The 72089-nt window shown below is 36.6% G+C and overlaps 1 protein-coding gene, 2 long non-coding RNA genes, 1 other non-coding gene and 3 pseudogenes across 5 annotated transcripts; 4 read left to right on the top strand and 3 right to left on the bottom strand.

Moving 5' to 3' along the window:
• Positions 1 to 17360: 17360 nt before the first annotated feature.
• LOC147473145 (uncharacterized) lies at positions 17361 to 18095 on the bottom strand. Its single transcript, XM_086587769.1, has one exon. It carries the CDS (start codon positions 18093 to 18095, stop codon positions 17361 to 17363), a length of 735 nt encoding a protein of 244 aa, XP_086443895.1.
• Positions 18096 to 41360: 23265 nt separating this feature from the next.
• Positions 41361 to 43130, top strand: LOC147473144 (UDP-glycosyltransferase 73B5-like; annotated as a pseudogene).
• Positions 43131 to 45135: 2005 nt separating this feature from the next.
• Positions 45136 to 46618, top strand: LOC147473143 (carbamoyl phosphate synthase small chain, chloroplastic-like; annotated as a pseudogene). The gene is made up of 5 exons (XR_015210557.1): positions 45136 to 45161; positions 45397 to 45636; positions 45718 to 45797; positions 45950 to 46059; positions 46138 to 46618. The product of XR_015210557.1 is annotated as a carbamoyl phosphate synthase small chain, chloroplastic-like (transcript).
• Positions 46619 to 46735: 117 nt separating this feature from the next.
• Positions 46736 to 46854, top strand: LOC147473142 (U5 spliceosomal RNA). The gene has a single exon (XR_015210570.1). It is a non-coding gene; the product is annotated as a U5 spliceosomal RNA (small nuclear RNA).
• A 2236-nt stretch (positions 46855 to 49090) lies between these two features.
• Positions 49091 to 50801, bottom strand: LOC147473141 (uncharacterized). The gene is made up of 5 exons (XR_015210564.1): positions 50728 to 50801; positions 50541 to 50648; positions 50207 to 50269; positions 49992 to 50066; positions 49091 to 49372 (listed from the first exon to the last, which is right to left on the bottom strand). It is a non-coding gene; the product is annotated as an uncharacterized LOC147473141 (long non-coding RNA).
• A 6-nt stretch (positions 50802 to 50807) lies between these two features.
• Positions 50808 to 51328, bottom strand: LOC147473140 (uncharacterized). Its single transcript, XR_015210563.1, has 3 exons — positions 51252 to 51328; positions 51043 to 51174; positions 50808 to 50855 (listed from the first exon to the last, which is right to left on the bottom strand). It is a non-coding gene; the product is annotated as an uncharacterized LOC147473140 (long non-coding RNA).
• Positions 51329 to 59612: 8284 nt separating this feature from the next.
• LOC147473139 (cationic amino acid transporter 5 pseudogene) lies at positions 59613 to 62156 on the top strand (annotated as a pseudogene).
• The last annotated feature ends 9933 nt before the right edge of the window (positions 62157 to 72089 follow it).

The raw sequence follows: 72089 nt of genomic DNA, 5'->3' as shown, positions 1-72089 counted from the left end.
AACAGACATTCGATATCTTAAACACAGGGAGATCAACGAGCATATAATATAGAGCCCATAAACACTGACACGTAATTTAGGATTAGGGCGGTAGTGCAACAATGGCCTTTAGTGGAATAAGCCATTTGTTGATGGACTTGAGCCGTGTGTTCTAGGCGAACATGGGAAGCCCAAGCCTGTCAGGAGGCCCAACCCTAATTTCTCCTCATGGTCCCTGTTGTAGCCTATAAATAGAATACTCTCTCTCTGGCCGAAATTCACTATTCACTGGATTAGAAAAAGAGGCAAGGAAAGATAGATACAAAATTGGATCTAGCTTTGTGAGAAAGAAGGGGATTGGTAGATCGTTGCCCACACAACGTCCAATCTGTTCTAAAGGAATACAATAGAAGATCAAGGGGTTGATTTTGGATTTGATAAAGCTTTGATTCTCAGAGATTACATTTTAGCTGATTCTAAAAGGTATGTTCTCTAATAAAAAATTGTGAGAACCTGATAAACATAAAAATGATAAAAGTTTACCTACGAAATGAACGATAAAACTCAAAATGTAAGTAAACTAAAACATATTACGTGCCTAGGTTTATCAAGTTTTCTACTCTCAATTCTATCGAAATAGAGTGGAGTAACAAATTCGTTCCACTCCTAGTTCTTTAGCATGGAATGTTTTTTAGTCTAATTAATTGGTCTTAAGTCTAATGAGAGATTTACGAGGGGAATTCTATACTACGAGGTTAATTCAATTAACAAGTTACGAATAACGAAATGATAGAATGCTAAGGGGGTTGAATCTAGATAAAGAATTAAAGGGAATTGAATCCACCTTAACTCGACTTAATCCTACTAACAAAGACTCGTCGTGATCCAAATTGAATGCTTAGCATATCAAAATAGTAATTCTAATCCCTAATTATACATGGCATTTCTACCAATTCATAAGTAGCATGTGAGCGATTAAACCCATTCTCATGGTGAATTAATCGTTTCTAGAATGGAATAATTATCACGACGATTTCTAAGTTTAACAAGGATCAAGCGTCATCAAGGCTTCTTCAACCCCTCTAATGGAGGTTTAGCCTTGATTCATACTACTATCATTTCCTATTGATTTAAAACTAGGCATCATATAAAAATTCTATCTTTATGCAACTTATCTAAACAATAATTGAAATCTTAGGTAATAACTAGGAAATGAATAACAAGTAATAAAGGAATTTAGATCTAAACAATGGTAAATAACAAAAATCGAAATTGACAAACTAACTATTTTATTTATCAAACTAATGAAGAACAATGATTTTAAGAGTTTAATCTAAAACAAGAATTGAATTTAAACTAAACTTAATTTTTATTTAATGAAAACTAGATCTAGAATTATCTATAGTTTTATGTCTAACTAGCTACCATTAACAAAGAGCTAAGCTTTGGTTTTTATATGTTCAGATCCAAAAATCATGCATGGGCTTGGATCCATGTTTTGGGCCAGAGAATCAGGCCCAAAACCCAATACTTTCAGTCCAAAAAGGCCTCTTCAGCTGCAGTTGTCTTCGACAGACTTTTCATCCACTTTTGCTCCTCTGATTTGGTCAAGGCTTGGACCATTGGAAAGATCTTTCAGAGCCGGTCGTTTTGACATAAGGTAGACCCAATTCTGAGGTCTGAGTCCAAAGATACGGCCTTCGGAAGTTCTGCTGACTTTGTGTGTTGTTTCTGCCCGCGTTGACTTTGACTTTTTAGCTTTGACCGGGCTTTAGAAAGGCTTTGTCTTCTTGAATCTTGGCATTTAATCACAGAACTCCTTAGCAACCAACCATTGCTCCTTTATCTCATCAAAGTGGCACATTTCTGCACATAATTGACTTTGAAGCCTGAAATGCATAAAAACACGTAATCAAGATTAACTCTTAATTATTACTCACATAATTGGTCTAAAAGTATGATTATTCTGAGGGTTAAAACTACAGTTTTTGGCTCTTATCAAACCACCCCAAACAGCATTTTGCTTGTCCTCAAGCAAATATGAGAAATTAGAATAAGTGACCAAAACTGGAGTTCTAACTACTCTCGTTTCGCTGAGTGCGATTGCATTGACCATATGCAACAAGGCCTTAAACCACTAGGAATTTCCTAGTAAACGAGTTATAGACGAGTGAGAGTTTTCCAGTGAAGGTACTCACAAACTTCATCTATACTACAACGACTAAGAAATAAAACTATTGTTTCCTCATTCATGTCTCAACTATCTATTTTTCTCACTAGCAAATGAATAAGAATAACCAAGTCAAAAACCTAAACTAATATATGCATAATAATCAATTACCTATGACACAAATATATATACTATGAGTAATATTATGAAATGCCTAGCAGGTTCGTTTCTGAAAACTCAGAATAGCGTCCTTAAGTAGGTCCTCACATAAATGTCAATATAAAAACCACTCTGATTTTTCCGCTCAAGTTTTTTACTCCCAATGCGGTGGGCACACTTTACCTTACAATCTCAATGACAAACAAGGAAGCGGAGTCGATCAAACACATCTGCCACTTACTATCACACTAACCTATTCCTAATTGAGCTAGAGGTCTTTATTAGGTGTTGCGGAGATTAGGAGATGGTTTAAGAAGGAAGGAAATGGATATTCAAAAGGACAAGTTTGAGATAATAGAGTCTTCATATTATGTAACTTAGAGAAAACATTGTTATTTTCTTTTGCTTCTCTACTTTGTTTCCATCCTTAGCCATATTTTCCTTTTTCTTTTCTTTGGCTTTTGACTCCCTTTTATTCTATTTTTGGAGTTTTTATTTATTTCTATTTTTCTTTTTATTTTCCTTGGATGGAAACTTTTTAAGCAACTAACTAATTTTTTTGTTTACACAGGTTTTTCTTCTTCTTTCTTCACTCATTCTATTCTCAAACTTATTCTAGATTGGATAAGTTGAATTTTTTATTTTGTTTTGTTTTTGTAACAGGGTAAAGGAATTGTGGTTTATGGAAGGCTAAAGAAAGGCTCAGAGGGGCGACTAGCGGAAAATAATTCATAGGTTTGAATTTTTGGCTATATCGATCCAAAGAGGGCCTAAATTCTCACTTAGGATATGGCATAGTGATCAAGCAAGTGGACGTGTGATTTCTCTATCCGGATTTTACTTCTCCCTTGTGTCATTTCTCAAATGTTTTCGCTTCATATAAGGCTTTTAGGCTATATTCTCACAGATTTGTAGAATAAGTACTCTAGCCTAGATTTCAGAAACTTATCGCTAACAATCATAGATACTCATATAATATATTTGTAGATAGATGCAAAGATTATTACCTACATATTAACCTAAGTTTCTAACAATTATTCTCGATGCAAAAGCTCATTGAGACTTCTAGATTGTTAAAAGCATAGAGAAAGAAAACAATACCAATATTCCTAAGTGTATAGCATAAACTTATTTATTTATATTTTTGAAAATTTTAACTTGAAAACAAATGCATATTATACATATCTATATCTTATCAGATGTTTTAATTACACGTGTTTCTATGCCCCCAACAAGAAGCATGCTTTGTCCTCAAAGCATTTAAATAAAGAGGGTAGAAAAATACCATGGAAACGCGTGGAAATTCTGGAACATCCGCAAAACAAGGTTAGAACATACTAATATAGGAAATAATAAAAAAGCCGACGAACTCTATAAGAGTTCCACCCATTATGGGGTTAATGTAATTAAATTGCTTGGGACATAAGCGGACAATAACAAAACTAAAACTTACCTTATCTTCCGCTTAAGCATCCTCCTCCTCATCAAAGAGATGAGGTTCCTTCGCATCCTGCCAGGCCATTATAACTTGCCAAGCTTGCCGCCATTTATCATCTACTAATGCTAGCCTGTTAAGTGTTATTATGTATGATGGGATGTACAGGCGACCAAATGAGGTCGCACACCGCCATCCCGCCAAGTCATAATTGCGAATGAGCTTAACCACTCCAATTGGGTCTCATGACTTCAACCCTTTTCCAATCTGTGAATTGTGCACGTAATACTGGTGAACAACTATGCATGATGCGGCTTACCAAAACAGGCATAAGAAGATACTTACGCCTCATGCTTTGGGCTCTCTTAAGACTAGCGACTAAAACTTCGGGGAATGTCATATCGGGCGACGTCCCTCGGCTAATGCGAGGAAAATGTCACCGTAGCGATCGCGTTTTGCGTATGAAGCGCCATTCCCTAAAATATTCATCGGGATGAATAACATGGTGGTGCCTACATTTAGGATGGGGCTACCAAGCGGCAATGCAATATCATACGGTCCATTACTCGAAATACCCTCCCCATAATACTCATGGAAATATGTATAATTATAAAGGTATGCATTATCGGTCATATATCCCCATGTGTGAACAGGATCAGGTATTGGTAATCCTGAAACTAAAGCGACCACATTTTTACTGAATTCTAGTGTCGTGTCATAGACTATAACGGAGAATTCTTATTCTCCATCCTGATTACAATATAATCTAACGTGGTAGTAGAAATAAGCAGTAAGCTGTGCTGAATATGAATTGTCATCACTTACCAGAAGATGGCACCATCCTAACTGCAGGATCCTGTTTCGGAACCAATGTCCATAGGTCTCGGTTCCCAACACGTCTTCGAAAGACTGTTCAGGTATGACTATAGGAGATGTCATCTCAACTACTTTTTTGAACAACTCCAAAAATCCTGGAACAACCCTCAGAAAATTGGAAATTTTCGCGGTTTTCGGAGGGGGGCGCAGTAAGCGCTAACTTCCACGCAAAGCGCGGAGTGTTTAGGAGTTATAGTGTTTGTGTTCGCGCTCAACTTGCAAGCTGGTCGCTTCAGGTATTTTAGGAGTTACAGTGTTTAGCGCCGAAGTCGCTCAACTTGGGCTCGGTCACGCCTCGAGTAAAATTTTCGGCAAGTGTCTAGGGCGAAAAGGCCAGAATTCTTGAAAAGCGAAGTTTACAAGGAAAAAGAAGGAAAAGCTTGGAGTGAGAGGTGAGAGATGATGGTGGGGTGTAGTGTGGGTTGTGAGTGTAGAATGAAAGGAGTTTAAATAGGTTCTGAGCTTCCAAAACGAATCGGCAAGTTGCCAAATTGTTTAAGGCAATTTCGGAAATAGAAAATTTCCAAACCCGAAAACGGAAACAAACCATATTTTAGATTTTATAACAACCCTGATATCTTTTATACTGGATTTAGAATAGTAACTTCTAAACTCTCCTAGGTTTCATGCTACCACCACACATAATCATAGATATGCCGATATCGGCCAAATTCTCAACCTTTACTCCAAGACAACCTTACAGAAGATGATCATATAACGAATTATGCTCGGTATAAATATTACCACCCCCAAACAATTCGGGAAGGTGGGATTAATGATAAAAACACGCACAATTTGAAAATAACCAATTATATTAAAACTAAAACTTAAATCCAAACAACATAAAACAAACACATTAATATTTAAATTTAACAACTTAATTAAAATCCAACTAATAAAACAATAAAAACAATGAAATAACAAGCGAACACAAACTGATGGTGAACACCTAGCCATGTGATGAAGATGGACCCTGAGATGGAGATTGGTCCTGGGATGAAGAATGGCTTGAGCCATCTGTCCTTCGGCGACGACGCTCATGCCTCTCAGACTCGGCTGAAACAGAATCCTCCACGGGTGGCATGCGTCGTAGCATCTCTATTCGGAACAAGCGTTGTGCTTCCATCTCGATCCCGAAAGATCGCGATTGGGATTGGTGATCTTTGGTGGATAGTCTCCATGTTAGACAAGATATCTTCCGACCCCTTTCGAGCATTTCAACTCTCGATGCGAAGGTTTGTTTGTTTATTTTGAACTACAACTGCCTATATCGGATATCTTCACAAATACCATAAACCTTAACCTTGAAGCCCGGTTGCAACACTTGCACGCGTTCTAAATTAGAACTACAACTATCTAATGCATCGTCATCCGGACATGTCATATCCTCCCTTTCATCCTCCGACTCAACCACATTTCCTTCGCACAACGGCCAAGTCTCTTGGATGCAATCAAGATATAGATACTTGCATTAGAATGCAATTTGATCTTAATAGGAGCAGATTTTGCGTGACTCTAAATAAGAGCATGATCTTTAGTGATCAATACGGGAAGAGCGCCATGCTCTTTCCCACTCCTCTAATCACATTAAAAATTAAATCGAGGATGCAGAAATTGTAATTATTCGTTTGCAAAATCCGAGAACGTCGCGGCACATTGCGGGCCGATGTCACGACTTTGTCTTTCAGGGCGTTCCTACCAATCCACCGAGCTACACCCCGGTTGATTGGTTCTCGTGGTTACTGGCGAACGCAATGAGAACTCGTATTGTATTCACCCTCCACGGCGGTATCTTTCATCAAAGGCGGGAACTCCGATATCTTGGGATTCTGAATGGTCGCTTCTAGGTTGCTTTTTCAGCGTAATTCCTAATAGCTCGACCAACAACTATCTCGTTACTTCCCTCCTCGCGTTCTGCTACCTTAATGAAAATCCTATCCCTCCAATTCTCGCTTTATTATAAAACTGTTCTACCAAATCATAGTGATAGAACTCCTCGATCGAGTACCGCAGTCCATTCCAATTTCTCCTAATCATCTCCGTCGTAAAATGGCGCTGTCGGACATAAACGGCGTGCTCCGACATAATTCTTCGTCGTAGCGCCATTGAAGTTTTTGAAACAACCAATGGTTTTGTAGACGGTGGAGGAAGCGAGTTTGATGGAAAAACAACTAAAAACAACGGTGGTAGGGATGGTGGGTACGGTGGCAGGTTGAAGCTTGAATTGGTGGCTGTTTTCGGAGTTTTAAAAATTGGTGGGGTTGGTGGTGGTAATGGTTTGGAGAAGATTTCAGTTTGATTTAATTGCTTGGTATGGGTGTAGTTAGGTTTTTTTTTTTTTTTTTTTTTTTTTTTTTTTTAATTTTTTATTTTTTTTTTTTTATTTTGGTGTTTAATGTTTGTTTTAAACTTTGGTAACCGGCGGGATTGGAAAAGGAAACAACTGTGCAATTTTGGGAAGGAAGGAGATGCACAGACGTGCGTGCGGTTTGGGCCCAAGCCCAATTCGAATTCCGAACTTTTCTGATTTTTCGCGCAATTTCAAATTCAATTTGTCGCTTCGTTACTGGCTCGATTTTGGTGAATGAGTTATGGAAATGATCAGTAGAGAATTTCCAATCCAATGATCCATAAAACACTCAATTCCAACCATGGGTGACGTATAAGAAGGTAGAAAATGCTTCAAAGTGCGTGAGTGACGTAAGTTATGCGAACGAAGGAAATCTAAGTTTTAGATAACGTCAACCCCAATGAACTACAACTAATGGGCCTAAGCAACACAAATGGAAAGTTCGAGCAATCTGGATGGAAAGACCGACTGCCCACCCCCATACAAATTTTGAAACACAAAATTTGTTTTAAACGTGGGTCGTTTAAAGTCAGATTCCCAAGACTTGTTGGATTGCTATTTCTATGATTTTAGAATTTTTATTTTTATTTTTATTTTTTATTTATTTATTTATTTTTATTAGTTTATTATAAGAAACACAAAAAACAATAAATACATAATTCACCCCATAGAGGAACATGACTCCAAAACTGAGAAATACATGCAAAAGTGGAAAATGTGAATTATGTGAACCGTGGACTTAGGATCCGGTACTTACAGCCACACAGTCCATAGGGAGGGCCCGGTTACCTAAATGGTGCACTTACCACTATATGGAAGTGAAAGGAAGTACACCAAATTACAAAGGTCAGTCCTCATAGACGGGGTCCTGTAAAAGGACTTCCTCTACATCAGGGGGCAGAAGTTCGTGAAAATGTTTTAACCGTTGACCATTAACTTGAAAGGTACTGTTGTCCGTGGGATTTACCAAGGTGATTGCCCCGTAAGGGGTGACTTCAGTAACCAGAAAAGGACCAGACCAAAGGGTTTTTAGTTTCCCTGGGAAAATATGTAGACGGGAGTTATAAAGCAAGACCTTTTGACCGACCACAAACTCTTTGCGTAAGATTTGCTTATCATGAACACGTTTCATGTTAGCTTTATAATCCTTCGCGAGATCGTAAGAATCGCTATGGATTTCTTCAAGCTCATTCAATTGCAACTTGCGTTTGACACCCGCCTCATCAATATTGAAGTTAAGGCTTTTTATAGCCCACAGAGCACGGTGCTCTAATTCAACGGGCAAATGACATGGTTTCCCAAATACAAGTCTAAAGGGAGACATACCTATAGGAGTTTTGAAAGCCGTCCTATACGCCCATAAGGCATCCGATAGATGCTTCGACCAGTCTTTCCTATCAGGATTTACAGTTGTTTCTAAAATCTTTTTGATTTCCCTATTAGAAACTTCTACTTGTCCGCTAGTTTGTGGATGATAAGGAGTTGCTACCTTGTGTGTAACTCCATACTTTTTCACTAGAGATGCAACAACTCTGTTGCAAAAATGTGTTCCACCATTACTAATGATGGCTTTAGGAATGCCAAAACGACAGAAAATATACTCCTTAATAAAAAATACAACTGTCTTATGGTCATTGCTACGGTAAGCCATGACCTCTATCCATTTAGACACGTAGTCCACGGCAACTAGAATATAAATATAACCGTGGGAAACAGGGAAGGGACCCATGAAATCAATACCCCAAACATCAAAAATTTCTACTATCAAGGTTGGATTTAATGGCATCATATTACGCTTCGTGATTCGCCCAAGTTGTTAGCAACGAATACACGTCTTGCAATGCACTTGGGCATCCTTAAAAAGGGTAGGCCAATAAAATCCACATTGAAGAACTTTAGCGGCTGTTTTTATTCCACTAAAATGGCCACCACATTCTTTGTCATGGCAGAACGATAGAACTTCATTATATTCCCACTGGGGAATGCAACGACGAATAATCTGATCCGCACAATACTTAAAAAGGTAGGGCTCATCCCAGTGAGTATAACTTAACTCGCCAAGAACTTCTTTTCGCTCATTTCTTGACCATTATAAGGCATAACATCAGCCGCTAAATAATTTACAATGTCGCATACCATGGTCTTTGAAAAAATAGCATCTGATGCTCATCGAGGAAAGGAGTCCGGTATGGACTCGGAATCACTATTATCGCCGTTTGTAAGTCTAGATAAGTGGTCGGCAACTACATTTTCGACCTCTCTTTTGTCCTTTATTTCTAATGTGAACTCTTGCGGGGAGAAGGATCCATCGGATTAATCTCGCTTAGCATCCTTCTTTGCAAGAAGGTACTTAATGGTGCTGATGGTCCGTGTAAACTAAAGTTTTAGAACCAACCAAATAAGGACTTAAACTTATTTAAAGCATAAATGACAGACTAAGAATTCTTTTTCGGTAGTTGAATAATTCCGTTGAGCATCGTTTAAGGTTTTTTACTAGCATAATAAATAACAGTGGACTTATTATCTAGTTTTACGTCCCAAGACGGCACCAACTACATAATCACTAGCATCACACATGAGTTGAAGGTTTAGACCAATCGGGGGAGGTCAGATAATTGGTGCTGAGAGGTTGTATGCTTTTAAAGTTTCAAAAGCCTGCTTACAGTTAAAATTAAAATCAAAGATTGCATCCTTTAAAAGCAGATTAGTTAAAGGCCTAGCTATTTTCGAGAAATCTTTAATAAAACGCCTATAAAAACCTGCATGGCCTAGAAAGGCTCTAATATCACGGATAGTCCGTGGTTTAGGTAGAGTCGCTATCTTATTTAGTTTGGCCTTATCTACTTCGATGCCATCACTAGATACAATGTGACCTATTACTATGCCCTTTTTCACTATGAAATGACACTTTTCCCAGTTTAAAACGAGGCTCTTTTCTTCACACCGTGTCAAAACCTTAGACAGGTTAGACAAGCAGTCTGTGAAGGAGTCTCCATAGATAGAAAAATCATCTATGAAAACTTCCATAAAGCGCTTTACCATGTCACTAGCATACACCGCTGGAAGGTACCAGGAGCATTACAAAGGCCAAAAGGCATTCGTTTATAGGCATATGTTCCAAAGGGACATGTGAAGGTAGTCTTTTCTTGGTCATCAATATCAATAATAATCTGAAAATAGCACGAGTAGCCATCCAGGAAAACAATAAAAAGCATGACCCGGCTAGGCGTTCGAGCATCCGATCTATAAAAGGTAAAGAAAAGTGATCCTTTCGCGGTCATAGCATTTAAACGCCCCTGTAATCAATACATATTCTCCATTTCATAGGACCTTGTGTGACAACATAGTAACCCTTTCCGTTACGTACCATGGTAACTCCCGATTTCTTAGGAACTACATGAATGGGTCTTACCCATTCGCTATCAGAGATTGGGTATATGATACCGCGATCGAAAGTAATCGTAAGACTTCTTCCCTAACCACCTCTTTCATGGCAGGGTTCAAACGACGCTGAGGTTCACGAGAAGTCTTCGCGTTATCCTCTAAATGGATGCGATGAGTGCAAACATTAGGGTCAATTCCCTTAATGTCGGCTAGAGACCAACCAATTGCAGACCGATGTTCCCTAATCACCCGAATTAAACGTGTCTCGTCACCCTTAGTTAACTGGGAAGATATACCGGATGACTACCATCCGGATCAAGTTGAATATATTTTAACTCCGGGGGAAGAGGTTTAAGCACTGGGGTGGAATGAATGTCAATAGATGTTTCATCAGGGTGTCCATTTTGCATAATGAATACTTGCTTAGGTAGCAAGTCTTCATACTCAGTATATGGGGCAACCGAAGGGTCTACAATTGGTGTGGACTCCAGGATGGTGTTGACTTCCTCTAAGTAGGAGTCATTTACAAAATCTGAAGTTTCAAAAGAAAGGAATTTATACATCTGGTTTCCGGGAAATGTGTTGTTAAAATAATATTGAGCTAAGCTCTCAATCATGCTAACCTCCCCATCTATAGACGATTCTGGTAACTGTTTCATCATTTTAAAAACATTTACCTCAACAGAAAGATGGCCAAAAGATAAGGACATCTTACCATCGCGGCAATTTATAAAGCGCATTGGCGTTGCCAAGAAGGGGCTTCTAAGATGATCGGACAGAGTCGTAGCTTACTTTATGATCGAATAACAACAAAATCGGCAGGATAGTAGAAACCCGAACCTTAACAAGCACATTTTCCACTATACCCTTAGGATACTTTATAGACCTGTCTGCTAACTGCAACGTTATTCTTATAGGTTGGATTTCCTGTAGACCTATTTGTTTATACAAATAATACGAGAGTAAGTTAACACTCGCCCCCAGGTCTAATAAAGCGGTCGTCGTGTGGGAATCTCCTAAGGTGCATTTTCTGATGGGACGACCGGTGGTCCTTGTACTTAACAATTCCATTATTTTCGGATAAGTTGGGAACCGCTCAGGTTAGAAAGGCGCCTTTATGTATGTTGGTCTTACGCCTAGTAGTGCACAACTCCTTAAGAAACTTAGCGTGGTTAGGTAGCTTTTTAATAGCTTCGAGAAAAGGAAGGTTTATCATTAGATTTTTGAAAACGTTCCTAATCTCCTCAAAGTTTGTATCCCTAGTTAGCATGGCTAATTTCTGAGAGAACGGTGGTTTCGCTCTATATTTAACGTATGGCTCGACTTGATGTGTAACCTTGGTTTTCTGTTTCTTAGTTTGTTGTTTAACTGGTACCTCTACAGTGGTAGGCTCTTCAGTTTCTATTTCGGTATCTAGTTCGATATCCGTGTAGGAGAATCTTGATGGAGTAACTATAGGCATAGTTACTTTGTTATCAACCACTCTTCCGCAACGCAGAGTGGTGATGGCATTTAGGTCACCTACGATTGTAGTTTCGCACTAGTATTACCGTTTACCTCAAAGGTCGTGGTTTGCTATTTTAGGGTTTGGTATCGCTTGTCCGAAACGCCTTTTGGTTGGGCTTTCTCTTGGGCTAATTGTTGTATGCCCTGATTTATAGATTGTAAGATATGTTGGTTTGATTGAGTCATTGTTTGGAAAAGTTGTTGGGTAACATGTATAAAGGCGTCGATACGATCCGGTTGTGTAGGTGTAGTAGTCACAGGTGGTGCGACTGGAACTATCTCATGTTGATTATTTATGGGTGGGTTGTGATAGTTACTATTGTTAATCGGAACGATACCTCTATTGGTATTATAACTATTATAATTACCCTGACCTTGTGCTAGACCTTGTCGTGGTTGCTCTTGGTTGTTATAATTATTATAATTCCCCTGAGCTTGTCCTTGTCTAGGTGGAGCTTGGTTATAGTTGTTTGCTTGCCTAACATTTTGGTTATTAAACCCTGGAGGTGTAACTTGTTGATTGTTTCGCCAACTAAAGTTGGGATGTTGTCTCCATGGGGCATTAGGAATAGGATAGCTATTAATGGAGCAAACATTATCTTGCTCTAATTGTTGTTGTTCATAGGCGAGAGGACAATAGGAGTCAGGGTGCTCAGGACTCAAACAGAAATTACATGGGTTGGAGTTTACATTCATGATGGGGATAGGCTTTTGTTGAATAGAAATAGCCTCAACCTTTTTAGTTAGAGATTCGATTAAATTTTTAAGTTCTGGATCGGGTTTCATCTCAAACATACCGGCGGCCTTAACTGTTGAAGAAGAACTAGCAAAGTGGGGGATATCATCACTACCCCCCCAATTATTATTGCGTTTAGTTTGATCTTCTAAAAATTTGTAAGCCTCCGAGGCTCCTTTACTTAGGAAACTACCCCCATTCATTATGTCAAGGACTTCTTTATGGTGATGTAGAAGTCCTTTGAAAAAGGCACGAACTAACGTGTCTTTTGCTAGGTTATGGTGTGGACATTCTATAAGCAGATCGGTGAAACGATTCCAAGCCTCAGAAAATGATTCATGAGGATTTTGTCGAAAAAAATGAATCTTGGAAAGCATCTCATCCATCTTTAGGGGGTGGGTAAAATGTTCCATAAATTTGAACAAGTTTAGCCCACGAGTCCACAGAGTTAGGCGCTTGGGCAGTTAACCAAGACGCTGCCTTATAGGCTAAGGTGAAGGGAAATACCCTCAGTTTAATTTGTTCCGCACCAACCGTAGGATGATGGAATATTGTAAGGACTTGTTCAATCCTACGCATGTGTTGATTAGGTTTTTCATGGTCTAAACCATGCAAAACGGGTAACAAATTAAATATGTTTGGGGGAATTCGAAAATCCCCCACTGGGTCTGCTAGAACGATGCAAGATTTAGGGCTATCGCTCAAGGCTTTGTAAAAGTCGGAGAGAGGAGTCTCTCTTTCTTCAGCCATTATGTCAGGTGTGGTGGGTGGGATAGTAGCTAGAGGTGTAGTGATTGGTATACTCAATAGATTTGTTTGTTGACGTTGACGGTTAATTACGTTCGGTGTTTTTCTCCGACCAGACCTTAATCTCATGCAAGTCTAAGTCTAAACACGACAACACTCCAAACAATCTTGATATATTAGTATAAACCTCTAACTGGAGATGCGAGGTATGGAAGAAAGGAATACCTGATTGCGTCCTTGCTTCGCTTATGAATAGCGTCTTGTTTACGCGTGTTCAGTGTATATAACAAGTTAGAACACTGAAAAACTTAAAAACTCGAAGTTCGAAACAAACCTGTGGAAAACCGCAAAATTCAGCTTAGAAGCTGGTGCGCCACTTTGGCGAAGGTGCGCTCCGTGTAACTTCAAGTTACAATGTTTTAGGCTGGTCGCTCAAGGTTCAGTGTTTAAAGCAGGTGCTCGCTCGTTTGGCGCTGGTCGCTTCGGTGTAATTTTTCGCGGAACTTTTCAATATATGCTGAAACGGACAACCACAGTATGAATCAAACAAGGGTGGGTGGGTTTAATGGGACTTAAAAATGACTAATTATACTATGAAAACAATGCTAAAGGTAACTAAGATGGCAGCGGCGCCATTTGATAAACATAAAAATGATAAAAGTTTACCTACGAAATGAACGATAAAACTCAAAACGTAAGTAAACTAAAACTTATTACGTGCCTCGGTTTATCAAGTTTTCTACTCTCAATTCTATCGAAATAGAGTGGAGTAACAAATTCGTTCCACTCCTAGTTCTTTAGCATGGAATGTTTTCTAGTCTAATTAATTGGTCTTAAGTCTAATGAGAGATTTACGAGGGGAATTCTATACTACAAGGTGAATTCAATTAACAAGTTACGAATAACGAAATGATAGAATGCTAAGGGGGTTGAATCTAGATAAAGAATTAAAGGGAATTGAATCCACCTTAACTCGACTTAATCCTACTAACAAAGACTCGTCGTGATCCAAATTGAATGCTTAGCATATCAAAATAGTAATTCTAATCCCTAATTATACATGACATTTCTACCAATTCATAACTAGCATGTGAGCGATTAAACCCATTCTCATGGAGAAATTAATCGTTTCTAGAGTGGAATAATTATCACGACGATTTCTAAGTTTAACAAGGATCAAGCGTCATCAAGGCTTCTTCAACCCCTCTAATGGAGGTTTAGCCTTGATTCATACTACTATCATTTCCCATTGATTTAAAACTAGGCATCATATAAAAATTCTATCTTTATGCAACTTATCTAAACAATAATTGAAATCTTAGGTAATAACTAGGAAATGAATAACAAGTAATAAAGGAATTTAGATCTAAACAATGGTAAATGACAAAAATTGAAATTGACAAACTAACTATTTTATTTATCAAACTAATGAAGAACAATGGTTCTAAGAGTTTAATCTAAAACAAGAATTGAATTTAAACTAAACTTAATTTTTATTTAATGAAAACTAGATCTAGAATTATCTATAGTTTTAGGTCTAACTAGCTACCATTAACAAAGAGCTAATCTTTGGTTTTTATATGTTCAGATCCAAAAATCGTGCATGGGCTTGGATCCATGTTTTGGGCCAGAGAATCAGGCCCAAAACCCAATACTTCCAGTCTAAAAAGGCCTATTCAGTTGTAGTTGGCTTCGACAGACTTTTCATCCACTTTTGCTCCTCTGATTGGGCCAAGGCTTAGACCATTGGAAAGCTCTTTCAGAGTCGGTCGTTTTGACATAAGGTAGACCCAATTCCGAGGTCTGAGTCCAAAGATACGCCTTTCGAAAGTTCTCACGACTTTGTATCTTTGTTTTCGCCAAGCGTTGACTTTGACTTTTCATCTTTGACCGGGCTTTAGAAAGGCTTTGTCTTCTTGAATCTTGGCCTTTAATCACAGAACTCCTTAGCAACCAACCATTGCTCCTTTATCTCATCAAAGTGGCACATTTCTACACATAATTGACTTTGAAGCCCTAAACGATAAAACACGTGAATCGTATTAACTCTTAATTATTACTCACATAATTGGTCTAAAAGTATGACTGTTACAGGGTTAAAACTACAGTTTTGGGCTCTTATTAGAACCCATTAATTCCGCTGCGCGTGGTTCTCGCGGTTTGTAGAAATATTCATTCTGAAAATAACGATTCCTACATTGTTAACCATAAGCTCACTTGGTTTAGGCATGAGCCAAGAGCACTAGCTGGGATCCTTATGCATGAAGGAAACTTGAATACCAATCTTGTCAATCAACACTCTCGCAACCACCGACTCAGGAACTTTCTTAAGTACAGTTTGTAAGTAGAGTTTCATCTCCTTCTTAACTTTGTTATAAACTTGGTCCTCGGTGTGTTGTTTTTGCTGGAATCTCCTCGAGTTCCTTTCTATCCATATGGCATATATGGTAGCACAAACTATTGCCTTTATAATTATAGATTCCATCGAAGAGGATCGATAGAGCCTCAAAAGGTTGTACCATTCTGATGTTAATGTTTGAACCTGGTTGTTCAAGCCCATCAACTTTTTCACTTTAGCTCAAACTCCTTTCGTAAAGTGACAATAAATAAATAAATAAATATAATAATAATAATAATAATAATAATAATAATAATAATAATAATAATAATTAAAGACCTAAAATAATAATAATAAACTCCTTCGGGAATCTGACTTTAAAAGTCCTAAAAATAAATAAATAAATAATACTAAAATAAATAAATAAATAATGAAAAAATGAAAAAATCTTGCTAAAAGGAAATGTTCTAATTTTTACTTAATAATTTTGATTTGGACTAATTATATATTATATTCTCTATTTTTGTGAGCTTAACATTTATCCGAGATAAAGAACAATGTAATCGATATTCGCATCAATGGTAACATATTCCTTTTTCTCATTCATTTCATGTACTTCATTTTTATACATTGAGGAGAATGCTTATGTTAAGTTGGGGAGGGTGTACTTGAGAAATGAATTTCAAAATTAGTTTTCAAAACAAAATTCTTTTGTTTTTATATCATTAGCATGATAAAGATGAATTTTAATGACGAAGTTGGGATATATATATATATATATATATATATATTTTTTTTTTTTTTGATGGGCAAGCGAGGTTGTTATAGAGGTCCCCTACCCCTTTTCATTAATAAAAGATTAATAAGCTTGTTACAATCGGATATAGAGTTTGCCTACTGCATCATCATATATGATTTTCTTTACATCCTCTGAAAAGGAGCTAGGAACTAATTCTACATAGCTAACCGTAGGAACATTACTTGCCAATGCATCTGCAAGTTTGTTAGCTTCTCGATATACATGAGTAATAGTGAACTTCTCTAGTTTCTCTCTCATTTGGGTAATGCTCCTCATCATCCAATTCGCTTGCCATGGGTAACGATTTCATTTTTGAAAAAAGAGATTACATTTCTTTGAATCCGTCGCACTCGAAGTTTTCGATTCCTGCTGAAATAGCCATTTTGATCCCTTTTTCGACGCTTTGCAGCTCTATTAAGGCAATGGTCCGCTTGTTGGACCTTCCCTTACTCGCTATTGTGACTTGACCTCGATCATTTCTTATAACCGCTGCCATCCCGCCAAAGACCCATTAAGTGTACCGCCTCGTGTTTAAGTTTAGAGTTCCCTCGTCGCTTTTTCCCAGCCTCTGATGCCGCCTTCCTCACCGTCGAGACCACATCTACATTCCACCTTTCTCTCGAACAACTGCTTTCGGATCCCTCTTCCATCCTTATATCCATTGCTTCTAACTTTGTTCGACATCATTCAGAATTCTAAGCCACACCCGAAGCCAGGCCCCGATCTGTTTATTTTCAAAAATTTTTCATTTCGTGTTCTCCAAATCCAATATATGAACCCATTCCATCCTAATCTCATATCAAGGCCTTGTTTCGCCCTTTACCCATTGCCTTGCTCTGTACCCATTCGATTTCTGTTTGCCATGTGCTTGCCCTCGTGTTCTATTGTATCCCATTTTGTCCAAGATCGGTTTTGCCAAACCTCCTTAGAGTAATCACAATAATGAAAGAGATGTTCTCGTTGCGTCTCCACTTCCTTCCAAAGACAATATACATGTATCTCGTAGTGACTTTATTCCATTCTTTTTCATCTTCTAGTGTTTTGAGTCCTCCTTTAATCGCCATCCAGCTGATGAACGAGTGTCTTGGGATTCGATTTGAAAACCATACCAGCTGATGCCAAGGCACTAGTTGTTTTGTCCCTCTCAGTCCTTCATAAGTGTCTCGCAGGCTGTAGTCTCCATGAGTTGATGCAGTCCATACTAACTTATCTGTTCCTCCCATTATTTCTGTTCCATAGTCGATCTCTTCCACTATCTCTCTTATGTGAACCTTAATTCGATCAGGAAAGTGCCATTCTCCTTGTACTATAAATTCAGAAACCTTTGCATTTATGTGACATGTGGAGTTGTAAGTAAATACTTGTGGGAACTTATCTTTCAAAATTCCACTCGGATGCCATGGATCAAGCCAGAAGTTGGTGTTACTTCCGTCTCCTATTTGGTGTATAGCCACCTGAGCTGCTTCTTTCCTCTCTTTTAAAAGATTTCGCCAGCTCCAAGAACAGTCACTTGGAATCTTTAGTTGCCAGAAATTCCTACCTTTGATCAAGTTTCGGTATCCAAATTCCACCCATAGTGTATCGGCCTTTGTTAGTACTTTCCGGATGTGTTTCATGTTGGCCGCTTTGATTCACCATTGCCGATTCCTCGCCCCAGCCCTCCCCTCCTCATATGGGGTATTAACTCCTCCCATCCAATCAAAGCATGTGATTGGTGACGAGTCGTGCCCCGGCCCATAAAAATTCCTACACAACCTATTTATATCATCAATGATCTTCAGGCATAATAAACGATGCAAACCGTAATACACCGAGGTTGTTAAGGATCGCTTTAACTAATCGCAGCCTCTCCCGATATGACAATGCCTTTCCTTTCCAACTCAGATCCCGCTTTGTAACCTTTGTGAGTAAAGGACTACAACTGGGTGATTTCGATCTTGTTGTAATTAAGGGGAGTCCCAAATATTTCATCGGGGCTCTCCCCGCCGGAATTGTAGTATCCCTCAATCTCTCGTGCATGCATGTTTGCCATCCACTCCGCAAAATATATCTGGCTTTTTTGAACATTCACTTCTAATCCAGTGCAATCTTTGAATGTATTCAGATTCTCTTTTAGCTTTGTGGCTGTTTGAACATCCCCCTGCATGAAGGCCATCAAGTCATCTGCAAAGGACAAATGAGTTATAACTGGATTTTTACATTTGTGATGAAGCTTATACTCATTTGTTTTTACAGTGTAGTGCATGATTTCCGAGAACAAATCCATCACAAGGACAAACAAGTATGGGGACAAAGGGTCCCCTTGCCGTATCCCACGCTTTCCCTTGAAATACCCGTATGGTGCCCCATTGATCATGATTGAATAATGAGCTGATTCCACACACACTTTAACCCACTCAGTGAATCTCCTAGGCATCCCAACTCTATCCATAGCTTAATTCAATAGCTTCCCATCTCACTGAATCAAAGGCCTTCTTGATGTCCACTTTGATCGCGACATCTTGGTGGTTCTCGCAGATCCCTATGATAGTTATGCATGAGTTCGTGGGACAACAAGATGTTATCTTGATGCTCCTCGCCCGTGTAATGAATGCCGACCGGTTCTTATTTATCACCTTCGCATTATCCGCTTCAATCTTCTTGTCATCACTTTTGTAATACACTTGTATACCACTCCACAACACGCTATCGGGTCTATACTCCCCCAGATTGGATGGACTATGTACTTTTGGTATGAGTGTGACGCAAGTTGCATTAACTTCTTGAAGGAGCTGACCTGAGGTAAAGAAATTCTGTATTGCCTTTATGAAGTCATCACCTATAATTCTCCATGTACACTTGAAAAAGAGTGCTGAAAATCCATCACTTCCCGGGGCTTTTTCATTCCCTATGGCTGCCAAAGCTTCTATTATCTCGTCTCTGGTGATCTGCCTTTGTAAATCTGCATGGTCGACTTCATTTATGGTCTGCCTTGGCCCAATCTCTTGAAATACTGCTAGGTTAATCTCTGCCATCTGTTCTGGGCTGTACAAATCCTTGTAATATCTCACACATTCATCTCCAATATCATTGAAATCTTGCATGATGTTACCGTCTCTGTTTATCAAGCAAGTGATCTTGTTTACCACTCTTCGAGCTTGGACCGATCTAAAGAAGTAGGTGGTATTGCTGTCACCCACACTGATTACCTGATCGCGGGACTTCTGTTTGTAGAATCCCTCCTCCTCATATCGGGCCGCATGAACATAATGTTTAAGTGCTTCTTTTCCTTTGCGGATCAAATCTCGCTCGAGGCAAGATTTGTAATTCTGTTTTGGATACCGTCCCCTCTCTTCTTTCTTTAACTCTATCAATTACATTCCCTACTCTCTCGCGATTCCATACAATAAGAGCCCCCTTCGTTACCTTCAGTTTCTTCATAAAGACATACATTGGGTTACCCACTACTCGGTTTTTCCACGCTTCTTCCACTATTCGCATAAATCCCTCTTCTTTGTGCCAGAGGTTAAAAAATTTAAAGGCTCTTTTCTTTTGATTTCTCTGTTTCATCGAAGTTACTATCATGGACGAGTGGTCGGAGATGGCACCTGGGTTTAAGAACTCAGTTTCATGATCTTCAAACTCATCGATCCACTCTGCATTTGCCATAACTCACAAGTTTGCAACTTATTCTCTCCATTTGCTTGTTGCTCCATGTTAGGTGATTCCCTTGTACTTGATATCCACTAGTCCCGCTTGATGTCACATTATAAAAAGAGATCTGTAAAATGTTCTGGTCTGACTTCTATACCCCCTTTCTTCTCTTGTGGACTCAAAATGGAGTTAAAATCCCCCATTACTAACCATGGCTTTTGTATGATGCAAGATAAGTCTATTAATGCTCTCCATAGCTCTCTTCTTTCATTCATATCCACACTTGCATAGACTATTGTAATCACAAACTCTTCCCCTGATATAGTGTTCACTTCCATCGTGATTTGTTGCGCATCCTTTCTCAATAAGGTTGCTGTGCATACTCTAGGTTCCCAACAAAACCACACTCTACCCAATTCATTATGTGAGTAGTTATCCTCCATTGCCCACTGATTGAACGTTTTGTTAAACACTCGATATCTTTTTTCTTCTTTCACTCTTGTTTCCACTAAACCCATGATGCTCAGATTATATTTCCTTACCATATCCTTCACTTCTACTTGTTTGAAATTCATATTGAATCCCCTCATGTTCCAGCAGCCGAGGTGTGTACTCATTTACTCGAGTTTGGATGCTTAACGTGACCGTACTTGGCTGTCACTATGTTGTGTCTCCCTCCTTGAGTGGCATTTTTTGTGGTTCCGCTCCCCTTGTTTAGCTTTTTGCTGTGTGTGATCCTCTAGCGGCATTATTTCCCTGCTCAATTGGCAGCTCTGGCTTCCCCTTCTTCTAATTGTTCGATTTGCTTTTGTCGGCATAGTTTTTTTCCCTTTTCTAGTATTTCACTCTGCTGCCTACCCCGTCCCTTCTCTCACTCGCGCTCTTTCGCCCTCTTCTTCTCGATTGAACATTCTTTTTCTATTCGTTCACCTCTAACCGCTTGTCTCTCAGAAATTTTAGGTTCTGGCTGGTGGTTTGTTGTTATCCTCGTACCTTTGCTCTCTCATTTCCTTTCGTCCTCTTAATTCCTTTGTCGTCATTCCTCTCTTAACGGATTGTGCTACGCCTGGCATCATGCTACTTTCCCCTCGAGGTTCCTAGCCTTACATCGATGCTTCTTGGTTGGAGATTCCCAGCCATCATCATCATTTGGCACCGCATACACTTCATGAACTGCTCTCTGATTTTTCCCCGTGTTTGATCCTTTTGTGGTTGTGTTTGGTGCTGTGACTTTATCTTTATTCTCTTCTCCCTCGTACCCCTTTACTTCCTTCTTTTAGCCACACTTTATTTGTAGCCTCTGCTTCCGTTGGTTCCTTTTTGGGCATCTTTGATCAACGTGTCCGGAAGGTTTGATACTCGCACACCTCGGCGGCTTCCAATTGTATTCGAAAAGTTACTTTATATGCTCTCCTTTGATCAAGTATCACCGGAATGTGATCCGGTACGGGCATTGATTAATCGATCTCTACGCAAACTCTCGCGATAGTTTCAGGCGTGTCATATTCTCTGTTAGTTTATGCGGAACATTGGGATGCCCACAGCACTCCCCACTTGGCTGAAGCCGTCTTTGTTCCACATCTCCATTGGCAATCCTTTTACAATCACCCAAATTGGTATGGTTTTCAGTTCCCTCGATTCTGCTTCAACGAAGGTTCTCCACGGCCTAACTACAAACAATTGGCTGGCAATGTGGAAAGATCCAACATCCAATACCATCTGTTTATCTTCTTCCTTCTCAAACTTGTATGTAAACATAGCATCCCCATATGGTTTCATTACAAAACTTTTTATCCCCCATGCTCTACTTACTACATCCTTCACAAAGTTGTAGTTTAATCTTCTTCCTACAAAGGATCCCACCACTAGGTTATCGAATTTTTGTTGTACTCTTCAAATTGCGTGCTAGTGGCGTGAATGATGTGTTTTCCATTCACTATGGAGGGAGGGACGTATGATAGTCTTTGCACTTCCAACCGCCTTCTTTCCTATGACATCTGCCCATGAACTCTTTTCGATGGGTTCCTTATCGTGTTTCCAATCTTGGTCGCGGATTCCTTCTACTTCTACATTCGAGGCTCAGTACCTTCGTTTCTCCATTCTCGATCCAGGTTGACTCGATTTATTTGAGTTTCCTTTCCATTGGATTCGCGTTTATTTGTACGCTTAGTTACTTCTCGTGATCCGGGAATTTCTCTCATCCTCTTTGTTGCTAGTCATGACCATGCCACGTGCATCGGCGATCTTTGCCTTTGTATAGGTAGCTGCGATATCAACACATCTCGTAGTCCCATATGTTTCCTCTCACCCTCTGCTCCTTCATATTGCTTCATTACTGATTCCAGTAACTCCTCCTTTATCTTGCGGCATTTCAGATCTAGCGCCATCTTTTCCTGACGTTTCTCTTGAGAACCAGCAACAATTTCGATTTCTTCCAACTCCTTAGCCTCATCTTGTGGTTTCACTCCCCCACTTTTTTGCCATTCATCATCACATCTGCGTAGGACAATGTCCAGCGCAAGATCTTTTATTTGTTCCTTCTCTGTTTGAGGTTTTATCCCCTTAGCAGCTTCAGCCTCTGCAAGCTCTGTTCTTTTCCTGAATCTTCCTAGTGAACCTACTCCGTACCTCTTGATGAATACAGAGTTAACAAAGTCCATATGACTCTCCTCACTCGAGGAAGAGTCCATGTCCAGATCATCTTCCTCAGTCCTAACTCTAGTTGGTGTGCTAGGGTTTACTGCCTCTGAAGAGCCTAAACCGTGAGTTTTTTGCATGTTTTTTTTTTTTTTGTGAAAAGACCTAAAAACCCCTAAAGCTAATAATCACCCCTTAGAGGCCACCATTAACAAACCTAGCCTAAACGTATAATCGGGGATATATATTCTATACTGCTTAGTGTGTGAGTTTGATGAATAGTTGATATTATTGATTTCATTGCCGGTTAGACTATTTATTATACTCAGACATAGTTCTTGCTAATAGAATTCTTTATCAAGGCACTGCCATAGTACTTGGTCAGTTTTGTATACTTCTACTAGAAGAGATCGAGATTGAAACCCCTAGTAAACTGGAAGTAGATTTTTTAGACTTAACCTATGAGACTTGAGCTTTATACCCATTCTTTGGAGAGTTCTTACGTGAAAAATCTAAGCTTATGTGACTTAACCTCTTTCAGTTCTTTATGTTGTTGTGATGTAGTCTAATTATTTCTTGCTTTGGTTAATCACGAAGTGACATCAACTGGGGAGATAACCATTAAGTCTTGTAGTATATTCAAAACAGAGTATCATACTGATAAGTTAAGTAGTGAACCCATTCAGCCTTTATCCCACCTAGTAGGAACATCATATTAAACCCTTTTGAGCCTTACATAAAACATTTTCCATCATAAATCATTCACCCAACTCCAGACAAGGAGTACAACCCAAAACCTTAACTGTCATACCCATATGTTTATGAGAATACGAAGGGCACAAGGAGGAAGAAATAGCCTAAAAGAAAGATTACAAGAAAATTACTAGAGAGATACAATGAAGACCATGGATTACGTTTCTAAGTAAAAGAAGTTAGTGGAAAACAAACATATCCAAAGATTAATCAAGAATATACCATTGATCAAGAAAAAAAAAAAAAAAAAAAAAGAGCTGAGCAAAATTGATGGAGGCCAACACAAAGGAAAAAATTTCTTTGCAATACAAAATTTGAAGACATCTTCCAAGAAAGAAGCAAAACCCTTAGTATTCTTCAAAAACCTTTTGAATCCTTTTTACATTTCCTTCATAAACCAATCTCAAAGCCAAGTTACAACCCATGACTTATCACTACGGTATGATACAAAGTCTAGAATAGGTGAAAGGATGCTAAAGCGAAGGACCTGTCACTTCATATGTGATTGACATTCTTTCCATGAGACTACTCTCATCCAGAAGTTTGTTTTTCAAGGTAGCATGTGGGATGTTCGTATTCTTTATTCTTTTCCCCATATATATGAGGTAAAATAATAGACCATCTTCTGAGAGATTCTTTTATGAGAGTATGACCAGTGAGGATTGAAAGTCGAGATTATCTGTCTAAAGGTGAACTATAGGGATTTCGTTTCTTGAATAGGAGAGTATATGATATTAACTAAAGTACACACATAAGCCATGGTTAAGAATTTTGTCAATTTTTACTATCTCTCAGCATAATCTATGAGTCTTTGCAACAATGAAGTTAGCAATGGAGACTCGTCCATTGGATTGAGCATTAAGTTGGTAAGGAATTTCTCTCTCTGAAAAATACTATCATTCTTGAACATGCTATTGATTGATTTTGTGGTTATATCACGAAAACCCCTCACGAGACTATAACTTCGTCCTTTTAGGGAACTTAAATGTTTAAACCTATTGCATATGGTAAATACAATCGCGATGCCTGCGAAAGTGAGTTAGGATTTTATTTTTGTTATTAGGATGTGATTTTAAACATTTATCTCTTTTTATCTTATTTGCTAAAAAACTAGCAAAATATTAGTTGGGGGTTATGATAAGTGCTCAAAAAGTGTATTTTAACCCTCAACTATACCTCTTAGTGGACTAATCGTATTTGTAAGTTATGTTTTATGACTTTACATGTGAAAAAGAGAGTTTTGCAAAATATTAAAGTAAAAGGTGCAAAAAGGAGCAATTTGGAGCATTAAGGATCACATGAGGTTCATAGATAATTATGGAGAAGGCCAAAGGTTTTAATGTAATGAAAATATAGGACTTTGGCCTGTTTTAAGGCTTATTTGGAAGCCCAAGCCAGATGGACCCGTTACTTGGACCAAAGCCCACAATTAAAGAACAAAAGATGGAGTAGAAAAGGAAAAACGGACCCATGCATCGGGACGATGATTTTCAAGACTAGCTTCGTAAGGCCCGGATGCATGAAGCCGACCTAACAGCTATACATCTTTAATGTTTTTAGAATTAGAAGTTGGAATTGGAAGGATGTCAATATGTAATAAGAAATTAGGTCCAAAAACCCATGTTTGAGATGTTTCTAGAGCTCATTATAACCCTTATATAAGAAGCTCCGCCCTCAATGCCAGTTGTAATGGCAATTCACATTCATTCTTCTTGTCTCCAGAACTTGAGGCAAAGAGAGGTTAATAATAAAATATTTGATTTTCACTAGCCAAGTCTTAATAAATTAATCTCTGTAGTCTTATGTTCTTATTTTCTTCTTCTTGTTCTTCCTTCTTCATAGAAGGATAACTTCTCCTTCAAAGGAGGAGATAAAGCTGGTGCCTAGGGTTCGAAGATTCTTTTGGTTCATGGTGTTCTCTAATCAGGTTAGTTATTTATGTTTTTAGTTATTAGTCTTATTGCCAACACCAGATGATGGAAATTTATGTTTTGTAATATAATATCATGCTAGTGTTCTTTATTTTTCTTATAGTAGTGTAGTTCTTTATAGTTATATATGGAAGTATTCTTTGTGTTGCCCTAGAAGGGGTAGCTTAGGGAGTGGCTGACTAGGAGAAGTAGTATTTTTTGTATATGTCTTAAGTGGTGATTCATTTAATGGCTGCCTAATTAGGAAGTACTCCTTGATGTTGCTCTCAATAATATATTGAATGGCTACCCAAACTTACATGAAAGGAAAAAGATATTAGTATCATAAACAGAGGAACAACCTTAATTAAGTAGAGATTGTTAATGATGTTTCGTCTAATAAGGCATCAACACTCTCTTGATTGTCTAATTGTAGTATATTTGTAAGAACAACCATGAAACAAAATGTCATAGATCAAAGATATTGGTGGATTCTCTTGAATTCACTCTCATATATTCTTTTATTTTTAATAGTTTAGCTTAGCATTAGTTTAATTTACAATCTCTACAACGCTTTTAATCCCTCAAACCCCTTTCCAGTCTGGCCCTTCACGACCTACTACAACTTAGAAATGGAACGATATCTTATTCATCTTTTACTCATTGAGGGATAATTAGGTTTTGATTCTTGTAATTCTGACCAACGACACCCATCATCCATCGTCATTCATATACTCATTCCATCATTCCCATTCTCATTAAACATTTGAATTAAATAAATATCAATAATCAACAAATTGCCAGGGTTGTTCATTCTGAGTACACCTATCAAATGTTGAAGCCGAGTTGGAGGTATCGATTCTTACTTCTGATTTTGTATCTTCACTAGACATTTTAAGATCACTAGAAACAATAAATTTTGAATGATTACACTACTTTTTTCTAGTATCAGAACTATTATCACTATATTCAGTACGATCATATAAAACATCATTTATAATACACGTATCGTAATTATGAGGTGGAGGAGAAGGAGTTCTTAGAGGAGGAATCCGAAGTCTTTAAATACGACCTCGAATTCTTAGCCAAAAATCCATGGAGGTAGTACGCCTAAAATTACCTAAGGTTTTTCTTCTAGCCATAACTGAAACAAGATAAAATTATAAATTCAAAAAACCTAAAAACCACTTTAGTATCGAAATTCAAAATATCAAAAAATTAGATGCAAACCCTAACCTTAGAAATAAGGAAGTCGGAGAATAGATAAACTAGAAACAAAACAAGTTCTAAAAAATAAATTTCTAACCTGTTTTAAGAAGATCTAGAATGTTTGATGAAAAGAAGTAGATTGATAAAGAAGAAACAAAATCAACTTTGGTAATAATCTTCAAAAGAGACAGAAATACTGATAGGTTTTGTGTAAGTTTTTAATTTTTGGGTTTTATAGATATGCACCCCTATTTTGAAATGAAATTAGACTTACAACCCCCAAACTCACACACCATGAAATGTCTCTGTTATCTAATGGTAAAATGTCCTAAATACCCTTGCGTGTGTAAAATTACCTAAATGTCCCCTTGACTTCAGAAGACCAAGTTTTTTTTTAAAAAAAAATAGAGCACACGTGTTAGCATCTTATGCACTCTAATCAATGGTCACGATTGCAAGACCAAAAATCATACCCTAAATTTTAACCAATAGTAATTTTTAGTAAGGTTTACTATTCTCTCTTATCTTCCCTTACATCTTACATCATCTTCTCCACTACTAACTCCTAAAATGTCGTCTACTTCTTGTTAATCCAAAGAACTTGTTATCATGGAGATCCAGTATCCGTTAAAAGGTCCAATACACACACGAACCTAGGTCGATTGTTCTATGGATGTAGACATTACAACAAGAACAACCCAGAAGCGTCTTGCCACTTTTTCGACTGGGTTGATAAAATCCAAATCGTTTATAAAACAAGGAAGAAGCATTAGAGGCAAGGTTGAAGCTTTAAAAGCAAAATATCGTAGACTGAAGATGGTGAATCGTCAATTGGAGTTGGAGGTGAAGAAGATCAACAAAGTCAAATGGTTGTTGGTTGTTTGCATTATTCTACTTTTGAAATTATGGTTATCTTAGAATGGGGGTGTTTATCTAGTTATAGGTTTATATTGGGGATGCAAGTCTAAATTAAAAATAGTAATGTTGGGGGTGTTTCTCTAATTATATATTTAGATTGGAGGTGCAAGTCTAAATAAAGTTGTGAACGTACTTGTTAGTTATTATAGCTGTGATGTCGTAGTTGTACTTCAGGTGTAATTCCTCTAGTTGTGGTTAGTCTTTACTAAAAAAAAGCAACTAGAACTTTGAGTTAGAACTATTTTTTAGACTTTCATTGAGTTTTGAATTAGGAATTAATATGTGAACATACTTTTTCATTAATGGTATGGAGTTATGAAGTTAGATTTTAGGTAAGAATAAATGATGTTAGTAGATTGAGACAAATATTGGAGACTGTGTTTTCTATTGTTTTCTATTGTTTTCTATTCTTGTAAATCTAACAAGTTCCAAGAAGAACAAAGACCTCTATAAAGACCTCTTTGTCTAGTTTGTTTAGGTGTAGGTTGTTTTATGGGTTATGTTGAGTGCTCTTGTCTGTGTTGAGCACTGTCAGGAATGGTTAAAGTGTTTTGAGTCTTTTGTTGAGTGTTGTCTTCAGTACTCTTGTTATGTGTTGATCACTCATTGAAGTGTTTATTCTGTGTCAGGCCCTATAAATGTTGCTCTAGTTTTAATATTAACTTGGGGTTTCAGTTTTAAGTTGCTTACCATTCTTGTATTAATCTTGTAACTAGAAATAACTTCATAAGAAAATTACCTCATGATCATAACAAATTAAAGGTCATAACAAATTAAAGACTCAAACAAAACAAAACCACCAAATTTCATAAGTAAAAATTGCATAAGTAACAACTTCACTAACATTTCATAAGTAAAAAGTGCATAAGCACTAACATTTGTGTCTGACAACTAACAAAAAACCAAGTGTCTACTAACAAGGCAACCAAGTGACAACTTCACTAACCTTCACTCCAAATGACAACTAACAAAAAACCAAGTGTCTTAGTATTAACAAAGCATTAGTTACTAACAAAAAACTTAAGTCCACTCCTATACCAACCCCCATCCCCATCACTTGGGTCTGACAACTTGGAACTTCTTCCTTGATGTTGGGAAGGGGCCGGGAGCAAGAGGAGGCAATCTTTTCTTAGTTACTTTGAATGGTGCAACCCCGCTTGTCCTGGTGGCACCCAAGGCTGAGATGCTGGTCCTGGTGGCTTAAAAGGCTGAGATCCTGGTCCATGTGGCCTTGGCCTTTTGGTTGCTATTGGTTCCCTGACAGTTCCCCCATCAGTAAATGCTACCTGGGCTGCTGCAAGCACACTAGTGGATGACTTAGCTAATTGCTTAGCCAAGAAATCACCAAATGTGTGCCTTTGTTCTGGTGCTTGATAACAAAACATAATATAAATATAAATATAAATTTAATGACTGTAATCAACCATATAAAACATAGGGAACATATGGCAACTTAACACAATTACAAAATAGGTTTATACCTTAAAAACTTTTGTAGTTTTTTATCTTGTTACTCTTGCTGGTTCAAAAGTCAGAGTTGCATGCTCAATTGCTGGTTTAAGAGTTGATGCTACAAAGCTTTCTTTCGATGCTTCAATTGGAGCTAATTCTTCACATTCTAAAGGCTGCTTACCTTTACAAGTCTTCTTCACATTGTGCCCTAGTTGTTTGCATTTAGAACAAACCTTCTTTGCTTGTGATGCTGGAGTGGAGTCTGGAGCAGGAGCAGGAGCAAGAGCTGATGCTTGTGATGCTTGAGTGGAGTCTGGAGTAGGAGCTGATGTTTGTGATGCTTGAGTGGAGTCTGGAGCAAGAGTTGATGCTTGTGAAGCTTGAGTTTCCTCTGGAGATTCATTGACATTCTTACCTTTCTTTACAGCAGGTAAACCTTTACAAGTTTTGGCATTGTGTCTTGCTTGGTTGCATTTTGAACAAATCCTCATTTTCTTTTTTAGTATAACTTCTTCATTTTCTCCTCTAGTCCTTGCCTTTTTGGGCCTTCCAATGCCTCTGAAATGTGGAGGTGGCATTATTTGTCTGTCAAGATCCTACATAAAAGATATATGTTAGTCATTTAGTAATTAGGAAATTGCAAAAACACTATTTCAACATATACTACAACTTACACAATTCACAGGCCAGTCAGACATATTTGCCATTGGCATGATGTGTCCCATGTAAGCAAGCTTGTAGGTAGACACCCAATAATAGCTACTACAATATTCTTTCAAATACACTCTCCTTAGATACAACACTGTCACTGCATGTACACAAACTATACTAGACAACTGCCACCTCATATAGCTGCACTCATGTTCAACTAAGTTCACACAAAATCTAGTTCCATTTTGAGTTTTCACAGTTACCACCACCTCATTGCTTGACTCCACATGATACCAATGGACTTTTTTAATCAGTTCTTTGATTCTCTTTTCCACTTGTGGGACTAGACCATCATTATCCCATTCCTTAGCATGTTCCCTCCTCTTGTACAAAAAAGACATTAACAATGTATGATACTTGTCAACAAAAGGAACTATAGGCTTATCCCTCAGTTCCAATATCCAATTGCTAAAAGACTCAGAGAAGTTGTTGGAAATATGATCATACTTTGAAGTTAGATCAAACTGTGACCTAGCCCAACATTCCACATTTTCTTTTAGCAACCATTCCTTGGCTTCCTTACATTATATTTCTAGCTTCTGCATACACTTATCAAAATCTATCTTCTTATAACACTTAGCTGCACCCCAAACTAAAGACTCTAAGTATTTTGCTTTAAAGTACTTTTTGAAATTCTTGAACATATGCCTAAAGCAAAACCTATGGGGATTTCTAGGAAATTCATGTGCCAGAGCCTCAACCAATCCTTTCTGTCTATCATAAATGAATGTCACAGGTTCAATATGTTCATCTAGTCCATACTTCTTCATTATATTCAAAAACCCCCTCCAACTATCTTTATTCTCAGACCTCGTTATATAAATGGCTATAGGAAACAAGCCAATTGTTTCCATCCAAGGCCACCATGCTTAATGATCTTAGCACTTTTCAGTGTTTTTAGAAGTTGACTTACTACGTGCTAAAACTCAATAATTCCTTACTCACTGTTTTTTTTTTCTTTGAGAATGTCAATCTAGTTCGAGTAGGGATTTCGTTCCAACTTCTAAGACAAGAATTTAAATGATCACAACTGGAATCTACACTTTGGAGAACTAAGTGAGAAGGATTTTATAGATAGATTTTTTTTACACAAGTTATCTAAAATTTGTAAGTTTGTTTATAGTTAAATGAAAGAAAGAGATAGATAGGGAAGGATTAATCCTACTCATGCAAGGCCTAGCTACAAGTCTTTTAGAAACAGGTCACTACCATCTCAAATCCCTAACATAATATACCTATCTCTAAACATATCATGCTAGCATGTAGAATTGAAATGATATTTCATCTCTGAAATATCATTCAACTCCTAGTTCTACTTTACAACAATTGATCAGATAATTGTCAATCTCTGTCATTTTGGGACAGGATGAAAAATAGAACCTAAGTCTTTTAAGTAGTGATTTTGGAATCCTAAATTTGTAGCATGATCCTCACATGAGCATCATTAACCCTCCCCTTGGGAGAGTTTTAGCTCATGATCCTAGGATTGAATTAAACTACAAGAAGATATGTGAAATGAAAAAGAAAGCGAATGAAACAAGAAAACTACAACCTGTTTACCTAAATGAAGAAGAGTTTTTAAAAACTAGAGAGAGTTCCCCCATTAACAAGTTACAAACTTTTTCTCTAAAAACTAAAAACTAAAAAAACAAAATTAAAGACATGGATGTAAATGAAAAGTAAAAGTCAAGGAAGTAAAAGCTTCTTACTCCCAAAATCAGCCCCCCTTTACATAAGAGAGCCTTTTTCTCTTCTCCCACGTGAAACACTCTTCTCTCATTTATTTTTCACTTATCCACAACTAACCCCCATTTAACACCTTTCATTTTTTTAGATAATCATCACCTAAATCCAACTAACTCATTAACTTCATGCAAGGTGTCAAATTTGCACCAATTATTTGCACCTTTGTCTTGACTTGCATGATGACTCATCAAATCTTATGGGCTCGCCTAGTGGGTCCACGTCGGTCAATCGATGGCAGATCCGGTCTTTTGGCATTTTTTACAACTTCCCGCCTATTTGTAGAGTTCATCGTGACCGATCGTCGGAGCAGCTCACTCGTCGCGATTCGAGTCCCGGGTTCAAGAGATATGAGCTTCGAAGTTTGATGCTTACGTGCACATAATCCCGTTTATTTGGATTCTGTACTATTTGAGTCTTTGGGCTTTAGTCCAAATTTGTTGGGCTTCACATGGGCTTGATCGGAAGGCATGTGTATACTCCCTATTCCGTGCTTAAATGCTGGCTTTATCATCATTTTACATTAGTTGCTCTAACCTGCAAAAAGCACGAAGATGCGATTATTTCATGATTATTAAGCACAAAATTGACCGAAATGTTATGTCTCTACAGGTTTTTATAATACAGTTTTGGGTGCTTATCACTTAAGCATTGCCCTCCATACTTCCCCTTCATAAAACATACATCTAGTCCTATGATAGGTCTACATCCATTCAAGAAACCATGCAAAGAAGCACGAAAACAAACACACATATCCTCAAATTCCAAAGTACCATCAGTTCTAGAATAACATGCTTTCGATCCTGGGTTACTATTCAAAATCTGTACCAAGTAAACAATACCCTTATTTAAACAGTGCAAACACTAAACACAAGAAAAAACACCAAATGATATACAAATAATAACTAACATACCTGATCACATATCACAGACACCATGCTATAACTTGCTCCATAGTCACCATGAATATCTTGCAAGCATTTCAACCTTGCATGCCAAGCAGTCTAATAGCTAATACTAACATGGAGACATGGTCTTGTATTGTACCTTCATCTGTGGTGCAATCTTTCTTGCAGCCTAATTTGCATCAGTCATCCCATTCTTCAGTTCTGGATCAACAGAACATATGTGTTCATTTACAAATGTTTTTAATCTCAATGTGAAGCCATCAGGCCTGAGTCTCCAATAAGAAACCCAAGGGCAGTCATTACCCTTGTAGCTACCCTTATATTTAGCTTTAATCATATACCTTTCATTGACAATCTTCATATCTACTTTAAATATCATCTTTATGCAATAATCTGAAATCTTATGCCTTAGAGTTGTAATGTCAGACCACTCCATGCCAACTTTCCATTCATCTGAAATTATTGGCATAAATATATCTTCTTCATCCACATACAGATTGGAGGTTTCATTAACAAACTTGTAAATCTCATCACTCCTTGGTTGCTGCCACTCTCTTTCTTCATCTGATGACTGTGTACTGTGGTATCCCTTATCAGGTTGAGGCTCCCTAAGTTGTCTACTTTGGTTTCTAAACCCAACTTTAACATCAATCTCTACTAGATTAGTAGTTTTAAGTCCTGATACATCCATATACTCTGACAGCTTAGTATCTATTTCTTCATCAGACAACTTATTAAAACTACTAAGTTCATCCCAGAAACTATCTTCCCCATCAACCACGAATACACCTTTACCCTTTCTACTATTCTTCTTTCCCTTTGCTTCACCCTTGTCTTTGTCCTTACCACTCTTCTTATTTTCCTTGCTGGCATTTCCCTTGTCATTAGAACTCTTCTTCTTTTGCTTGGATTTCCCCTTGTCATTTGCATTCAAAGCTATATTCTTAATCAATTTTTTGAACTCCATTAGTGTACACATTGCTTCATCATCTTCTTGGTATGCTGGAAATTTAGTGTGTTTGTTGAGGTGCAGGAACATTAGGCAAGACAGTAGACACATCACTTTCACCAATATCATTTTCCACAAATATATGGCAGTACCCATCATCATCAACAACTAACAAATCAAACATTCCTAAAAGCCCACTATCAATGTTTACATACACTTGTTTACCACTAACAAGGTAGAGCATCTTAATGTTCATATAATCCAACTTTGACATGTGACTAGGTAGACTAAAATCTGCACTGAAGTCTATCATATTCAAATATATAGTCACCATCAACATCAAACATTTCCTTAACTGGATATTTTGATTTGTAATGCAAATGTGATAATTCCTCCCCATTTCTTGTTTTTGAAAATAATCCAGCATAATGTATTTTCAGATTTTTCCTATCACCCATTTTTGTAACACAAACATAAATTTTAGACATGTCATGCCCCCCCCCCCCCTATTAACATACAATTTAGACTTACACCCCAACCACTGTTAACATACAAATTATGCGTACCCCCTTGTTAATATATAAAATAAACATACCCCCCCTCTTCCATGCATAAAAAATTAAATATTTTTATCGAAATCGTCAAACGTAACTGCATGCATAAAAATGATAGATCTTTATCGATTTCCAAACTACCAAATCAACATATTCCATCATAATACTTTAAAAAAAAACTCTAAAATGTAACATAATTACCTAAAAGTTGCAGTAAAAACTCGTCCTTGCTTGTCATCTTCAAGTCGTAACAGAATTTGCACCACTAAACAGTTCAAAATGACAACGAAGACCACTTTGTTATGAAGACTAATAATAAAACACCATGAATCCACACTCAAACAGCATGAATCCGCCCAAAAAATGACTGTTGGTTAAAATATATCGTCTGTTGGTTAAATGATTTTTTGTCTTGCAATCGTGACCGTTGATTAGAGTGCATAAGATGCTAACACGTGTGCTATATATTTTTCAAAAAAAAAACTTGGTATTCTGAAGTCAAGGGGACATTTAGGTAATTTTACACATGCAAGGCTTTTTAGGACATTTCACCACGAGATAACAAAGATATTTCCGCGATTGTGTGCGAAGTTTGGGGAGTCTAATATCACTGAATTTGGGGGCTAAGTCTAATTACGTTTCAAAATAGGGTGCGGATCTATAAAACCCTTAATTTTTGGTATTGCCTTTACCTTTTTTGTTTTCATGAAGGAAGAAGATAAAATGTTAAAGAGAAAGAATATTAGGATTTAAACGTACATACGTTATGGGCCAAATGATTGGGCTCCAGCAGTAACTATTTTATTTTTAAATTTTGAAAACCATTTTTTGTGTTTCATTCTCAAAAAATTCAAATTTTGAGAGTTGAAATTTGAAGATTTCGAGAGGGGACGATGTAGTGGCCAAATATCATACCAACCGATATTTTAACCTGTAATTTTGTCTATAAAATGAGATATCGACATAAGAGTCGATATCTCTCTTTCAATTGAATATTGTAGGAAAGAAGTGGGAAAGAAGAAAGATGAAAAGATGTCACAAAGTTATTGGATGTAGCCATATGAAGCAACTATAAAAGGACTAGATGCAGAAGAGAGAGAGGAATAATTTTCATTTTCACATTTTCATTTATGTTTTTCACATTTAAGGAAAGAGAAAGATAGGTATTGGTAGATTGTAAAACTCCATTGCTGATCAATAAAAAAAAAACTCCATTAAACTTGAGTGATTATCTTGATTATTACAAGGGTGATCCACAATAAGACCACTAACATACACACAGATTTATCGTAATTTCGTTTTGGCAAATAATTGGAATCCCATAGCGAGAAACTTATAAAAATCTTAGAATTACATAAGCCATATACAAAAGACTGAATGATTGCTTAGAAGATTTGTAAAAAAAAAAAAAAGACACGCGCATTTAGCTTTAGAAAATTAGTTTAAAACAGATGGAAAAAACTACAAAAGCAAGGAATTATTTAGAGACTAATAAAAATAGGGGCCAAAAAGGCATAGGAAAAAAGAAAATTGTCGATCACCACTCAACAACAACAATAATATTTATTGTACATTGTTTAGATTTATTTTTTTATTTTTTTATTTTATTTTATTTTTCTATTGTTTAGACTTTAAATTTGTGGATTTATTGTCTTCACTTTGGCATTTATTTCAATTGTTTTCATTTTATCACAAAATTTCAATTAATATCTTAAGTAGTTTCAAAACTAAATTCATTACAACAAACAATAAAGATTAATACAGAAAAACATTCAACACACTAAAATTATCATGGATTAACTTAACGATAGAATTCAATACGCAAAGATAAATATGTGTATCAAGGAAATGGGGAATTAATGTTTAGAAAACATACCAATGAAAATATGAAATATTGAGATTGAGAGTCTTGTTTCTCTCTTTTCTTTTTATTTCCCACCATTACACCAATGAACTAAGGTTTTATAACACATACGAAAAGTGATGATTCTATGAATACGTACATAAAGAAGAATAAGGTAGAGGGATTTTCTTTTTTAGGTGTTACGGTGGGGTTTTGGACTTCGGTAACAAATATATTATTTTTTTCTTATAAATAGTAGATGTTATTATATATAGTAGTTTTTTTTTTGGCAAAACTTGAGGGGTTGTGAGTCAATAATCCCTTATTGTATATGCCGCCCTTTGGTGTTTAATATATAAATTAAATTCCAAATATACAATTGTTAACTAAATATTTTTTTTTTTTTTTTTTTTTTTTTTTTTTTTTCGATAATCAATATTAAAAGTACCCAGCAATATTTAAGATTTGAAGATTTGATTAGTATTATATATGGTTTTACAGAACTTAATACAAGCCCTAATTGTTTACTCGATCATATATAGACCTCACATGCTCTAAAGAGATCCTTTAATTATCTGGATTAGAGACTAATCTACTTGCTTGTCTAGCTGTTTGTTTTTTCCTTGTCTTCCATGTACGGTTCAGTAGTCTACTTACCAACTTTTTTACTCCATTTTCGATCCTGTAATACATCCATTAAACAAAGTTCAGTTATGTTGACTCTTTATACATTGTACTTGCTCAACACATTCTATCTACAAACCATCAGTAATGATACACAGACCTACTTAACTGACCTACTAATGGTAACCATTGATTTACATCATATCGAGATATGTGTCCGTGTGTATTTCAATGCAAACCAACGTTATCCAAATAGTGTGTCGCAATAGTAGGTCTAAAAAGTAGGTCCGTGTAGCACTACTCTACACATTTGCACATAAGGCATATCTCTTGTATCCATGTATCCTTTAGCCACAACTTCGTAAACTAGTATGACAAAAAGATAGATATGGCACTCTCGTCCCTATTTCCTAATAATATCAATAATTGAGGCTCATATATATAAACATTTCTCCATTTGTCATCACAAGAGTGCAAGATTGATCTAGGCATCTAGCTTGCTGATGTGCATGCCTTAAAATAAAATGTGATTTTACAAATAAAACAATATTCACTTTATGTTCAAAGCATGAAATGAGTAGAAACACCATTACACCAACTAACACTCCTCATTATCTAATAATTTTTTGTTACATTAATCATAATTAATTATGTATTAGAGACTTTGATGTTGTAGAATGGATTGTCAAACCATAGTAATCTAGAGGTCAAAACACTATTTTACAACTTCTCCAACAAAGCATCCAACATTAGCTTTCATAATGTTTGTGAGGGTAAGGACTAAGGACACACCAATTAGTAAATGTCCAATAGAAGATAGATGTAGCTTTTAATAAACTTGGATTGCCCAATATATATTTATTTAATTATATGAACTCTACTTAAAGTGACTCCAAAATTACTCCATGTTACTGCTAAATAAAACGAATAAGAAGCTGATTTTTGGTGGAGATGTTCTCCACACAATAGAGATCATTCTCACACAAAATCAATTCATTTGAAGATGTACAACCTTGTCAAAAATTGTTTCGAATGTAATGAAATTATCCAACGGCTCAGATTTTTGTAATTTCATAAAAACTTTTAACAATGTTAAACATATATTCAATTGAGTTGATTTTTTGTGAGGGTGTCGTCCATCATGTGATGTATATTTCTACAAAAAATTAGCCCTCAATTCGATCATCTTGTAAGTCCACTTAGTTTTTAGGAGTGGAGTAACTTTGGAGTAATTATTAGGTGGAGTTCATATAACCATTCCCAATATGGGGATACTCGATCTCAGAACATCGGCTTGTGAAGTATGGGGGCAGGAAGTTAAGCAACTTGTGTATGTACTCCCGAAACAATGGTGTATTGTAAGATTTTTTGTACATTGTTATTGAAACTTAGAAACTAAGAAAAGTCAACACATTTTATGTATATCCAGCAGCCTGAATTATAAGCTCACGTGTCGCTCGTTCTATATATGATCATAAAACTGTATTTCAAATGGATCATAAATAAAAATCTCTACACTATATGATACTCGGGTTTTCAGGAACCACCTCTCCACTACTGAGTAGGCAATCTGTGATCTCCCTATTTGCTCCTATCCACTAATTCTCTCACTAAAATTAAAATAAGTCACCTTTTATTAATAATTTAGAAAAACCTCTTTAATGTCACTTAAATAACATAATTATCGCCTCCTCTCTATAATTACAATTAGAATCCGAAGAAATCATGCCTAAGGTTGAGTCTAATGGTTTTGGACTCTTTATCTTTATTCCTCAATTTAATAGTATTTTACAGATATAGATAAGGAAAATGGGTCCATTGGTTTTAGAGGTATAGAATGAAAACCTCAACAAACCACTCCACTTGAACTAGCTTAGAATACAAATAAAGAAAAAAATAATAAAGTAAGTCATACCACTCCACTTGAACTGACATGGAATAGAAAAGTAAGTCATACCACTCCACTTGAACTGACGTGGAATATACTATGTATCTCAATAATACTCCCTATATATAAAAAGTAAAATACAGATAGAGAGTGAAAACCTCCACTTTGGCCTCCACTTTTTGGGAGAAAAAGAGCCATTGGACTTAGCCTAACTATTGATATCAAATGACAGTTTCAAGACTTCAGAAAAAACAAAAAACGATAGCACGGTTTGCATACTGGTGTCACAATTATTAGAGTGATAGAAATCAAGGCTTAAAATATCGAATTCGGTGAATATTTCAATGTATCCAAAAACTGATATATATCGAAAATATCGGAGATATCTATTTTTTTTTGTTGACCAGTCAAAATTTTGTTTTGTATGTCGATATATCAAAAATATCGTCGGTTATATCAGAAATATCATCAATATATCGGTCAAAGTCAACAATATTTGGTCAAATTCAACAATTTATATCGTATATATCGTATATATCGGTCGATATATATCGTTATATCGGAAATTGTGATATATAACAGGAAAAAAAGGATTCAATATTCGGTTGAGATATATCGAATATATCCATATCGGTGTACCAAAAATATAATATATATCAGTAATATATCAGATATATTGGCAATATTTTGGCCTTGATAGAAATGAGCAAGGGGGAGACACTGGATTTTGGCAAATCACTAGTACACTGTTGGTAAAAGTGCACACCACGCCCACTTTGCCTTGAATTTTCGTACAGGTTCCCTAAAGTAAAAGGTTTAAATGTATAATTAGTGCAAAGATGAGAACTATTAGGGATGTGAAGGTCATTTGGTAATTTCATTTTAAATTGACCTTCACAAAGCATTTACTGGAGAAAACTTGGGTCCACATCGATTGAAAATACAGTGCAAGGAAAGGTAGTGCTGTAGCCTGTGCAAGAGGAAGCTTGTGATTTTATGTGCGCTGTGTTCTCCTCCGATCATTGAAAACCATGTGCAATATAAAACTTTGAGATATTTTTGTTTCCTTCACAAAATGAAATATTGTATAGACAATTATACACGCTACTTCAAAAAAATAAAAATAAAAAATACATCAAATATATCAATTGATGAGCGTGTAGTTATTTTTAGTAGGATACACTTAGTTTCCTAAAAAAAATTATTGATCTTGTTTGATCCTATAAGCAATTTTTTTTTTCGATAATGAGTTTTATAAACTAGTTGACATAAGTTGTGATTTAACACTTTCTAGTTAGAAAGTTGAATGTGAAAAAATTTGAGAAAACAAGAAAGCGAGCGTGGTTTCGGTGGATACAATATTTTAGTAGTGTTGAAAACTTGTATGTAGTGGCACATCGGCTCACCTTGAAATAAATTTCTGGCTCTGCCCCACTGTAAATAAGTGTTTAAAATAAATTTAATAATGTAATATCGTCATAAAAAATTGAGTGACAATTTTTGAAAAGCTATTACTGCACAAGAAATTTTTTATAAACTTGTTATCGATCAAATTATTTGACCTATAAATCAATATCTATAATCAACCTATGTAGTGGTTCCTTGTGCTATCACATTAGTGTTATGCTAGTCAAATTAGCTTCTAAAAAAACATATATTGCTAGTTGAGGTCACAGTTTGGGATTTCAAAATTATTAGAATTTTGGAAATATGAAAAATTGAAATTCACAATATTTTGACCCGTATCATATTTTGATTTCGATGAATTTTGAAATGATCAATATTTTAATTCTATATTGTTTATTACGTTTTTTTTTAAATCAAAATATTTGGTGGAATTCTGACATTCCGTTTGGAATTGTAAACACTGGCTGAGGTATGCGGAGGTATAATTTCATATTGGACATGTTCCATGCCTATATACTATACTAGAATGGTGCACGTGTTATGCACGCCTTTCTCTCTCCTCTCATCCAACCATATCTCTTTTTTTTTTTTTTTCTTTCTCTCTTTTAAATAGGGTAAATTAGATAAATAATAAAAAAAATATTGAGGCAAATAACAAATGACCAAGCAAGGAGTATATAAAAAATAATAAAACATTGTTGCCCACTAGATAAGAGGCGTAATCTTGTAAAGTACTAGTGTCATGCACGTGCTTCGCATGTTTGGAATAACACCATATTAGTGGGACCTAGTTGGTGATGATTTATATTTTTTTTAGTTTCATATTTATCTTTCTATTTCAACTATTATTACTATATATTATAGAGGTTACTATTGGTATTTAAAAAAATACATGTGGGCAAAATAGTAAGATTGAAGAAATTTAGAGTTACGTAAAAAAAATATTTTTTTACTGTTGCGAGACTGTAGATAAGAGTTGTGATTTTTATAATAGTTTTATAATAGTTTAGATATTATATTATAAAGGCTACTATTAGTATTTAAAAAATACATGGGGCAAAATAGTAAAGTTGAAGAGATTTAGAGTTATATAAAAAAATATTTTTTACTATTGCTGGACGGTAGATAAGAGTCGTGATTTTTATAATAGTTTAGTATATTATAGAGGTTATTATTGGTATTTAAAAAATATATGGGGGCAAAATAATAAAATTGAAGAGATTTAAAGTTATATAAAAAAAATTATTTTATTATTGTAGAACTGTAGGTAAGAGTTGTGATTTTTATAATAATTTAATATATTATAGAAGTTATTATTAGTATTTAAAAAATATATGGAGACAAGATAATAAAATTAAAGAGATTTAGAATTATATAAAAGAAATATTTTTTTCTTGTTGCAGGACTGTAGATAAAAGTCGTGATTTTTATAATAGTTTAGATTTTAGATAGCAGACTCAACTCAAAGCCATGAAATTTCAAAGGCCAATATTGGACGTCACGACTTTAACTGTCAAACTTCAATAATAGATCTTTGGCTTTTACTCTTTTCGATATAAGGACGACCACTAAAAGTGGAAGGGGGGCTAGTGTGCTGGCACATCTTGTTGGAATCTCGAGACAAAATACCATACGTCACCTATTGACCTCAATAGTGGCCAAACTCATCACACTGGAAACCTTCCAAAATATTGGTAAATCCAAAATTATTGTTTTTTTACTTTGATAAAGAGCTCCTCCAATTTAATTAAGGCAGCTCCAAGCTCGCTCATGACCTATATAAATGTGAATAACTCTAGCTAATTGCTACTGTACCTTAGAATTGCCAAAAATCACTGCCCTGGAAGAGATACTAGAGAAATATAGCAAAGTCTTAATCATGGGAGTAACTTCTCAACCACCTCACATAGTAATCTTCCCGTTCATGGCTCAAGGTCACACCCTTCCTCTACTCGACCTTTCGAAAGCATTTTCACGTCGAGGTATCAAAGTAACAATCATCACTACCCCAGCTAACGCTACATCAATCCAAACGTACATAGTTGAGCACCCAAATATCCATCTCAAAGAGATATCATTCCCTTGTGTTCATGACCTTCCAAAGGATTGCGAGAACACATCCCATCTCCCTACAATGGACCTTTTCCTCTCTTTTCTTAATGCCACCAAACTACTCCAACTTCCCTTCCGTGGTGTGTTACAAGACATGTCCGATTCAGAGTGTCTTCCTTTATGTGTAATCTCTGACTTCTTCTTGGGTTGGACACTCGAAACATGCCGTTCTTTTGGCGTCCCTAGACTCGTGTTTCATGGGATGGGCGTGCTATCTATGGCTATCAGCAAAACTGTTTGGGTCCATCAACCACACCTGAAGGCAACATCAGATTCTGAGCCGCTGCATCTGCCTGGTCTAAATCTTCCATTCACACTCACAACGGCAGACTTGGCCGACTCTCTCCGCACCCCAAACCATGATGATCCTATGTCAAGATTTGTATCGGAAGTCGGACAGGCTGACGTAGAGAGCTGGGGGATTATAGTGAACAGCTTTTTTGAGCTAGAACAGCCGCATGTCAGTTGTTTCGAGTCCTTTTACACGGAGGGGGCAAGAGCTTGGTGTTTGGGTCCACTTCTACTGTACGACGAGAATTATAATAAGAATAAGCACATGCAGGAGAGGGAGAGAATTACGGACCAATACACAACACCCATGTGCATCAAGTGGCTGAGTAAACAAGCCAAGCCAGCGTCGGTGATCTACGTGTCGTTCGGAACCCAAGCTCACGTGTCCGACGCCCAACTGGATGAACTGGCATTTGGATTGGAGATTTCAGGATATCCATTCTTGTGGGTGGTGAGGTCTAATACATGGTGCCCACCTGATGGACTAGAGGAGAGATTGACGACCAGGGGTTTAATAGTAACTGAATGGGTGGATCAAAAGCAAATATTACGACATAGAGCTATTGGAGGTTTCTTGAGCCATTGTGGTTGGAACTCGGTGTTAGAGAGCCTAAGTGTTGGCGTTCCAATTCTCGCGTGGCCTATGATGGCCGAGCAACCTTCAAATGCTAAGCTTGTAGTTGACGGATTCAATGCTGGGGTAAGAGTCCCAGTGGACATGGGGTTGCCGCCAGAAGACCGCACTGTAGAACGAAAGGTCATATGTAATAGTGTGAGGGAATTAATGGGTGGAAAGAAGTCAAATTATGTGAGAGAGAGAGCACAAGCATTAGGACAACCGCGGTGCGAGCTGTACAGGAAGGTGGGTCGTCTTACGATAGCATGAGCCAACTGATCGACAAGTTATGCACTGATCATGCTCAAAACTAGTCCCTACTTCTGTTCAAAAAGTTTGTCTTATATCATGACTAATTGATTAGTGTTATATATTTGTTTCTACATGGATGAGCACTTCAGGTGATTTCAGTACAAACCAAAATGGCATGAGAACGGAGTTCTGTAATTTAGTTAATGAGTGATATTTGAATTCTTCAAGTTTTGTTTCTTCACTCCATTGCTTTGAATAATTCAAGGATCTAAAATGAGGGCACTACTCCAGTACTCCTTATTAAAGTAGGTTTTTTCTTTTTAGATCTGTTGGCATTTTGAAATCAGATCTTTAAGACAACGTAGTCTTTGTAAGATAGTTAAGAGCATCAATACATCATCAACACATTTGTAAAATCCATTTCCAATGTGCACAAGTAGCAAAAAAATTGGTAATTTGTGGCTCTAAATCCTAGTGTCGCAATTACCAGAATCCAAACAAAATTCGTGAGAAGCACAGGACAAGTTCAACCGTCTCACGTTGGGAGGAGACAAACTCAATGGTTCAACCGATGTGATTTAAAATCCCAAATCAGATACCTAAAGTCTTGGCTCGTTGGGGCCTCTCCACTTGATCACCAGTTGTTTTTAAGTTGGATGCCAAGATTTAATAGAATTGTCTAAAAAAATGAAAAAAAAAAAAAAATTCTAATATAAAATCACACGGAGATCCGTCGGGCTTTTGTTTTTCTAATATATATACAATTTTGAATTTTCATTTTCATTCACCACTTCATGCCAAACTCTTCCAATCTCTCATCTTTACTCTCAATCATAAAACATGGATCGTAGAGTTGTTGGTCATTGATCGGTTTCTACTTTTTTCCAGTTGATGATGAAAACTTGTGTCGAAGCCTATATTCGTGCAACCACTGAAATCAATCATGACATTAGTGTCAATCTTTCGACCCAGAACTCGATTTTGAGAGAGAACTTGGGACATCTTCAAACAAGTGGAGGGTAGCGGAGACAGAAGTGTTGAGTCCATTTTGGCTCGTTTTTTGGAGATTTGCAAACTATGTAAGAAATCTCTTGAGATAGGCTTATGGAGCTATTAACACTGAGGAACGAAAAGAACTGCGGTGAAATGTATGTTTGAAGAAATAAGAAAAGAATAATTTACTCATAATAAAAAGCGTTGAAGTTTAAGATATAGCAACACCTTTTGACATCTCCATGTTATTTGTCAAAAAAAAAAAAAAAAAATCACAATAGGAGAGTATCAACAACGCAATTTTCATTTTCACTTCCACAAAAATATAAACAAAAAAGTACCATTTTCATCTTATGCTAAAATTACGTTTTTTCTTTTGGACGGGAGAAGTAGTGTTGTCCCAATATTTTTTACTTAAAATGATATCTAAAATGATTTTTTTATATAAAATAATATCATTTTTTGTTTTATTCTAAAAAATGAGATGGCTAAACTTTCTTGTCCCAACCATTCTATAATTTCCACAAATTTGATTTCGTAGTTTCTAAGTTCTAACAATTGCTAGAGATAGAAACGGTTTTAGAACGCATTGGAGAACAAAATTGCCAACCTTTTTCCATCGGTCACATCAAAATATGTCACATTAGAATCACTTTTGGCAATACGCGCGTTGATGATCCTCTCAAGTGATGTTTGAATTCTTTTAGCTTCGTCGTTTCGCTTTATTGCTTTGTATCATTTCAAAGATCTTAAGCCAAGAAAATTATTATTAAATTATGTGTTCTTTAATTACTCATCTAGTTTAAGAATCTTATCTTTGATATGGTCGATAGTGTGGATCTCAGGTTAATCCTTATGATATAATTTTCTTTCTTTACCTTGTTATTCATTTAAAAGAAACCAACATGAGAACAAATTGACAACCACATCCTATACTGAACTGCGACGCAGGTGCCAAAAGTTACATATATCATATATGTAACGGCTGTAAGCACACTGCATTATGGTACGTAAAGAGATGATGTCTTCCATTTTGCGCTAATTCTGGAAGAATGCCAAATTTTCTGCCCTTTTGTGCTCATTTTCCTTTAAATATAACCACCAGTCCATCACTGTCTTTTCTCCTTTATTTATTTATTAATTCTTTGAAACTTTTACGGGTCAGGCAGACCCATCTATCTAATAAAATATAATGGTGTGAGGCCCAAAAGACCCAATCCAACGGCTGCAATCATTTTTCAACAAAATATGACATGGCAGAAAAAGCTGCTCCCCGCTAGTATGTTGCTTCTATCCACAACATCTGGATCCATGTGATTAGATCTTATTTTCTATCTGCCCTAACTTCCTCCATCACTCCCACCCCTTTTCTCATCGAGAACCCACTACTGAAGAGAGTATTCGCCTCAGTGTCGAGAACTCGCGACTGAAGAGAGTCATCCGCGATTTAAAACCAAGTATCCATGTCTCCTCCCTTCTAATTTTTTCGTTTTTCATTTTTCTATGATTTAAAGTGTGATTTTCTTTCCACAACAACCACGACCTCATAGTATTCGTCCAAAAAACTCAGATAGTGGAACTGCGTATTTCATATTGGCCTTTCTTTTATTTGTTCATGCATGCTTTTTTCATTCTGTTTATCTAACAGAAAATAGCATCCGAAAAAACTGTAGAAGAGGGGTTAAAAAGAAGGTGCAATTTTTTGTAATCTTTGAGGCACGAGCCTTCTACTCTATATCATCATCATCACTTCGGTATTAGATTCTTGCTTTTCTATATGCACAATTTCTTACCATTATTAACTAATTTCCATAACTAATTTCTATTTATGGAAGTCTAATAGGTGTATTGAGCACAGAAAAGTCTAAAACTGATGAGGAACTCTTGGAAATGTCCCGTACCTGGAATATTGTTGGTAAGTTTAGATTACATATTGCGTTAATAAGGAAGTTGCGCAAGTTCAGCTTGTATTGTACTATTTTGTTACAACTTTTGTGGTCTCACACAGTTTATGAAAGATGACCTGCAACATTAGAATAATATTCCCTTCTTGATGCAAATGTGCAGGTGTTGATTTAATAAGTGGTGTCTCTTGCACTGCCCCTTATGAATGGGTAGACAAAACTGGTTCTGACTGGGAGTTCCTCAACAAAGGAAGTGAAGACGGAAATTTTCATGTTAGTGGTCTACTTTTAGTGCAATAGACTTGTTTTGATGTCGATAGTTCTCACTGTTTTTCTTTTTGTGTAATGAAGGTTGTTGCCTATGATTTTGGGATCAAGCATAACATTCTACGGCGTTTTGCATCATGTGGCTACCTTGTACATGGCCAGTCAAAATGAAATTTAGCAATGGACCTGGGGATCCTTCAGCAGTGTCTTATGTTGTTGAAATATTGAAGGAAATGCTTGGAAAGGTTCTTGTTTTTGGCATTTGCATGGGACATCAATTACTTGGCCAGGCATTGGGTGGTAAAACGTTTAAAATGAAGTTTGGTCATCATGGAGGAAACCATCCAGTCCGTAATGTCCCGAATAGTCGTGTCGAGATCAGTGCTCAAGTATGTTAAACAAACTAACAAAATACTCAGTTGCTCACTTTGGATTCATTTTATCAAATTTGTAAACTTGAGTATCTTTTGATTAGTAATGAGGCATTTGTTATTCATTGTACTCCTATAAACTTAACACTTTTTTAGTGATATTTGTATCCATAAAAACTCCATTGATACTTAAAGTGTGTGTGTCTGGTAGCATATGTTTGTGTTTTTATTATATCGTTGCAATTGTTAGTAAACAACTTCTGACTTGTTAGTTTCGTTGAACGGGTGTATGTCATGTTTTCACTAAACAATACCATGTCGTGAACACAGAGCGAACTATTCTATCGACTTTTACTAAAGAATATCGTGTGTTTATCACTTATTGTGGGATACGCCTGTTTTCGGTAAGATACCACCCTGCAAGGAAATAAAGGAAGTCCCCCAAAGAAAGAACTATATACTGATGTTTTTTACTTTTTGGTTACTCATTCATGTTCTTTCGTAGGTACAGAATTCAATTATGCAGTAGATCCTGCATCTCTTCCAAAGGGTGTTGAAGTAACTCGTGTTAATTTAAATGTTGGGAGCTGTGCTGGCCTTGCATTCCCTGTGTTAAACATCTGCACATTTGGACCGGATTTATTGAATGACAGTTAGCCTTTTAACACGATCCAAAACATTAGAAAGTCGTCAAATAATGGGGAGTTTCTGTCCAAATTACCCCTCAGGTGGTTCAAGTTAGTGTCATGTCAAGTTTTTCAACCTAATAATCATTCTTAACCATGAATGGAACAATAGCCAGTATAATACAATCAAAAGGGGGGGAGTTCAAGTTTAGGCTGTTTCTACAGAGTTAGTGCATAGCGACTCTATATATATCAAGAAATGCACGACACGGGCATACCCTAGTTCCTTAAAACCTATACCACTTGGCACTTGGCCACTTACATCCTCACTCACAATTACATTTAGCCTTTCATCTAACTGATCAGGAATGCAATTCGTAATATTTCTATCTTCCATTTCGCAGCTCTGTTGTTTTTTCTATAGATGTGCTGCTTTTTTATAGAGAGAACTACATTTTCATAATACCATGGGACTGGTTTCTTACCTTGAATGATATTGACTCCCCTCATAAATTAGAATTAATTCTAACATGCATGTAGTTGTCTCCCTAGCTGCTACCTTTTTCCAGCTAGTATTCCATTTAACTCTTGATCTCTTGCAGTATGACTTATCTCATCGTGCCACTACCTGTATACATTAGAAGCACATTTCCTTCACTGTCCCTTTCCTTTTCTTTGGTATCTATCTCGTTAATACACCACTACATTCGTCTTTCATGCACTACTCCTTGCATAGTTCACCGCATGTGAATTGATCCATATTGCTAACAAAAGACATCACATACCTACTGAAATGGCTTCAATGGTTTATTCCTCAACTTATTGGCAAGAAGGCTACAGGTTCACTATAAACACATGGATTTTCTCACCAGATTAAACACAGATTGAATACTGAATGTAGTTCAACCTGATGATAAATCATCCCTTTTATATATGTTTTTTGCTTTTGTTGGTAAAATGTGGTGTTAGAACATCTTTAGGAGAGAAACAAAAAAAACACCAAATTTTTTAACCAAACCAAACACCAAACCAAAAAAATACCAAACTAATTTTAGGAGCAACATTAAATTTTCGACATCAAATGACGCGGTTTTGGATAAACCGCACCATATAGCCCACGCAGTTTTCTCAACACTGCGCACTGAAACCCGTCTCACAGGCCCAAGTCCACGCGGTTTTCCAAAAACCGTGCGGTGTTAAAAACACCGCGTGTTATTTCTATAAAAAGATGACCAAAACCGCGCGATTCAATCACTTTTAACTTTTCTCTCAATTATAAACTCTCTCCTTAGTAAAAAAAAAAACAAAAACCTACCTAAACTTTTGAAATTTTATATGGATAATTTTCAACCTTTCGACGGTGATGACGATATATATTGGCAAGTACAAAAACGACATTGGCGATGAAGTAGAGGTATAAAGTACAAGACGGTAGGGGAGAAGAAGTCGAGGATGTCGCGCCGACTGATAGACATCTCTATGTACTTAATTATCAAATGAACGACTTCAATTGACAATTTAATTCCGGTAAAACACTTAATATGCAAGTTGTATCTTTTACACATGATACAAAATCGTGTCGAGTACAGTGGCTAATTCTCAGGTAATTAATTAGTTTTCACTACACCAAAACAATTTTTTTGTGCGTCACAAATAATTTTAGTGACACCATTTTGGCGTCACAAATATTGTCACAATTTGGCGTCAATTATTTTTGTGACGCCATTTTGACGTCACAAATATTTGTGACGCTAAAATGGTGTCACAAATTAGTAACGCCAAAATGGTGTCACAAATATTTGTAACGTCAAAATGACGTCACAAAATGTTAGAAGTCACAAATTTTGTGACATCATTTTGGCGTCACAAAATTTATTTTAGAAAAAAATAATAATAATTAGTTGTTATACATCCAGATAACAACCAATTATTATTATTATTATTATTATTATTCAAGATACAACTTGCCCTAGCCACCACCGGTTACTATATGAACTAGCCAAGATACAACTCTTTTTAAAAACAATCCATTCCATAAAATACACAATCACACCGTCAATCCCATTCAAGAATAAAACATTCATTCCATCACTCAAAATTATCAGGTCATTTGTAAACACCCTACTTCAATTTTCTAAGCGAAAAGTACAATACAAATCACATGTAAACACCAAGTACTTCAATTTTCCAAACGAAAAAGTACATTACATTATGCTTACAACTAGCTAGAAAGAAAGTCTTCTTATTAGAAAGTGACCAAGTGGCAATATCGACCACCTCCGTTCTTCAAGGTCGGCAACAAACAAATGCCACAAGTATTACCTATTTCATTTAACAAAAGAGTTTAGATAGACTTCTACCTTAAAATGTAACGAGAGATATATACAACAATATTTCAAACATACACTCAATATGATAATTAAGTAAAAAGAATAACTACTTCTACACTTTTGACCAGGAAATTTACAACTTTATAATATGTTACGTGGACACGCCATATTTATAAGAATAATCCGTGTTTATCGATCCACGTATCCGTGTTAGACACATGTTGTATGCGTTATACCTCAATTTTTGATATTTTGCCACGTTGGATACAGACATGTGGATCCACGTCAATGTAACTTAGCTTTTATGTTCAGTATGTATCTTGTGCATATCCACCCTAGCTATACTCTCGAAACCAACAGAGGTGCACCAACGATAAGCCAAAGAACAAGCACAGACAAGACCAAGCCTTTGAAAAATCAATTTCTTTGGTTTCTGTTAGAAATAGGTGGATTTTATATTAAAAAAGTTACAGGTAAACGTGTAAAGCTGAAACAGTTGGGAGGGAACTTGTTCATTTCTTACGAGAAGCACAAATACACAAAGGACTCGAATATATTTGTCTGAACGAATTTGATTATATACACAGTAGGGTACATATCACATGACTAACCTTGAGAACTTCAGGCAAAAGAAGCGGACATTCTTTCAGACACTTTTCAAGGAAGAAATCATGGCATCGGATAACCTGCCACAAAAAATATCATTACTAGATGATAGACATTGGTTTGGAACAACAAGTATACAATCCTAAGCTATTAGCTGACACAAGTTTTGCAAGGTAACGAAGAGGGGGTATGACCGCACTTGATAGGAACAAAATCAAACCTCATCTATGCTCTTTGTAGTTTGTAGTTTACAATGCATCACATGCCAATTCGGTTCAAGAACCTGAAAACAAGAGAAAGTTAAAGTAAGTGCGCAAAAACATTGAAAACTCACTTTGATCGCCCAATTTCTCTATATAAAAACAGACACTTGTTTCAGGACCAGAGCCATGAAGTATGGCTTCACCATAATAGCAAAAAAAAACAGCGGATAAAAACCAATCGTCATCGCTTTACCAAATCCAAGGAACAACGTGACAATACTTTTCGACCAACTATAGGTTCTCCTGGTGTAATCACTCAAAAATAGCATACGAAAGAGAAATAAATCTCACCTCAAAGGTCAAATAGTGGAGAAGACTATTAATAAATTTAAGCATGCTGCAACAAAGCAGTGATGACCGGGTAATACCAGTTCCCCGTGTTTTAAGGGCACGAACTCCCTGCAAAATTATACCTATATTAAATACAAACAGATATTAGATCTTTTGACCGAGCTGAATGATTATGCCAGAGCCATACCTGATGATTTTGCCACGCCCCACATAGTTAGCGGTTCACATGTTCACAATGGAACAAGAAGTGAAAAATCAACTCGATACTTTTGAGGAGGGCTTTCTTGAGATAGTGAGGGACAGGGGCCATTGAACCTGCATCACCATCCAAGAACCATATACACAGAAAATAAATAAGTTAAAATTAAGATCATAAAAACTGAAAATTCCAAGTATATGTCACAGACTTTAAGGAAGGGTTATGAGACACTATGGTTTACCAAAGGGATAACAGGTTTCACGATGAAAAAAGACAAGAGAGACCGAAAGATTAATTAAAAACCTTGTAAATCAAAGAAAATGTTTCCAGGCCAATAACGCTTATTGGCTCTTCTAAACCATTACTATCCGAAACAGGTCTATTGACATCAAGATCTTTCAGGGTGCTCAACCTTTTAAGCAGTGAGGATTTTTCCTACAAAATTAGACGAAAACCAATGAAACTGGATGCCATACCAAACATGCAAAAAATGTTATAGGGTAGTCTTTTACCACACAACACGTGAGGTCCTTGTGACAAGGATCTGCTGCAGCAGCTGTGGTCCGCAAAGCAAGTTCCAGGAGAGACTAATTTACCATTTAAAAGAAAAATTAGAACCAAGTTGTCCATTCGATACGTAATCTGATTAACAAGAATTGCCTATGAAAACATAATTAGCAAAAACGGCAAGCCGAACTCGTGAACTTCTCGACGTAAATCTCATCAAGCCTTTTAACAAGCTCTTCTCGAGCTATATCCATAAAATGAACCAGAAAAATCACCCCGCGGAAATAGATGAAAATAACAACCAAAGGTAGGGAATGGAAATAATAACAACTCGAAAAAGATATGATAACATAATTGGTCATGTAAGGGTGGAGCTGGGGTTCCGATTTAACTTTAAGAATTCATTCTCGATATTCTTATGCTACCCTTTCTAATGCCTTATATGTGGCCCATAGTAGGGGATCTAGATTCGTTAAGTCTCTCACTAAGGAATGTCACAGCCAACATCATCCGCCATTTCTATGGAATGGTGGTAAAAAAAAACAAAAAACATAACATTTGATGGTTAGAGTAACCAAAGTCAAAGTCAAAGGGTACCGCACTCGACTCTGGCACTCTCCAAAAAGAATCCTATTATTTATCTCATAACTCTTCAAAAGTCTATCCAAGGTTTATCAGAACTTCGCTTGGGTGTATCATTCAAGCAAGACAACCCTATAGTGGTTTTTCGTATTTATTTTATATGTAGAGATGTGTTAGGACTAGATAGGGTGGACAACTTTACAAAAATCTAAGATAATCTGATGAATAAGAATTGAAAAAAATTATGGACAAATACTAAAATGATCTTCATTAATTAAAGAACACATCCGCGATAAAAATAATAATGTGGCTAGCAGAAATATTCTAAAAATAACTGAAGTATATATAACAAATGGAACAAACAAATATCATTTTTCAATCCCATATTTTGATTCATACACACCTGATCAAGAAGCAAATAGCGCTTTAATGATCACAGCTTTCCCATGAGATCATACTGCACCAATATAACAACCAGTGAAATTTAATGTCCTCGCTAGTTCACCAGTGAAATTTAATCCAGCAAGCTCCACAATAGAAGTGAATACATGTAGGTGGCTCGGACACTTAAGGCACTTATCTAAACAAGAACAACTACCTACGCTGGTGTTTTCAACAGTCCATAGTCTACAACTCCCAATATGAACTATTATCTAGATGAGGTGCAAATCTAGGCTTAGTTCTCAGGAGGCAAAACTTACTAAGATGAGATGTCGCCTAGCTTGGTGCAATCAACTGAAAGTCAAGTACTTGCTGCCTTACAGGAACCCTCAGAGATGGGCCTCCTGCTATCTTGCCATCTGGGCTTGTTTGTCATACTGATGTGACTGATCTTACACGTGACAAAGGCACGAGCATCAAATTGGGATCTCCAAGCGAGCTTTTGGATTTGCAGACCATTCTATTCCTATCTTATTTGCATTCATCACCTACAACTACAATCAGATAAATAATTGGCATGAGCAAGAAGTTAATAACTAGTTAACCTACACTACTATATAGCGTATTATGAAGGATGAAAAGCATACCTAAATTCACAAGCTAGATCGCTAGGAGACAAAAGGACAACTTGAGAAGGAAAGCTTAATTTATCAGCACCCTTCATTTGATCATCCTAGTGCATCCTAGTGTTATAGCTATGCTTCTTGTTGATGCATGCTTAAGTTACATTCTTATGTCATTGAGAATCCATGATTAAAACCTCACACCAAAGGCAATAACAAATAAGCAAGAAATGAGAATATTGCAAGCAATATCATTCAACTTAACACCAAATAATAATAAGCCTGCAAAGTTAGAATTTCTCAATTTGATAATACGATAGAGATTTTAATGATATTGTAGTTAGCCATAAATTCCAATCCGTCATACCAGTATTTCAATAGTCCCAAATCTGCAACTACCAACATGAACTTCGCCTTAACTAGAACCCATTGATAAGGAAGCAAACATATTACGTTAGGTAGGATCAACAGAAAATCATGCATTATACTTATTCGACTTAAAGCAATAATACAGTGGTTCCCAGTCCCAAAACAACAATAAAGAACCGGGGCCTCCATATTTACAACCAAAAAAACTTAAAAAATAGATACCAAAAAATTTCTAGCAACATCTTGTTGAACAAACTTCTATTAAGAAACTATATTAACAAAAGAGTGGGCTTCACAAACGCTATTAACAAACTTGCTGCCAAAGTATATTGGCTTAGCCAGACTAATGGTAACTGGTAAGTAAGATACTAGTCGCTACAGTAGCAGAAACAAACAAAAAAAACGAAGAAGAAAGCACCTAGAATTAAGAAGCAAACCTGATGTCAGTGAAGGGACCAACGTCAAGTCCTTGTTCTTTCTTTCTTAATTGGAGCGATGTGACAAATTCAGAGTCTAGATCAGACCAGAATTCCCTCGCCAAGCCTCAAGAGAGTTAGGCAATACTAAGCTCCCCTGGGCACGAGTCAAAATGGGTAAGCTAGAGCCCAGGTGCAGTTTGACTGCATACTGTTGAAATAACATTATTTCAGAGTTTAACAAGTTTCAGGCGGTTTACCCTTAAAGTGCCTTTCTAAATTCATATTTTATAGTGAATAAAAAATTACCTCAATAAGTACCTGTGCTTAAGACGGAGTTTTTGATATGGAAAATCGCTTCCTCGAAAGTGTCTTGGAGTCTTTGAATGATAGTGAAAGAGGAAGCTCAAAATGCGAGTAGAGAATAATTAAAATGCTACATCCAAAGGACATCTCACAGTTCCAAAGGGGTTAGTTACTCAGAGCTAGAAAGAAGCAAGAATGGATATAGAACTGAAATAAGAAATAGTACGAGGCTACACATCATCGCATCCAGGGTTGTGTATCTAAATTAAGTGTGCAAGAATAAAACTGTTAATTACATAACTACTGTACAAAGGTCCAAAACCTCTTCCAGAATCTTCACTTGTTTAAGAATCAATAAACAACCTAGGGGAGGCCACACACAACATAATAAATGGATTCAGTCATGTAATTAAAACCTAACTACAGGCACTACAATCCGACAACGACAAAAAATGGTGTTCATGTACATAAGATATGACATGATAAACACCATTAACTACATTGTCAAGCATAACAATACTTACAGCCTAAATGCCGGACAAATGAAAATAAAAGGAATGACTAGGCCCTCCGCCAAATTTAAAGAGATTCCAAAGGCTAATGATACCGCCAAAGCAAAAATCTACGACAACATTCTTTAGTTCTTCATCCACAGCTTTAATGCCTATTTAGCTTTTTGGTGGAAGATATTTAGTTTCCTATTTTCAATGTGTAAATGCCCCTCAAGAATTATAATATAATATATTCCAGATTAACTATTATTTGGACTACATCGTCGTAAAATAGCATATAACTACATACTGTGGGCAAATTTAAAATAAAAACACATCATATAAAATTATCAATAAAGTATCATCTTCATAAATGATTGTAATTAGCAAACCACAACAATAAAGTTCTGAAGGAAGAAAAATCGTGTTTTTATGAGAGACAAACCTAGTTACTTCACAGTAGAATCGACCGAAAAAGATTGTCCTTTTGTCACAAAAACAAAGAAAAATAGTTTATTATTAGTACAAAAATCTCGAATGGGGAAAATAGTTTAATTAACCTTCATGAAATGGCTGTAATTAAGTATATATATGACAATTAGTAAAGATCACCTTTTCTTTAAAAATTCATGAGAAGCCTAAGTGTAATGTGTGAACAAAGTTATCATGACAAAGCAAAATACCCCCATGCAATTGCAAATAACAAGGTCTAAATTAAAACAATACTTAAAACAAACAATGCAATAAAAATTTGAAATAGTAATAAAGCTCATAGAGTCCTCTCAAACTATAGGACCATATAAATAGGAAAGAAACACCGATTTCAAATAGAATTTTCTTCCCATGATAGGTAGACCATCGTGGAATTAGAAACTGAAATCTCCTTGCATTCCCTTTCTCCTCATTTCAAGTTCCAACGGAAGTGCATTTGTTCTACCTCATTACACTCCAAAGAAAAGGCGAATTATGCAATATAAGATACATTGTGTAAATAATATATTTACTTGAATTTTCAAGACTTGGGCATTATATGTTTATACCTGGCAAAAAGTTTAATTTCAGCATTCTCGTTTCTAATTGGCGAGAAACAGATGGAAGCTTGTTAGAAGCCGCATCATGCTCTTCTTCACCTTTAATTCCTGCTTGAATGCGAAACCCTGAGAATCCACCATAAGCAAATCCAATTCCAGATATCAATGACTGTTTAACTGATTGCATTTGATTCGAATTGGCGATTGACAGGTCTGTCCAAGCATGAAATTGAGGTGAGTTACTGGACTGATGGGGTCCCTCTCGTTAAAACAGATTTTGGCCGAAAATTGGTTGTGATGGCCGCATTTGAATTGAAGATAACAATACCACTACCACCTCCTCCTCCACTGCCTGCATCTGTACCAGCACTCCAAGCAACCATTCTTTGAAAATAACAATAGAGTTGAGCCTAGCAAAAAACTAACAGTAGAGTTGATGAAACAAGATATCCCTATTATAATTGGAATGATCTTAACACAGACAAGGATGTGCTAGTACAGTGCAACACCAAGCAAAGAGGGACTAAATTAAATAAGTATGAAGGCAAGATTTGTGTACTGGACTTTCTTAACCAAAAAAGGGGCAACCAATTTCAAACTTAAAAGGCTGCAAAATCCACTAGCCACTTAAAAAGAACAAAAATGAAATCTTTGAACTTTATTTGAAGTGCCTCACATTTAATTTAATGACTTCTCACTGATTTCATCTATCTTCCAGAAAAAGGAAAATTGATTTCATGCACTCTTCCTAAGACGAGACTCAGGGTGTGCTAGAATATCAATTTGGACAATTCAAATTTGATGTAAACATCAATTAAGTTAACCAAATGAAACACCCCATCTGTAATTCCTTTTATACCATTCAAAACTTGGTAAAAGTGATGACTTTAAAAAATAAAATGAAAAGGGTGAGAAAGATTTAACCTTTGAAGTATAAAAGATCTTCGACTTTGCAGATACTAATCAATGAAACAATAAAACTCTATCGACCAATATCAGCCCAAACTTTGAAAATTCAAAAAAGTAATTGGCGCACTTCAATTGATTTTAGAGTTTTGTCATCCTTATTTTATAGGATTTTTGTATTTTTCTGGAGGTAGACACGATTTACTCGTGGGAAATTGAGAGGAAGATGAGATAGTTCGGGGGAGAGATGGGAATTAATTTGAGAGAAGTGTTCGAGTTGTTATTTATACTAGAGAAAACACGGTCCCCTTCGGGTCGAAGTTTTTGTATTCTTTACCATTATTTGTCATCACTTTATTTAGTATAATTCCTCGAAATTTAATTGATACAATTATCTAATAATTCCTGATGACTTTAGCATTTTAGTGACGCCAATATGCTGTCACAAGAGTTCTGATGCCAATTTTGCGTCACTAATTAGAAAAGCCCAATGTCACAAAAATGTTGTTATGGTGTAGTGTTTGATTAAATATTTTGAATATTATGCATTAATTAGTTAAGTTGGACCAATTAATTATTTATCTTATATGCATTATTTTTTTTTTCATAATATCAATAAGTTATTGACTACCGAATTAGATCGGCTTTACTTGGTGTTAGATAGTGGTGGAAGGTTATTAAGAGTTTGGATGAGTTTGTACATATTAAAGATAGTATTATATGTACACTTTTGGGTCTTTTGGTTGATGTAGATTATGAGAAGGCTGATTGGGCAGTGGTCATAACTTTAGTAGAAAGATGGTGGAATACAACTCATACATTTCATTTTTCTTGTGCAGAGTTAGGGTTCACACCATTAGACTTCACCATGATTTATAGGTTGAGTATCGGTATAGGCCAACCGATACCTTTTAATACAAATTATGAGAACATTGCTAGTATGCTTATGATTTTTCCTCACTTGGATGCGGATGCTTATGATTCTTCTGGTATTAAGTTATCTCATATTAAGACTGCATATATGGAACCCCTCTTAGATCCTGATACAGGAGTGGATCGAGTTAGCTTTGACTGTTCTACCTGGTAGTGAAGGTGCTGATGTGTATGTTAGGAATTTTTTGATGTTTTTTATTGGGCATGTTCTGTTTCCAAATGGTCATTCTACGGTACGACTTGAATATTATGCTTATGTTTCTGATTTGCATAATATGAGAGATTATGACCTTGGTAGCTCAATATATGCCACATTGATATCGGCGTTAGATAAATCTTCACAGACATTCGGAAGTAGAAGTCTTCAGATTGCAGGATTCACAGGACTTTTAAAGATTTGGTTTTATGAGTATTTTCGTTGTCTTTGTCCTAACATAGACATAATTGTTCATACTCGCCCTAGATTTGCTAGTTGGTCAGGGCCTCACTTGACTCGTAACAGGGGGCATATTAGAAATAATGCATGTATGACTCGTGCTCAGATTGATATTAGATCATTGTCATCTATTGAGTGGAGACCTTGGTGTTTGTCTACTTCCTTTGACGATCCAGTTGTGCAGCATGCTTGTGTTTTGTCACATCACAGAGTTTTTTGTGCCGCACGTGACTGTAAGATTTGGTACTATGACAACAGATGTTGGAGACAGATGACTGGACGTTATGGAGTTCCATTTGCTCCCATACCAGATGTTAGTGATGCTAAGCCATGGAGTAGAACTCAAGTTCATGAAGTTCATGCCAGTTGTGGTCCTTGGCCAGATGCATCTTCTTTTGTTGTTGAGCAGACTGCTGATCAGTATTATAGATGGTGGAACTATGTCTCCATGGGTCCGTTGTTACCCCCTATTGGTCGGGCTAGCAACTTCGAGTTTGTGGGCCTAGAAAGGATGAGACGTGAGTTACGTATTCCTCATCCGTCACAGCCTGTTTACAACCCACAACATCTGAATGCATATCATCCAGCTCCTGTGTCTGCCAGTAATCCTCAGATGCTTGTCGTGTGTGGACCTGATGGGGAGGCTACTTACATTTCCATTCCTGAGGTGCCTCGTGCTCGTTGCTATGAGTTAGAGCCGCAAATTGATTAGTATACCACGGTGAGTTTAGTTGTTTTATTTATCTTCTTCATTATATATATAATATGTACTCATTAATCAGATTTTCGTGGATTTTAAGGCTGAGGTTCGGGAAAGATATGAGAACCAGATTTGTATGTTTGATGGGATGAGGACTATAGTGTATCATTATAGCCAAGAAAGAGAGGATGTATATTCTCAAACATATCAGCAATCCCAATGTGCGTATGACGAGACTCGAAAATCGTATGAGGATATTCAGCAGGTGTACACACAACAACATCAGGGATATGAGGAACTTCAGGCTGAGGTAGTTAACCTTCGTGCAGACAGAGAAGATCTTGGTTCTCAGGTTAGGAACTTAGAGAAGTAGCTTCGGAACATCCAAATAGAGAGAGGAGAGACATTGAGTGGTAAGGGACGTAAGAAGAGAGCTAAATAAATTTTATGTAATATGATAGGTTTTGGATCATTTTGAATATTGGATCATAATAATATATTTTGGATCATTTTTATCGTTTTGGATACATAATCATAATTATAGGTTTTGGATCATTTTTATCATTGTGGATACATAAACATAATCATTTTTAGATACAATTGCACAATTCTTAATTTCTTCAATGACACAATTCTTAATTTCTTATTTTTCACAGTTCCTAATTTTTAGAAAAAACGCACGTGGTGTTGGTAAAACCGCGCTAATAGAAGCCCAAAGCCGAAGGCGGTGTTGGCAAAACCGCCATAGAAGTCCACTTAGCAGCCCAAGCCCCGAGAGATTTGATACAACACCAAAGTTGGACCCAAATTTTAGCCGATTTGGTGTTTGGTTTGGTGTTTTCATCAACATGTGACTCTCCGAAAATGAAAAACACCAAATTGTTGGAAATTTGGGGTTTGATGCTAGGAAATTATCTCACCTAAAGATGCTCTTATATATATATAGTAGGAGTGGAGAGAGAGAGAGAAAAATGTTATCAAAGACCATTAATCTTGAGTAGTTGAGAATGCCCCAAATGACCCATGTCCCCTCTTTTTTCTCTCTCATCTTGACACATCAGATTTTACCTAAAAAATGAATTCTAACGCTTTTTTTGGCGATTTCAATTGTTCAGAGCTCCAAAATACATAAAACCCAAAATAGATAAATAGATAAAAATCTCTTTCTTAAATCTTATCTCATCTCCATTCTTAAATCTTATCTCCATTCTTAAACAAAACGAAACCTCTCTTCTTCCAAAATTAAACTACTTCCATAATTGTTCAGGATGATAGACTCTATACACAATTCTCTCTCGCCCGAAACCCCTTACCATACAAGGACTCTACTTCCATCCAAACAGAATTTCACTACATATATCATCATATGACTTCATCTCATAATCTCACAACTCCGTTGCTTGAAAACAAAACAACCTCCATGGAAGAAAATGAAGCAAAAAGTTATTGGACATGGAGCAAAACACGATTTTTACCCGTAACCATCATTCAAAAGTTGGCAAACTTACAAAACAGCACTATCCCAAACTGGTCATCGTTTAAAAGATCGGTTTCTAGACCGTTCAAGTAACACCCAAGAGTTAGAAGTCAGAAAAGAAAGTGTTAATGAGATGAAAAGATGTTTGTCTTGGTGGGATTTAATATGGTTAAGTTTTGGTTAGGTTTTGTTGGTATTGGTATATTTGTTTTGACAGTCAAGAAGCTCATAATCATCTTTGCTATTGTTTTTGTCGTGATGCAATATCGGGTTTATCCGCATTGCTTTCTACGCTTTTTGTTATCTTGAATTATTTGTTGAAATTCCGTTGTTGGTGGTTCGTTTTTCGTTTCTTAGAATTGAGTTAGGTGATTTTGTTACTTTTATTATTGCTTTGGAATTATTACGCTAGAGGCGTTAGTTGGTGCCGCGAAGTTTAGCAAGATCATGGACTTCTTATTTTGCAACATTTATTAATCGTCACCGATTCATTGGGCTTTCATGTTAGCGATTTTGCGGATGGATTTAATTTATTAGACCCAACTTGTCGCTGTCGTTTTATGCACTTTATCGGCAATTCCAATGTTTGGTTCAGCGTAAGACATCGCTTCTTAATTGGATTGCTGCTATGCTTAGTGTTGGAATTATTGTGTTTGTGATAATAACTGGTTTTGTTAAGGGTGATGCCTCAAATTTATCTCCTTTTGTTCCGTGATGGAGTTGGAGGTGTGTTTAAAGCTTCACTATTTTGTTTTGGCGCATAATCGGTTTCGGACATGGTTGCTACAATGGCTGAAGAGACTAAGAAACCTTCGAGGGTATACCCATTGGATTGATTGGATCAATGTCGATGATTACATCGGGTTTATTGTTTAATGGCGTTGTCACTTAGTATCTTTGGTGAAGTATAGTAATATGGATGTAAATCTTTGCCTTTTCGGGTTGCCTTTAAGAGTGTGGGCATGAATTGGGCTTAATTACAAAGTGTCTTTTGGTGCAATCAAGGGGATGACTACAAGATTACTACGGGATTAATGGTGGGAGCACTTGGTCGGGAAGGTATACTACTCAAATTGCTCGATCACATATGATTCATTACATGAGTTCTCCATTAATGAAAATGGATTTTATTTGTTTTAATTTTTGCAGCTAAACGAGTCTTGCTATTACACGTTCGACTCTAGGCTCTCCCGGGATCTCCCTTGGACCTTCAAAAGCTTCGATGCAAGGTAAGTTCCAGTCTTATATATTCACTTCCATAAGTATATATAACCATCAATTTTTTTATTTAGTACTAATTAAGAGCCTCTGCTTAACATGTTTAACATCTAATTTGATTTCAAATACATGTATGAGAGACATCCATATTTTATAGTTCTCTAATAGATTCAGTAGAATCTAGAAAGAGAGTGTTTTGATCCAAAGATCAAACACTTTTTTTTTTTTTATTTTGGATGGAAACCGAGTTGGCCCTTCCTCAGTTTCAAGTTTTGTTTTGATATATATGAAATGTTCAGAGTAATATATATAACATTACATTGTTTGGTAGGTGGCGTTTGAGGTCCTGCAATTTACCACACCAATTGTAGAACTTGGAAACAAATTGGCAGAAAGGATAAGAAGCAAGGGCACCTACATAGCTCTCCATCTATGCATGGGAAAGGACGTCTAGACTAGAACCGGTTGCCTTCGGGGGGTGAGCCATAAGTATCATGACAGGGAAACTTGCTAGAAAGGAGAGGAAGAAGAAGAAAAATCCGAACTTGAGGAAGTGAAGAAAAAAAGGCTTTGGAGTGAGAATGATGAGACCGTGATATTGAAGGGGTTGATTGAGTTTAAGAAGAAAGGGAAGAATATGGGTAGTGATTTAACCGGTTTCTTGATTTTATTGAGGGATTAGATGTCGATGCGAATAGAGATCAGTTGAAGAGTAAGTTTCGAGAGGTTGAAACAGTATCGAGTAGTAGTGGGGGTTTACTTAAAGCTCATGAGGTGAAGTTGTTTGAACTATCAAAGCAAATTTGGGGTGAGAAGAGTGGTGGCGTTGTTGATGCGGGAATAATGGTGCGGGTGATTCGGTTGTGGAAGATGGGAAGAAGAGGAAGAGACAGAAAAGTGCTAATGATGTGGCTTTGCGTAGAAGGGTCATACTCGATGGTGAAAGCAAGAACTAAGGAAACCCTAACTTATCGCAAGGATAGATTTTTTCGGTTCCGGCCAGAAGATCCAAGAGTACTACAATCTCGTGATTCCGGTTGAAATATCGAGATTCGCCCGGAGATTCAGAGGCGTAATGAAGAGTTGCAGAGAATACAGATGGCAAATATAGCTTAATCAAGAGCAAGCTATGTTTAAGAAAAATAGTGATGAAGCTTTAGCTAGAGCGTTCAATGCTGATTATTATGTTCATCGGAATATACCTGAAAAATCAGTTCAAAGATCGTGTCGATAACCTCACCGCCGCATACATGAACATTACAACAGTGGGTATCCGACACCGCCACCGGTTTGGAATATATCAAACTTCGACAGCGGTACAACCGGTTATTGGACAGGTAAGTCAAGGTTATTATGCAGTTCCACAAGGTGGTTACAGGGAACAATCGGTGGTTTTGGTATTACTGGCCTCGCTATAATATATTTTTGTTATTGTCTCTTTACTTGACTTTTGATGATTATGGCTTATTATTTTAAAGACCCCCCTTCAATTTAGAAGTTTCAAGATATTAGTATTCATCGTTTGGATTACAAACTTGAATTCACGACTCAAGATGAAATGAGGAATATATAAATCTGCAAACATTTGAATCTCTCTCTAGAATATATACTATTTAAATTTGGAGTATGCAGCCTAGGGGGTACTATTTATTCATGCTCAAGCTTCATAGTCTTCACGAAAGTAATCTGATATCGATTTATTGTTTGTTAATGCAAATGAGCTTCCTCGTTGATCTTGGTGAAGTTTTACCATTTTCTTTTGCTTTTTTGATGCAAGTAAGTTATTTTTTCCCCCTTAACTTGCTCTCCTTTTTTTAACCTACATTTGTCATTTTCTTACTGTTTTAATTTGAGTGACACTGTGAAGGTTACAAGGTCGACTTCTACTTCTTTAGATGTGAAGAACATAAACACCCCAAGTAATAAACTTGCATCAAAGTATACACAACGCGCTATATCGATCTCCATGCACAAACCGCATCCACACTCTAATTAGCACAACCGATGATTGCGGTTCCATTGCCAAAAACACTAGGCATGTTTGTCGATCACTGTGGTGGTCAATGCGATGTTAACTTGGGCCTTGGGGCCCACTTTGTCCTCTTGATAATCATGAGATTGCTATCATCAGTAGCTACCTATGGGGCAATACATGGTGCCCAATTGTCCATGCAAAGGGGTACTGCCAAGTGGCATAACACTTCCACAAACATGTGGAGTGTAATGATTGCAATTATTTTGTACTGTACACTATATCGGTAGCTATTTGATGGCATATCTGTTGTGATGCACAAATCTAGCAATCTATTAGAGCAGCCAAGTTTCTGCATATAAAGTTTAAGCCAATCTTTCATGAACCCAGCAATATGTAGTGTCTCTGAACTAGGGGGTATAGATGGATTGGATCCCAATGGTTAAATTCATTGGAAGCATGGGACTAAACCAGAAGATCTTTGACATATCCATTATGAGAATGTGGAACGTGCGTTGAAGAATATATCCGGCCGACCCAGGTGAACTGTGTTAAGGTTTCCTTGGTCCACTTGTGTGGTCTGATCCAACCATTCATCGTCATGCCATTGCAACACGAGGTATGTTCATTTTGCAAGAATTGATCGAGGTGGACGTGAGTGTTATATGCTAATGTTACTAATCTAATAAACTAATCTCCCATAATCGGCTCTCTTTGTTGCTGCCTGCAGATGTGGGAACACAATCACCTCTATTCGGATTTAAATTGTGCTCGAAAGCATCAGGTGAAGTTTTCAATTATTTTGGTTTTTCTTCCTTTTGTTCTTTTCTTGCCCAACACCGTTGTTTGTGAATGTAAGTAAATTTGTGCAATGCGTTTCAAGCTTATGACTAATTTGATTAATTCTTTGGTCGACTACGGTTTTGCTTTTATCGTTTTCAAAACGGCAAAATACTTTCGATCCTTGGCTAAAGCAAAGCCAAGAGAAGCGCATCGAAACCGACAGATTGAAGATTTGGTTACTCACGGGGAGATAAGAAAGAGACCGCAGTCAACATTGGGTATGAATGGTTTTCTTGCACGATTCGCTTTTTATGGTTATCCTTAATTCCTTATACCACTACACTTACCTTCGAGAAAAGAGTTCGTTAGTACATGCTAACCTTTTTTTTTCACTAGAAAACCATGGCCAAGCCGGATGGACCGCATCGATACTTAAAATGTATGTTCATTATTGTATTTATCGCGTCCCGAATACTTTTTGTTTCTTCGTGTAGGTTCGCATGCAAATTTGCCGGTATGACATGAAACAATTCCATTTGAGCTTGGATGTCGGAACTAAATATGAGAATCGAGAAGGTGCACATTGTTGAGTACCTAATTGCTTTTGAAATCTCATTGTGACTTTGTAAGGATATATAGAATGAATACCATATTTGAGTTGGCACGAAGTGCTTTATCCTCTGGTCTAACGAGGACGGTTGGGTCCCGCTATTTAAGAAAATGCATGTAATGTAGTGTTAAAAGATGATTGATAATAAATCAAATTCTGAATTTGAACATTTGAAAAGGAGAGGACCAAATATTGAAATAGAAGCTAGCCATGTTCCTGTGTATCATTTGGATGGGTTTCAAAATTTTCTACTTTAGATCGGTGGACACCGTGGATAAAGAAATGACAAAACATTGAAATGGTGGCTATGAGAATCGATAATTGGAACTACTTTCACTTTTTTTTTCACTAAATTGGTTTGGTCATTACCTACGATGTTAGTAAGAGAGAGAAAGTGAAGTAAATAATTCAGTGACTTTAGGTGATGACAAGAGACATGAGTACAGTGATCAGACTTAGTTACTGATGTCAAGCGTTGTATTAGATATCACTGCATGGAACACTATTTTATATCTCACTCTCACGAGGGGTTTGCCGTCACCACCATCGAGGTCACCCCATGTACTCGAACCAAGTCCAATCCAATTGCTCAGGGAAGTACTATAAAAGACAAAGGAAAAAGCATCCACACAATATCATCACTACTCTTTTGTAAAAAAATTCTATTACAACTAAGATGTTCCAATGTAAAACTAATGTATTTTATCAAAATAAGTCATAATTGGCCAGAACTATGTCATTACTGAAACATACACCATCTTTGCCTTCATTGCTCATCACTGGAACTAGGCAATATTAACTGATAACACCCTGAAACTCCAATGAAAATTCAAATCATGGACATAGGCAATAACGATTGATATAGTAACTAACAGTCTTGAGCAAGGTTTGAGAGCTTGCAATCCCCTTCAAAAAATATTAGAAAAACATAAACCCTTCAAACAAAATATACAATGAATCATTAGCTATCAATATACATATATTATTTATTCAAGTGGAGTTTAGGTTTTTGAGTAATTAGCTATCTATGTAGCAAGTCCGGCCATAGAGTCCGGCCATAGGCCGGGCCAAATGGCTAGTTGAGGAGAAAGAGGGGGAGTTTTGGGTGAGTTTGGTGAAGAGAAGAGATTGGAGAGACATACTGGACCCTATCCCCCTAGGCCCAAGAATTGTTCGCTCCACTCACTCTGGAAAAACAAATACAAGAGCGATAATAGGAAATGTTACAAATTGTGAGAGAAAACTAAAACAAAATGATGTAATCATGCGTGGTCGAGCAAGTAAGCTCATCTGAACATAAAGGCCCCCCGAACGAACTCCTCCCACAACTTCGACTATAGAAACATCGACTATAGAAAGACATTTCAGAACAAAAGAGAATCATTTTTATATATCAAATGAGAGCATTTCAAAACAAAGCGTCCCTGATTGACACAGTGACGATGACATCATGGATAATCTATCCTAGACAATAAGCATCCTTGTCTAACAACCTGTACGGTCATCTGATATCCAGAATGAAAGGGAAGAACGGTTGACCCACTAGCTACCTGATTGCCAAGTCCCAAGACCAGCCATTCATTCAAGATTCAGAGTTGTCATAATCCAAAAATTGAAGTTAATGGTTGTATGCTTTTGTTGAAAATTGAGTAGGGGTGACTTCGGATTGGATCGGATTAACCTCCTTCGAAATTTTTCCGAATTTTTTTCGGAACCTAATATGCTATCCAAATCCGATCAAATTTTTTTTCGAATTCAAAATATATTTCCAATTTCAAAACTTTCAAAAATTTCGGAATAACTCGGAAATTTCAGAATACTTGGTAAATTTTCAAAAATCTCTTTACTTTCAATTATTTTTTAGAATATAAATAATGTTCATTTGTAGGAGAGAAAATATGTTCATCAAGAGGAGAGAAAACTATGTCCACAACACCAATGTACCAACATCAATACGACTTGTTTAAAAAACTCATTTTCATTCAAACAAGTGATCCAAGAAAATGAGAAAAATAACTTTGCGAACCACCAACGGCCAAAGCATTATCAGATTCTCGTTGAGGTCCGAGTATTTGTAATGTTTCAATCTTTTTCGTGTGTGAAAATTAGGCGTGAAGTGTCTACATGAATAATGGATTCTGGTATTGGATTCTAAGTAGTTTTACATAATATTCTATCTTTTACAATTTGGCTTTTGGCTTTTGGGTTGGTTTGGAAGTTATTGTATGATTCAATGACATTTTTTTTCATATTATTGTTGGTGTAATGACAGTAGAGTTGTCCAATTCAAGTGGGGAAATAGCGGCTAGGTTATGTTTTTGTTTTGTTTTTGGAAGTAAAAAACTAGAAAATGAATTAACGGTTGAGATCTAATCAAGTGGATAGTGAGAGAAGTACATATTTTCAGAATAATTGGCAATAATATCGAAAATTTCGGATTGGCTATATATCGGAACTTTCGGATTGGATCGGTTTTTAGAGTTATATCCGAATCCGATCCAATTTTTTTTCGGAATTTTCGAAAATCGAAAAATCAGCCCATGAAAACTACACCTGAAATGAGACCAATATCGGATCGGATTTTGAAAAAATCAGAAATTCGGTAAAAAAGACACCCTAAAATTGAGATACCACTTATATATGCTCTTTTAAGTAAAGTTCAGTGGATGATGCCGTTAGTAGGCTGGTGTCCATATATGAATTATTAGTTGCGTCCATATATGTATGTCTGGCCTAAAATACCTCCTGAACACCACTTAAGCAAATAGATACAATACGTATTGCACTTATTCTATGATTTATATTTAATGTTTTAACTTCTCCATTTTAATGTTTTTTTCTTATTCATCGGTGTAACACTATATTTTTATGTAAAAATAATGGGCCACAGTATTGAGACCCCAATAAATGAGACTAGCATCTTTCCATTAAATACACAAAAGCACTAACGACAAATAGCTGCAGCGAAATCACACAATCTACAGTATTGGGTTGTCGTGAGATTCTATATCTCATAGAAAGTGGGTGCCATGAGTCTCTTTTTATTATTATTTTTAATAGCTATCGAAAAAAAAAAAATTAGTTGTCTTGAGATGATTTTATTTACTAAAATAGAATCTTTGCTTGTGTTAATTATCAAAACTTTTCTTCATTAATTTGATCACAAAATTTTCTTATAAAGATATGAAAATATTTGCATGAGATAAGAAAAATTATTGTTCGATTGTACATTTTTTTGTCATAGTTTTGGTGTTGTTTTGGAGTGTATAAATAAACTTTAAAGAAGAAAATAAGATATCTATACGTCGTGTTCAATATGTAAAATTTGAAGCGAAAAAAAAACAAAAAAAAAAAAAAAAAAAAAAATGTAGCAGCAACTGCCTACAGTAGGATATGAGATCTCTTGGCAATTGCCTGCCGTTGAACTATGAACATATGGTGTATAAAGAGACATATAAAGAATAACTATTATTGTTTTACTTTTTGTCAAAGGGGTGCTAGTCCCATTTATGGGGTGCTAATACCCCGCCCCAAAATAATACCTTAGGTGACTACAGTCTGAGAGCTTCACACTAGAGAGAGCAAAGGATGCAGTTTCAAAGTATTTCAGAGTGGCAAGGTAAAATATTCCCCTCTTTCCATCAAATTTTCAAGTGTGAGATGCCTAACAGTGGGAACACTCCAAACCCGTAGACCACACGATCCTCCTAAAATTACATCAAGATTTGCTCGACATTTCAGGAATAGCCCTAAAAATCTGATAGTTCATCTCGATTTCATTGAATGGAATACAATCTTTTTAGAGTCTCGGACTGGAGGTTAAAACTCTTTCAGTATTGCAGTTCATTAAACCCATCAGAACATCAGTAGAAGGATCTTGACATCAGAGTTAACAGAGAAACCAGCTCCATAATGCCTTAGCAACCAACAAATAAATTTCTCAATGATAGACGTATAAAAATCAAGATACTTGCCCAAGATGTTTACAACATAGTGAAACCACTGAGCATGCTTACATGCCCTGCACTTAAAACCATTTGGTATACTAGCCCACTATCACTCAGACCCGAAACATGGAACCACACCTACAGTTTTAAAGATTTAATCAGTCACATTATCACACAGCCTTTCTCCAAAGGTACTAACTCTCCACTACCTAGCCCATCTACTTAACATATCTTATTTCATATGGTTAGATTGAAATAACCAAACCTTCAAGCACAATCAGACTAGGGAATGTATCCTCAATCTTAAATCACGCTAAACACTCTATCCTTCCTACAAAACCTCCTCTTCCTATCTGATACTTCATCCCCAAACACTAAATTTCTGAACTATATTTGGTTCTCACTAATGATGCCTATGACCCACTGAAAAACATAGGTGCAATTGGTTTTTCTATTAATAAATGGAATGAGCCAATCTTATATGCAGGAAGCAAGCAATGCGATGTAAATGGAGTAGAGGAAGGAGTTTCCTGCTCTAAAGTGGGCACTTCAAAGAGCCTTGCAAGAAGGAATTAAAAAGTAATAATATGTTCTGATTGCCAGTCTTTGGTGAAAGGTGTAAATGGGTCTACCGAAGATACTTCAGGGCAATTACAGAGTCTTTTTGTTAGAGTTGGTCACTATGCAACAGTCTTTTTGAGTCTTGTAAAGTTGTCTTTTTTTTGTCCTAGAGAAATGATTCAGTTTGCACACTTGCTAGCTGACTTAGGAAAGTCTAATATTGATCTGGGTTGTAATTTGGTTGTTCCCATGACAGTCCAAATCTCTTTCAGTCGAGTCCAACACATATTGTATGAACTCTTTGCTATAAGCTAATAAATTATGTTTTTGGTCAAAACAAAAAAACAAAAAAAACACTAGGGAGTTCTCCCTCAGGGAATATACACTGACACTTCTTTCATCAGCCTACAATTATCTTCTCCCATCAGTACCTCCAAATCCTCATCCCCACTCACCCATGACCATTCCTCATACCTAAAAGGCAACTTTATTTCTTTCAATCTGATGGCTCATTTCATTTATACAACGGAATGTGGCACCAGGTTATCGCATATTCATATGGAAATATCCCAAAACTATCATGTTTGCAAAAGCACTAAACCACAATGCTCAGGAACCTCTAAAATGGAAAAAACTTCCCTTAAAAAGGTCTGAGATAAACTTATTGTAAGCAAATTAGGATTGTGGCGGTTGTTTGTGACTGTGTCTTTGGTGCATGCTCTCAAACGGAGAGAAGTTTCATTTCTCTTGCAAGGTTTCATCTGATGCATCCTAGATCTTTCAATGTTCTTATCAATGAACTAGCTAAGTTGGGTCACTGTGGTCCAGTTAGACAAGTCAGTTACCTACCAATTGTACAATTCTCTTTAATCAACAAATGCACAAGATGTATGCCTCCAACGTTGTTTTCTAATGAAATACTAGTCCCTTGTTAAAAGTTATGTGCGTGTCTCAGCATGAGTTTGTCACATACTTCTCAACATCTTCGAAAGCTGTAACATAAAGCATACTATCATAGTACTCAGTATCATATGATGCAGGACAAAGAATAAAACACATCTAAGCTAATACAATATGATATGCAAATATATCACTTTTCCAGAATTTTACAATACATGATAAGATGTAATAATACATAAGAGCATCTCCAATGGGGGGTGTAAACTGTATAGAGTGGAAAGTTTACACCCCAAGTGTCAAAAAACTCTATCCAATGGGGGTGCTAAACCGTAGGTAATAGACTATAAGTTGATAGAAGCGGTGGAGAATTCCCCATCTCGCTATCAGTTGATAAATAATCCTACACACTTGAACACACGCCGAACAAAAACATTCGACGTCACTTGGAGTGTCGTCCTATCTATTTCTAAAGTTACAATTTGAAAATTTTAAACTCGGACGACACTTGAAGTGACGTCCCACTTTAAATTAATTTAAAGAGGGACGTCACTTCAAGTGTCATCCGAGTTTAAAATTGAACTTTTTTACACTTCTCCATTGGAAACAATAGAGAGTGGATATTTATGGACTATACAATAATTTGCAATTGGAGTTGTAAAATCCTAATGGCATCTAGGTGGAGCCTATGTGGAGGTGTAATTTTACAACCCCCATTGGAGATGCCCTTAATACATGGTAATATACACCACAGAATAGAATAAGACATAATCAATCAAAGAAAAATTCTATCAAAGAAAGATCCCATATACTCAGACAATTCTTTCAACGACCTACACTTATACTCACCTATCACTACCTCCGAATCCGCATCCCCACCCACCCATAACACTTCCCTCAATCCCTTATACCTCAAAGACAACCTTTATTTCCTTCAATCTGATGCCTCATTTAACCAAACAGAATGAGGAAGTAGGTGATGGCATTTTCTTATAAAATGGCCCAAAACTTTTATCACTTACTCCAAATAAAACAAAAGTTCCAAAATTTTACTAATCATAAACACAATTTACACACAGGGTTAAAAAAAAAGAGCCTACAAAAACTTACAGAGATATAACAGAATTGAAAACATCCCCCAATCAATTCAATTCCACAACGCCGCGACAAGTTGGACAAGCGGAAACTTTCATCAACCAAACATCAATACACCCAACATGAAAAACATGTTTACACCCCGGTAAAATACGAAACCGCTCATTTTCTCTAAACCCATCTAAACAAACAGCACAACAATCTTCTTGAGTAGCACCACAATTCAATAACTTAACTACCGATATGTAACCATATGAAGTAAGTTTATTAATGTCATGTTCCGAAATACCAGAAGAAGAGGAATGATTAAATTCCGCGTCGATATAATCGAAGGGGAAGGAGGAGGAGGATGTGTGGCGCGTGCGGCGGTGAAGAGTTCTGCCAGCTATGCAAATGTGGATTATGAAAACTGTGGCTATGCCTAGGAAGAGGAAAAAGAGTGATGATGCATAACATGATTATTGATTGGAGAAAGAAGGAGAGGAATTTCGGTTTGAGCTTTCTTTTGGCCCGTTGTGGAAGTGGGAGGTCGTCGGGGGTGGGGGTGGGGTGTGGGTGTGGTGGTGAATCATTGTTTCTTCGTTTGGGCAGCTCGTCATTTTATTTTATCTCGATTAAATGGTTCTTTATGTTGCCTTTTATTAAATGATGATGATGAAAAGTAGATAAGAATGTGAATGTTTGAGGTTATTGTTGTCTTTTTTGGTGTGTGAGAAAGGATAGGCGTTAAGGAGACGGTGATGGGACTAGAGGGGAGAGATATTTATATGATGAAAAAATATTTTGGACGGGTATGGGAAACTGATGGTTTCGGGGAAGGGATTATCTTTGAATAGAAAATGATATGTGGACTTTGGATAGTTTCAAAATTATCTAGAGTCCTGACACGAATTGGATTGGGCATCTTTCCGCCCAAGCCCAAACAGTCAAGTCTTAAAGAAAGTGTGGTACACTCCCACCTAAATCACAAATAATTGGGAATTTTTTCAACCGGTATCATCTCTATCGCGATACTCATAAAAAAAACCAAAACCGCCGTACATTTTCTCACCATTTTAATTCGAAGTTTGGGCAACTACCATTGTTGGTAAAAAAGTGAACTATTATTA

This window comes from Coptis chinensis, unplaced genomic scaffold (assembly GCF_015680905.1).
Source record: "Coptis chinensis isolate HL-2020 unplaced genomic scaffold, ASM1568090v1 utg4374_pilon_pilon, whole genome shotgun sequence".
Lineage (NCBI taxonomy): Eukaryota > Viridiplantae > Streptophyta > Magnoliopsida > Ranunculales > Ranunculaceae > Coptis > Coptis chinensis.
Note: the sequence above shows the minus strand (reverse complement) of the source record. Positions and strands in the feature narration are given on the sequence as shown.

What these genes read in the sequence shown, in the direction of transcription:
- LOC147473145 (XM_086587769.1), bottom strand. Translation starts at nt 18,095, where the DNA reads ATGAAACACATCCGGAAAGTACTAACAAAGGCCGATACACTATGGGTG.